General features: G+C 40.6%; 1 protein-coding gene and 1 pseudogene across 1 annotated transcript; both read right to left on the reverse strand.

Moving 5' to 3' along the window:
• Nucleotides 1-222: 222 nt before the first annotated feature.
• On the reverse strand, nucleotides 223-26,293 carry LOC137581156 (piezo-type mechanosensitive ion channel component-like; annotated as a pseudogene).
• Nucleotides 26,294-40,491: 14,198 nt separating this feature from the next.
• Nucleotides 40,492-40,986, reverse strand: LOC137581166 (uncharacterized). Its single transcript, XM_068295352.1, has one exon. It carries the CDS (start codon nucleotides 40,984-40,986, stop codon nucleotides 40,492-40,494), a length of 495 nt encoding a protein of 164 aa, XP_068151453.1.
• Nucleotides 40,987-72,089: the final 31,103 nt, after the last annotated feature.

The raw sequence follows: 72,089 nt of genomic DNA on the forward strand, positions 1-72,089 counted from the left end.
TTGTGTCTCCATAATTAATCATTTAGAAATAAAACCAAATTAGTCTGCAGTGCAAAATAAAACCACCAGTGATTTTGAAAAAATTTTGTTATACTAAATAAAACCTGTTTTTTAATCTCTTATGCTGGAGGCTCTTCATCAAGTATAATTTAATTTCAGATTTCAAAGGAGTTTAGAAGTGTATTAAAAATCAATTAACATTTTATTGCATTTCAATGACTATTACTGATTAGACCTTGTTGGTGGTTCAGCTTCATCGTCATCCGAAGGAGGTTGCTGAGATCGTGTACTGAACTGTGAACCAAATGCGTCATCCGGAATATCATCTCTATATCGCGTCCACTTTATCAGAGTTTCTGGTGATCGGTACAAAAATATAAGTTTAGCATATAAATCTTCTTCTAGCCGATATTCTTGAGTCTCGCGAACCAAATATATATCATTACAAAGTTTTAAAATTCGGTCAACATACGGTAGGTCCTCAAACATTATTCGCCTATGATTGTTTGCGATAAGGAAGCGAATTATGCGTGAAACCAGAAATACAAATGTTGTATAGAGGCCAATAATACTACTTAGAAAAGACAAATTAATAATTTCAAGCCTTATACAGTTAAAAATGTACAATACCCAGTTTTCTCTATATAGCTCATTGTTGTCGGAAATGATTTATCGCAGAAAACCTATATTACAACGCCGCTTTCACAATCCCTCTCAGGCAATTTTGAAAGAATATCCTAATAGAATTTATCCTCACAATAGTCATGCATTTCCCACCAAGATTATCCATCGGCTTGCTTCTTCTCTAATATCATTGGCCGCGTATATTTGCCTATCAGTATAACAATTTAAATAATTAAGTAATGCATCTCGCCATCTTTGCAATAATACTCATTGCAATCTATAACATAGGGTAACAAACCCGCATTTTTTTTTGCGGCAATGTGTGAATATTCTTTTATTAGAGTTATTTGAGGTGGCTGATTCCGAATATGATTGCAGAAAACACGATTTAAGTTTCTGAATTATCAAAATACTTTCTATAAAAAAACATCCGAATTCGGAATTAGCGATCTTAAATTTCTAGAAAAAATCAAACAAGCTAATTTCGGCTGTGACGAAATTTACATAGAAAATTCTTTTTCTGTATCCCAATTCATCAATGCACAGACAAAACCTTCCAAATATCATTTCCACTTATTAAAACCATTACAAGCATACCGCTATTGGTAGGCATATACACTCCTATACACATACTAGGACAGCCTGTACGGTCATTGTATTTTTTGCGAAGAACTCAAAAGCGATATGATAAAATAACGGTTTTCTTGCAAGTTGTCTTTTATTATTCACGTCTATCAGAACGCAACAGAAACCTCTGCAAAAGAGCCGTTATATTTTTTTTTTTTTGCTTTGTGTTGGAATTCGTATGAAATTGAGTAAATTTTTTCTGTCACTTGAATAGGACATGCATTTAGTTTGATTGTTTATTTTGGCGAGTGATCATACAAATTTTGTTCAAGGAGGTTTTTTGCTATTTTCGAGTATTGGCTTTAATATAAAAACAAAATGGGTCAGGAAAGTCCTTAATTGATGAGGAAAGAGGACAAGTAAAGGCGTACAGGACTAGGGACTATCAATTGCAAAATTAGCCAAAAAAATCAATAGACGTCGACATGTCATTTCAAAATTTTTAAGTAATGTGACTGGCTATGGAAATAATATGAAAGGCCGCACTCGTAGTGTGATTACCAATGCTGAGAGACGACTAATATTAAGAAAAGCGTCCAATTCTCATGACTCTGTGGCTAAAATTCGTGAAAAATGTGACGTTAATGCTAGTATATCCACTGTCCATCATGTGATTTAGAAGGCTAAACATCTAAATTAAGAAGAAGCCTCCTCTCAACATGGCAAGAAAAGCGCAACGACTCAGTTTTTGAGCATGTGGCCTGGACCGAACAGTGGCGCAACGTGGTGTTCTGTAATCGAAAATGTGTGGAGATGGCTGACACGGGAGATTTATAGTTCAGGAAAACAATATTCAAGTGTTTCAGAATTAATAAAAGCAATTGAAATGGCTTGGGATTCCATTTCTTTGAATTATTAGGCCAGTTTGTATGAATCTCTTCCGAACAGGATGATTGAAGTCTTGGAACAGAAAGGTGGCTCGACACATTATTAAATCTTTTGTTTTTACTTTCTTATTTTCTATTTTTGTATGTAAACGAAGTTATGCATATGTTAAAACATTAAAACGGCTTTAAAATGTATTTTTGTTGAGGTGTCCCCCCATGGAAAACATACGTTGGAGGTGTCCTATTCAAATGATGAGGAGTGTACCTATGTAGCGCTGCTTTGTTTCGTGTGTGTGCGTGTGCTCTGCTTTTTTGTAGACTGCTGGCAGCGCTGCCAAAAGCGTTTGAGCACAGCAGATTTATATTGACTGTAACTGATCAAGAATATATTTTTTTAATGTGGTCGAAAATCTTTCCTCTAGCAAACATCAGACCAATTTTATAATACCTTCTGCAAGCGTATAAAAATATGCGGTCCTTGTCTGTTGCTAAAAGACTGTTGCCCTATGTATTTCCTGGGTTAGTAATTATATTCATTACTATAAAGAATACCTAGTGAAAATAACAGTTCTGAACAAGGATAACACATTTATAAAAATTTGTTTATTTCAAATTTTGATATTAATGTGATCGTTATATTTTAAATATTCCTTGGAATTTATACATAAGTATGTCTTTTTAAAAATCAAGTTTTAAAAAAATTGGCAGTGTTAAAGAGTAAGCAATATTTAAAATGCAGTATCAAATCAAATCATTGTGCGACCAAATATATAGTCAATTGTGTCTCCATAATTAATCATTTAGAAATAAAACCAAATTAGTCTGCAGTGCCAAATTAAACCACCAGTAGCACATTAACACTTAAATAATTAAAAGTAAATATTTGGTGCTTTACACCCTATTTTACAGAAGCCACTGCAAATACTTACTTGTTTTTTTAATCAGTTCCCAATTTAATTTTTTATACTTACCATCGTAGTCTCTTATAAATTTTACATTGATTTTCTGTTTTTGAACTGTTACAAATTTTGGTAAAATATCCGGTACCAAAATCTTTTCCCTGCTGTTATTATTTGAAAGAACCTTGATTAGCATTTCTCGCGTCATTTCTTTATTTTTTGTTAAGATATATGTAGTTTCATGCTTTGTAAGCTCCATAGTATTACTGCTTGTTAAAGTGAGACTAATGCGAATATCTACTTCCTTACCTACATAAATAAGTAAATTAGGCTGAAAAAAAAAGTAATGCACACTTACCCGTTTTCAAGTCATTTAAAAGACGATTTTTGTCGGGTGGGGACATATTCCAGACTATTACTGAATTTGCATCAAATTTTATTGCTGTAATATCGACGGCATCATAAATAAGAATGTGGTCAGATGCGTAATTATCTAATAAGAAGCCATTCAGTAATTTTTGATAATTATCCTCTGAAAATTGATGTATTCCTGAATAGCTTTGCGATACATAAATTGGTTCATATTGTCCGATTTTTACTTCAATATCAGCTTTATGTGGTACATTGGGCTTGCCAACAGTTCCGACAAGTGCAAACAGAAATAGAGGACTCCAAATGAGAGCTACTAAAATTAATATAATAGTTCCACCGATTAAAAGTTTCATGTACAATGGTTTTGGCTCTCCTCTAAGAACTGGAAAATCGGTTTCCAATTGTCTATAACAACGGACAATAAATACTGATTGGAATATATCCTCCATTTTTATCCACTCCATTACAGTAAGGGTTGTTCCCAAACATACCCAGTCTAATAATGTTCTTAGTATATAAAGAAAAGGGATTTCCATATAGCTATAAAAAACGAATTTCAAGAGCTGAACTTTAAAATATTACTTAAAAAATCATACATTTTAAAGGCAATGTAGTTCACCAAGGAATATCCTCTTATAAATACGTTGCCCAAGATACGTTTCGGGTAGCCGCAGCGAATTTGATATGCAGATAATACCATGTGACAACATTTAATTAGGTAAAAGATCACTGGTGCAGTTGCTCCGAAACTATGAGCTGTTACGTAGGGCACTAAAAAAACATCCATATGTGTATCCCAACAACCGTAACGAAATGAAAGACTATTTTGTAAACCAAAGCTTTACGTAAATAAATGGCCCGTTCCGTTACAATAGTTAAAAAATTGAACAATCAGCATAAGTAGAAAACTAAATGGAACTTTGTTTCCCTGAATATATGTTTCCAAAACACTAGTACTATATTTGTATCGGTACTGTAAAAGAAATATATTATTTGTAAATATTAATGTTTACTGACTTTTTCTGTAAAAGGGTTTCATAATCTTTATACAATAAAAATTTATAAGAGACCACAAGGTTATAAACCAGACCGCGTTAAAATTTGTATAGCATTGTATACTTTTGTTTTCTCTTTTGGTCGCGGTCGCAGCCGTTAACTTCGCGCTTGTGACAAGTTTTTGTTGTTGTGTATTTTAATACAAACCAGAGAGCCGGGGCTAACTTCGAGCGCGCCAAAGTTTGTATACCCTTGAAACTTTTTTGGTAACTCTTTCCTTACCTATTAGCCCTTAATGTGAAAGAACGTTTTATCTAAAAAGGCTTATGTTTGCGAAAGAATGGCCTACAATCATATGAAATAACGAAGATTTTGACCAAAGTCACTGTTTGTCACTTATTTATCCGATCAGATTCAAATTGTGGGATCTGGGGTTTTATACCCAATATTATCACATATGTAAATGCAATATTCCAAAAATGAAAAGTTTTCTTATAGAGCTACATGATGTAGTAGTCCGATCCTGATCATTTTCATACTTGATCTGCTCCAGATAATAAAAAACAGGTAAATTTCAGCCAGGAGATTGAATTTGTTTTTGTTAAAATACACTTCACTTTTTGTAATGTGTCTTATAATTGTGATACGCTTGCAACCAAGCAAATATCATACATATTTCTGGAAAAGTAACGGTACATTGCAGGCAGATGCTGGGAATAAAAACCAACGGTACTTTTCCAAAGCTGTTGCTTTGATCTTTTATTTGGTATATTGTTTTTCGCTAAATTCTTAAAAATAACTGTTTAGCAAGAATAACAAAACAATTTTTTAGTGTGTCTTATCATTTAGAATTATAGGAATTCATACTGACCATTCCACAACCATTCTTTAATCAACTGCTTGACTTCACTAGCGATTTTCTTATTGATATGTGATAATTCTCTTTGTATTTCCACTTTGTTCCGTTCTGCACTGGGCATACACATATGTACTTCTACCTATGTCTGTAAGGCACTTCGAATATCCTCTTATTGACATAATTCCAAGTTTAACAAACACGCATTTACGTATGAGTCTAAAATTTGCTCCATTAAAACATTTGCGCTCTCCTTTTGTTATCGAACTTTTCTGTGTATTATCTCTACCTTGCTTGTGAAAGGATGACCCAAAAGTTGCTTTCTTTGACGAGTTACTAGAATCATAGGATGTTAAATAGGTCTCTATTTGAACTTTGGCCTGTTACAATAATGCCTTATTTGCTCTCATGTCTGGTGTACCTTCTACGAAATAGAAAAAAATTAAACTTTCGTCATCCAAATCAAATTGGCTTTGCAGTATTCACTAGCGAATACAAAAATTCATAGAAATTCTCGCCTCTTTTTATCTGACGATTGGCTAGTCTTTTATGAACTTTTGATGATTTAATCTTTACTCTGAATTAGTTGTTCAAAGCTACCTTCAAAGCTACCTCAGAGTTAGTTGTTCAAAGCTACCTTCAGGGACTCCCAACTACAAATATCTCTCTTACTAGGTGTAAACGACAATGCAGTTCCTGTTAACAGTTTTTAATTTTAATATAGTTTAAACCATGACCTTTGCCCATCTGTGTTCGGGACTTCTCGAATTGTTTTAGCCAAGGCGAAATCTCCCTCTTGCCCACCTTTGTCAGTTTCTATTAGGTCGGAATTAGCGTTTGCAGCTCAGCTTTAAGGCCTATAGCCTCCAGTCCTAACTCCCTGAATTTAGTGCACAGCTCTTCATTACGCAAGTTTAGAATCTCACCTTGATCCATTTCGCACAATATATGTTGCTTAACGATATCGGTTGATTTGGTCTAGCAGTGGACTGTACCTTTAAATTAATTGAATAATTTTGCCTTGTGATTCTTTGCTACTGAATCAGTTGAGTGCCAATTTATTACTGAACGAAAAGAGAAAAAGCGCCGACGCAGCAGCGCACAGATATGTGTGTGTGTACAATGCTTCTATATGTGTCGATTCTTATAAATACATGTGACCTATCGATAAACGCAATCCGTTCATGAACATCCCGGCCCGCCCTGAAACACAGTTTCTGAACGGGGCAAACCGCAACCTGGGTGATTGGCCGAGTTAATTCTCATGAAGAGGTCTTGAGTCTGACCGCTCGAACCAATTGATCCAGCTTGGGTAGGCTTCGAGAACCAGCGCCAGATGCCAGTGAGCTGGTGGGCTGTTAGATTCCTTTACAAGTACCACATCTCCGACTGATATATTTGGTGCTGTGGTGGTCCAATTTGGACGCTGTTGCAATGTGGTAACATTGCTTCCAGAAGCCTTGCATCATAGATTGGAAACTTTGCCAGTACCCAAGTCGGCCCACGGGAATGTGGCCTAAGTCTGCCTCTGGTATGGTTGTGAGAGGCCTGCCGATCAAGAAATGAGCTGGTGACAAATAATTGACATCTGTGTCCGAGTTGTAGCACAAGAGTCGTGAGTTGACCACTGCACTGACTTGTGCAAGTAGAGTTCGCATCTGCTCGTAGGTGAGAATAGATTTCCCAATGACTCGGCGAATATGCAGCTTTACGCATCTGACTGCAGATTCCCATTGTCCTGCCCAATGAGAAGCATGTGGCGGAATTAATACCAATTGAATGCCATCATTCGCCAGAGTGTTCGTACCATGAAGATACTCGTTGAACAAGATGATCGAGTGGATGATCAGGAGCTGCATTTACTAATGCAGTCAGACAATTGATTTTGACTTCCTTTTCTATGTTCCTTTCTGCAATATCCAAACAGACTTGTGAGTTGTTTAACCTTACCATAAACTGATCCGCGTCACGTATCCATGACGGGCCATTCCACCATAACTGAAAGTCCTTTAGGTCTGCAGCCATGAGACCTCTGGATGCACAATCAGCTGGATTTGATTTGGAGTCCACATGACGACAATTATGCCTTGGAATGGTGTCCAGAATTTCCGAAGTTCTGTTCCCAACAAATGTTTTTAGTCGAGAGGGTGCGTATGATAGCCAATAGAGTACGATTGTGGAATCGCACCATGCAAAAACCGTGACCTTTTGATGACGAAGTGCCGCCTTTATCGAACGTATGAGTTGACTTAGGAGCAGTGCCGCGCAAAGCTCTAGGCGAGGCAGAGATTGCTGCTTTAGCGGAGACACCCTAGATGTCGCAGCCATAATCGATGTAGAGATCGATCCATCCTTGTTGATTACTCTGCTGTACACTACAGCAGCGTATGCCTTCGTAGATGCATCGGAGATTCCATGCAATTCAATGTTGTCGGTGTCGTTGACAACTAACCGGGGTATTTGAATGTGTTGTAGAATATCCAAATCTGCTCGCCATTTGAGCCAATTGTCCGCTAGTTGCTTAGGGAGTTTGTCATCCCATCCCAAATCGAGAAGCCATAATTGTTGAAAGAGTATTTTGAATTGGACCACAATTGGTGCCAAAAGCCCAATTGGATCAAAGATCCGTGAGACATCCGATAAAATTTGTCGTTTTGTACAATCGACATTTCCTTTTAGACCAACATTATAAGACAATGTATCAAGACCAGGTTGCCAGTAAAGTCCAAGAACCTTCAGTGGAGATGATTTTGTAGAATCAGTTCCTTCTGTTGGTATGCGAGGTGTGTTCGATACCCATTTCCCAAGCTCCAAATTAGCACATGACATAAGTTGAATAAGTTCCTTTTGATTTTGTATCAGTTCCTCCTCACTGTTTGACCCAGTGAGCACATCGTCGACATAAAAATCCTCTTGTAAGATTTATGCAGCATTCGGGAATTCCTGCTGATGATCAGTAGCCAGTTGCTCTAATACCCTAACAGCCAGGAATGGTGCACATGAGGTGCCATAAGTGACGGTGCATAGTTGATAGTGTTTGATTGGATCCGATGGTCTTTCTCTCCAGACAATTCTCTGGAAGTCTCGGTGTTTGTTCTTCACCCAAATCTGCCGGAACATCTTGACTATGTCAGCTGAGAATACAAATTTATACATCCGAAAGCGCAAGCAGACAGCAAATACATCGCGTTGAATGCTAGGCCCTGTAAAGAGATAATTGTTTAGTGATTTGCCTTTGGTGTCGCAAAATGATCCGTCGAAAACTACTCTCAGTTTCCGACCCAAAACCGGGTGATGTGGTAGATAAAACCGTTGTCCATTATTGACTTCATCAGGTGGGAGTTCGCGCATATGCCCCAAATCGAAGTATTCCCTCATAAAGTTGACATATTTTGCTCTTAGATTTGCATCTTGATGTAAACGTCGTTCCACTGATTGGAAACGATTAAGAGCTCCTTGTAGAGTATCCCCAAATTCAGGATTAGTGACCTTGAATGCAAGTTCCACGATGTACTTCCCCTTTTCATCTCGAGTGTGCGTAGCGAGAAAGTGTTTCTCCACTTGTTCATCATCAGGTTCCAATTTGCTTGTGGAACTGATGTCCTCTAGCTCCCAAAACCTCTGGAGCGAAGCGTTAACATCAATGGATGATGTCAAAGCGAAAGCGTTGTTAGCTTGGGGCATCGTTATAGAGCTGATGACCCATCCGAAAATCGATGATATTGCAATGAGTTTGCCCGTATTGTCATACAACTTTTTCCCTGTAACTGCAGACGAAACGTGTTCACCACCCAAAAGAACGTCAATTGGAGCGTTTGTGGTGAATTCCGAGTCGGCGAGTTGAAGATCGCTAAAGACATCAAGTGCCGATGCGTCAATTTTCTGCCTTTCTAGTGTTGATGTGATTTAGCCAAGAACATAAGCCTGTACAGTTAAGTGATTGTTTGAATACTTTGTCTTGATCTGAAGCGTGCTGCTTCCCCTTGTGGTGTCAGCCTGAACCGAAGAGATTCCTGTGACCAAAATGGATGATGCCGACCGTGGCAATCCAAGTGCTTGTATGCATCGTTCTGATACATATGAAAGTTCCGAACCAGTATCTAGTAAGATACGACATGTGATGTAGTCTCCATTTACCTTTTGAACATAAACCGTTGCAGTAGGCAATATGCTTCGATTTAAACCTTGTCCTGTTTTCGATTTTGCAGTGCTTTGTGAACAAACCGTTGCTGGTGCACTCCCATTATGAGCCACTAGACTTGTTGTAGACAAATCGTGATGAGAAGCGTTTGGACTCCGCTGATTCTCCCTTTTACCTTGTTGCAAGTTCCTTAAAGCCATTGAGTTACCTGGATCATGGACCAGCGATGCGCCGTGTATCAGCGTCAAGCTTTTCCAATACCAGATATTGTGTCCAGCAGTCCCGTCCTGTTTGATTGATCGCATCCAGACCGCGAACAATCTCATTTCTACCATCTGATATCTTGCGTAAGATGGATACATCAATTTTGTTGTACAATATGGCGTGGCTTATTGTACCTTTCCTTTAAGCGTTCCCAAGCTGTGTTGTAAGCCGTGTCAGTTATCGCCAGGTGCCGCACCAAGTTGGCAGCATCATCGACAAGCAGTGTTTTCAAGTGATGAAACTTTTGAGTGTTGGTTAACTCCTTTTTGATGTGTGTCGTTCTCTCATAGATATCTTGAAAAGCTGGCCACTCGGTGTAGAGTCCAGCGAACCGTTTTATTTGAATCTTCGTCAATTCGCTGCCATGTAAGAATGCCGTCGTGTTGTTTCCCGAAGTTGAACCCGAAGCAGCCACCTCATTGCGAGCGGGCATCGACAAGTTTGAACTGCTCTGGCTTGTAGCTAACTGTTCAAAGAGTTGTTGTTGTTGCAGCAAATGAACGATGTCGTCATTATATGCGTGCAGACTCATGGCGCCATTGCTGTCGCCAGACAATGGTGCTTGTTGCTGTACTAGTCCTAGAAGTAAAGAATATGCCTTCAAGTACTTCTCTTCGTAGGTCACGTGATCGACCTCTGGATCCACATAGCCGTTCACATCTTCCAGTAGGGCTATCGAATCCCCTATTCCATTAAATTCCTTCCACACGGACTGGAGTTGATCCATCCGAGCGGCTACCTCAGTAGTTGATGTAGTTTGGGTTTTTTCCGACCAATCCAGAATTCTTGTGATGCTGGCCTTGAGTCGGCTCCGTCGACCCACCAATGCCTTTAGTTCTTCCATTGCAAAGAACTATTCCAGAGTAATAACCCACCAAACTTTCCAATAGATCCAAAGAAATTCGAGCGAAATGCACCTTATTCGAACGAAAGCCTTATCCGGCTCGAATGACCAAATTATGATTTGGTCTAGCAGTGGACTGTACCTTTAAATTAATTGGATAATTTTGCCTTGTGATTCTTTGCTACTGAATCAGTTGAGTGCCAATTTATTACTGAACAAACAGAGAAAAAGCGCCGACGCAGCAGTGCACAGATGTGTGTGTGTACAATGCTTCTATATGTGTCGATTCTTATAAATACATGTGACCTATCGATAAACGCAATCCGTTCATGAGCATCGGTATATTAACGTATAGTTAGTATAAAACAAATTTATTACGACTTAGCAATATTTACAAACTATGTTAATGTAGGTCAAATTGTGGTAGGTTAATTCAAACGATTCTTAGAAATAAGCTCTTTGTAGCTCCCATTAATTTCGTCAATATTTCTGCCAACTTTGTGGTTTCTAGTGCCAGCATAGTAACTCACACTCAAGACAATAACTAAAGAGCTCACCCAACTAAAGTCGTCCTGTTCTATATAGCGACTCACTCTATTGTCGCAACTCACTCGGCTGTTTTCCGGTTGTTTTTTCTGACCCTCTTTGTCTGGTCTCGTGATGGGGTCGCCTTCTGTGCAGTCACACCTACTTCCACTGTTTTTTGAACTTGTAGTCGTTGTTTCGCCATCAACCTGGATTTTGTATAAGTATTACACGTTAATGCATTCTGATTATGCCCAAAGGGCAACACAACGGTTAAGGGCTCTCCCGAACATAGTTAAAGCTGAATAAACCAACAAGTGAAATTAACTTTGTTCGTGCCGACTTTGTCTTTGGGAAATAAAAGGAGGTAAAAAATTTATTTAGCTTCACAAACCAATAAGCAAACTTTTCTGCCCCCCTAGGAGACATTTCGTCCACCGAGCCGAACACCAAGTGCCTCTTGCCCATTAGCGTCGGTGGAGGTTCATAATTTTCAAGCTAAGTAAATATACGCTTGCAAAAAGGGTATATTCATTTTGGTCAGAAGTGTGCAACGCATAGAACGAAGCATCTCCGACCATACAAAGTATATATATTCTTGATCAGCACGACGAGACGAGTTCAAATAGCCATGTCCGTCCGTCCGTCCGTATATCTCGGATTCAGCCGGATCGGACCACTATATCATATAGCTCCCATACAAACCCCAAAGTCACGAACAGTGACTTTTCTTAATAACTTTGTTATTTTTTGTGCTATTATCGTTAATATTAGATAGTTTATTACGCCTATAAACAACTGTGCCAAATTTGATCAATATCGGATGACTATATCATATAGCTCCCATAGGAACGATCGGTCGAAAACAGTGACTTTTGTAAAAACCTTCGTTATTTTTTAACGCGATTGCTTTCAAATTAAACATTTGTTAGTTTAATGTATCTGTTAATGACTGTGTGAATTTGATAAAGATCGGGTGACTGTATCATATAGCTCCCATAGGAACGATCGGTGGAAAACAGTGACTATGATCAATATCTTCGTTATTTCCTATGATTGTAGGCCATTCTTTCGCAAACATAAGCCTTTTTAGATAAAACGTTCCTCCACATTGATGGCTAACAGGTAAGGAAAGAGTTACCAAAAAAAGTTGCAAGGGTATACAAACTTTGACGCGGTCGAAGTCGGCGTAGCACTTTTTGGCATAGTCCAAAGAACCGATTCGGTTCTGGTAGCGGTCTAGGTGGTTTTTACTGGTGTCGAAGTAGCCTGAGGTTTATCTGCTTGTGTGGTATTTCGCATGCAACAAAGCTGTTCTCAGATTTCTCATCTATTGCTCCAACGCAGTCGAAATGATACCACAGCATCGATTGCATTCACTATTTTTACTATATTCTACTTGATAAGTCTTTTATTGCCATGGTCTACCAATGAGTTTAGACTCTTTTAGCTTGGCCGTTGAGGTTATGTATCACAATTTATTGGTGGTTATGCAATCATCGACGTTTACAACTATAAATTTGGTGTGTAGAACCGTGGGTTGACCCGTCAAGTTTATGTAAAGATGTAACTTTTCGGTTCATTTAGTGGTTTACCACTATTACAGTAATTTATAGAATTACTCGATTAATTCCTAAGATCCTAATTAGCAGGCTGACAAGAAAACACTTCTACTTTAACGTAAGCTTAAGGCTGAGAGATTCGAGGTAGCTCTGAAAATTTAAACATCCAAGGTAAATATGACAATGAGCTTATCCATGAAGCGTCTGCGCCTACTTCTATAAACCGTCATTGGTCGACCTCTGCACCAGCAGAACGAGGCTGACTGGAGATTACCTCAAATGGGCTACATTTCGTGAATTGTACAAAAGCGATTACCGAATACAGAATGAACAGCCAATTCAGATCACTTCTTGGCAGGTGCCTCAAATATCCCATAAGTCTGGAAGGCCTTAGTCCCAAGTCATTTTGCGAGGTCAATTTTCAGAAGACCACAAGGAGAGATGTTATGGGGAGGTATATGATCTCACTTCCGTTTGGAAAAATATTCCCGGAAAAACAGATTGCGACGCCGTCAGCCAGTCAAAATTTCTGACTTAGGCTAGATGCGTTATTTAGTTAGGTCCAGTTCATACGCCATTTCAGAGAATCCTGTTTCGAAACAAAGAGGGTCAACTTGGTGAGTAATACCGAGCTTAATACCGTCACGTTTGGCATTAACGTAGTATCAAGTCCCATATGTACATATGTATGATGTCCTGGCAGGGGCTCACACTGAAGAAACTGCAATCGCAATGGACAATGAACTTCAAGACGATCTTGGTTCAGCTGACTTTACTTAGTAATGACCAAAGCATAGCATGCTGCCTTGAAAACGGTTTTATTGCCCCGCCTTGAGTTATGCTGAGCCTAGCTGAACTGGCAGCTGTATTTCTTCCACAACTTCCAGTTGATAATGCTGATATCAGTGTCTACAGCAGAAGGAATCATTGCCCATGTCTAGTGCTATACTAAATTTGAATCCGTTCACTGACGCATCGATGTCTGAGTTCAATATGTAGTCCGATTTTAATGGTTTCTAAAAAATCGCTACCTGGCAGCAATAAAAAAAGGTGGAGATTGGTAGTTGATTACAGAAAAATTAATAAACAACTAGTAGCGGTTACATTCCCACTACCTAGGATATCCCCTTAGCAAAGCAACGCACGCATACACATACTCTTTATGTAGCATGTGCTTGATGACGTAAGACGTAGTAGATCGGGATATACTTAATAAAGATGGTTTTTGCTCCTCTTGAACAGAGATCAAACCATGGAAATCTCACATTAAGTTAACGGCTCTTTCCGGCGTGTCATTGACTTCTTTCAGTTCTAGCAGTTTCTTTTTAGCCTGTAGAAACGAATCGTCATTTGACCACGACGAAGGACACTTGTTCAAAAAACTGTCGTCAATTTGGAGTCGATTAAACAAGAACTATCTTTTGACAGAGACGAAGTAATCAATGCTTTTCTCAAAAATTAAAAAAGATTAATCAGTTATTATTATACCTATAAGCAAACTTTGTAAAAGAACAAATTCAAAGATTAATTAACGTACCAAAAAGTGGGAGACGAAGTAATCAATGCTTTTCTCAAAAATTAAAAAAAGATTGATCAGTTATTATTATACCTATTAGCAAACTTTGTAAAAGAACAAATTTAAAGATTAATTAACGTACCAAAAAGTGGGGTACAGAGTTCTTCGTTGGATATAAATGTAACGTTTATTGTGGGCAGTGGGGTTTTCTCTAGTTAAAATAGAAATCTATCTTACTTTAGTTTCTAGATTGACATCATCATCAAATAAAACCAGCATACATACTTCATCTGTCAAATACCACAAATGCTGGCAAAATTTTAAATGCTTTTGTCTATTGTTTCGTAATTTTTCATGGCCTTCAAAAAACACAAATCCTGATATTTTTACTGCTTAAATACATTGAAGCCAGGGTTTAAGGAGGATGTCACGACAGACATACGTACAACAGAGCTGCCTTATCCTTGTTTGGAAGGAAATATAATTGAAAGCTCAATTAATGTAGGAAATAAAGTATCAGGCGGGAATCACTGCAATCGTTTAGTACCTGGTGGACGAGACAGAACGACACGCAGCGACTGTACCTATCTGGTCGACTCACTCATTGAAAAATAAAGCAGAAGCGTTGATCCAAAGCACGCGCAATCGTACTCTCACCTCGATCACATCGCTCACCTAAATTTATCAGTAAGGCCATTATAATAATAAATAAATATATGTATTCTTAATACAAAGAAACATTGTTTATAAAATAGGACTATATAAGGAAAACACATCCTTAAATAATATCGAAAAAAATAACCAAGAATAATCCAATTCTAAAAACTGGGGGCTCAACCGAGATTTCTGGCCCAAGACAATTAGTGAAAATCGTGTGTGTGTGTGTGTGTGTGTGAAGTTCGCAAATGAACAGAAAATTGTTAAAATTGCATGCTTTAACGTGTAATATACATATATACAAAGTCAAGTCATATATATACGAAGTTCAAAAGACGCACAATTGTCTTGACAAAATTGATGCGAGCTGCAGAGAGCACATTTCTAATAATCGTCTGAATTAAACCATAACCTAACACGATTTGACCTACATTAACATAGTGTGTAAATCTTGTTAAGTCGTAGCAAATTTGATTGATTGATACTAACTATATATTAAAATCCCAATCTTGTTAAGCAATATAACTGTAATTGAGTGAAATGGATCGAGGTGAGATTCTAACGTTGCGTATTGAGGAGTTGCGCACTAAATTGAGAGAGTTAGGGCTGGAGACTACAGGCCTTAAAGCAGAGCTGCAAACGCGTCTACTCGCTCACTACGATCTAATAGAAATTGAGAATGACGGGCAGGAGGCAGATTTCGCCTCTGCTAGAACAATTCGAGAAGTCCCGAACACAGATGGGCAAAGGTCATGGCTCACACTAAAAGATGTGGAGGGAAGCGTTTCAAAATTTTGCGGTTTAGGTTCGATTGATGTTGTACAATGGATTAGGGAGCTAGAAGAATGCGCTTTAACCGTACAGTGGAGTCAGATACAGCTTTTTGTGTATGCAAAACAATTGTTAAAGGGAGCTGCATTATCGTTTATACGTAGTAAGAGAGATATTTGTAGTTGGGAGTCCCTGAAAGTAGCTTTAAAAAACGAATTTATAGTAAAGGTTTCATCAGCAGAAGTTCATAGAAGACTGGGCAATCGAAAGTTAAAGAGAGAGAACTTGTATGAGTTTTTGTATTCGTTAATGGAAATCGCAAAGCCAATCGATTTGGATAACGAAAGTTTAATCGAGTATTTCGTAGAAGGTATACCAGACATGAGAGCAAATAAGGCATTATTGTATAAGGCCAGAACAGTGGATGCGTTGAAAGTTAAAATAGAGACCTACTTAAAATCCTATGATCCTAGAAAGTCGTCAAAGAAAACAACATTCGAGTCAACTGTGCACAAGCAAGGTAGAGATAATAGAGAGAAAAATTCGATAGCAAAAGGTGATCGCAAATGTTTTAAGTGTGGTGATCCTTCACACATGATGAGAGACTGTAACAAGAAAACGTTTACTTGTTTTAAATGTGGCAAAACAGGCCATAGTTCGTTTGAATATAAAGATAAAGATACCACCAAAGTTGAAATCACGAATGTTGTAGATGATAAATTAATAAAAACATCAGGTAAATTTACCGATTCGGGTTTGGAGTTGAAAGAAGTAACTTATAAATCGATTAAGTTCAACGGTCTAATTGATACAGGAGCAAATTTGAGTCTCATACGTAAAAGCGTGTTTGTTAAACTCGGAATTAAGTCACTAACTGGATATTCGAAGACTCTTACAGGCATTGGTGGAAGTCATGTGATGACCTTCGGTAGTTTTAGCATAACTGTCAAGATAGATGGCATTAAATGGAAGTCGAGTTTCATATCGTTCCTGATGAAGACATGGCATATGAGGCAATTTTGGGTAGAACCATATTAGATCACGTCGATTTGGTTGTTACCAAGAAAGGTACAAAGTTTGTGAGCATCAACAGAAAAGAATCACTGTGTAACGCGAATAAATCTTGTGCTGAGTTGTTTGAGGAATTTGAAAGTATGTGTATGCACAGTGCAGAACAGAATAAATTGGAAATCAAGAGTGAATTGTCACATATCAGTGCAGAAATCGGTAGTGAAGTCAAGAAGTTGATTAATAGTTACAAACCTATTAGAAATACAAACACTCCTATAGAAATGAAGATTGTACTAACGGATGAGTTGCCAGTTTATCAGCATCCAAGGCGTCTAGCAGAGTCTGATCAGAAAATCGTTGATAGTATAGTACAAGAATGGTTAGAGGAGAAGATAATAAGGCCAAGTTTTTCCGAATATACTTCGCCTGTTGTACTTGTAACAAAGAAGAATGGGAAAAAGCGTCTGTGCTGCGATTACAGAAAGCTAAATGAGAAAGTGGTCCGAGATAATTTTCCTATGCCACAGATTGACACTGTATTAGAAAAACTTCAAAGTGCACTACTTTAGATCTAACAAACGGGTTTTTCCATGTTCCTGTTGAGGAAAAATCTCAGAGGTACACAGCACCATTCGGAATTTTCAACTCTCCAGCAGGTTTTACAAGATTTATAATGGCAGTAATGAGAGAATCAGTGAAGAATGGAGATGCAGTGGTGTATATGGACGATATAATTATACCAAGTGTTAGCGTGAATGATGGTCTAATTAAACTTAAAAGGGTGTTGAAGATAGCTGCGGAAAATGGGTTGAGAATAAACTGGGAGAAATGTCAGATACTACAGAGTAAGGTAAGGAGAAGACAGATGCCGTTTCAAGATTCCCGATCCCACATGATAAGAAGTCAGCTCAATGATTTTTAGGGTTAACATCGTATTTCCGTAAATTTATCCAAGGATACGCAGTAACAGCTAAGCCCTTGAATGACATTTTGCGAAAGGACAACAAGTTTGAGTTTAAATAATTGCAAATGGTAGCGTTTGAGCAATAGAAGTTAGCATTGATCAAAGGTCCTGTTTTAAAGTTATACAATCCTAAGCTAGAGACTGAGATTCACACTATTGCCTCGAAACATGGTTTCGGAGCTGCGCTTTTACAGAAAGATTCAGAAGATGGTTTATTTCATCCGGTACAATATATGAGTCGGAAAACTAAACCTTGCGAAGAGAAGTATGATTCATATGAACTTGAGGTTTTAGCAGTTATTGGAGCATTAATAAAGTGGCATATATATGTGTTAGGATTGAGATTAAAGATTGAAATGGATGAAAATGAAAAAGAAAGAGGTTCCGTTGCATGTAGCTATGGGCTATGTACCTACAATTCCAAAAGAGAAAGTACTTAGCTGTCTTGAAAAGCAGGCCATAATTTTTGGTAAACCGGTGAGAATAATTTCTGACAGGGGAGCAGCATTCACGTCCAATGCGTTTAATGAATATTGTAACAGACAGGATATACAGCATTTACTGATAGCAACATACCCCGTGGCAACGGCCAAGTAGAAAGAATACATAAGATAATAGTTCCAATGATTTCAAAGTTAAGCCAATTGAATGAGGGAAACTGGTACAAGTGCAGGTCGTGTGCAAAAACTTGTTAATAATACTGCTCCAAGAAGTACAAGAGTTACACCATTTATGATTTTGACAGGAATACAGATGCGTAGTCCTGATGATCACGAAATAAGAAAGAAAGAATTAGACTGTGGTCGTGATGAGATTAGAGCGGAGGCTCGAAAGAATATCGATGAAAAACAGAAGGAAATAAAAAGAACGTTCGACAAAAACAGGAAATGGGAAAGAAAATACAATTTAAACGAGTTAGTGGCGATTAAACATACGCAGTATGGGACAGGTCTAATGTTGAGAGGTAAATACTTAGGACCATATAAAGTCAGGAAGGTGAATAGGCACGGTCGATACGACGTTGAGAAAGTTGGTGATGGTGAAGGACCTTGTAAGACCTCAACAGTGGCTGAGTTAATGAAGCCTTCGCTAGGATCATTCGGGTCGAATGACTTGTCAGGAGAGCCGATTGTAGGAAATTAAGTGTAAGGCAGGCATAATCATTGCAATCGTTTGGTATCGAGTGAGCGAGACAGAACGACACGCAGCGGCCGTACCTATCTGGTCGACTCACTCATTAAAAAATAAAGCAGAAGCGTCGATCCAAAGCATTCGAAATCGTACTCACGCCTCGATCACATGGCACACCTAAATTTATCACTAAGGCCATTATAATAATAAATAAATATATGTATTCTTAATACAAAGAAACATTGTTAATAAAATAAGACTAAATAAGGAAAACACATCCTTAAATAATATCGAAATAAATAACCAAGAATAATCCAATTCTACATTAACTCGCGATGGTCATCTCTAAAGATATCTTTGGTTAATTCAGTTCTGTATAATGCTAGTAGTTTGTCAATTTCCGAAACATTTAAACAAGATAGTTTTTCTGTACAGCTTTGGATTTTCTCGGGATCGATGTTTTTCCAGTTTTCTCGGAATTTCTTGAATAATGGGATGTCTGGGCTTGTAGCTACTTTTTAATTCATAAAAGTGATAGCGGCAAGCAAAAACAAGCACTTCTCTACCCAGTTTATGTTCGAGAAGCACACATGCTCCATTTATGCGGCCTGTGTTAGAAGCAGTAACTTAGGAACAGCAATAATTTTTGTTTATCATATGTATTAACTACCGGTAAGCGTTCTTCTTTACTCTTACGTGAATCTAAAGCTGGCAACAGTTTTCCGTCCCAGTGGACAGTTACCGTGTCTAGGACCTTGTTTTGAAAATCAATTTTTATAGTTTCAGCCCGTTGTTTTCGCAATTCCGTACGAACTCTATGAATGGAGGACTTGCTTATAGGGAACTCATCCGTATTGTGCCCCAGAGCCTCTATAGTTGCTTCCATCTTAAAGACAGAATCCCTCACACTTAACTGACACCTGTCTAATGCGGCAACTAACTTGGCAGTTAAGATATTTTTCCGCATATAAGTTTTATCGGGCTGAGAGGGTGCTTCTGTTCTTCTAATTCTATTATTTCTATTATTTCAGAATCAGAAGATGACTTTTCTAGAGGTGGTTCCCAAGATGATGTCGATTGATCTAAGGATGAAAAATATTTAGCACGTGGCTTTTCCTCCTCGATGATTCTAAGCCGCGTCCTTTCCTCTTTGTCTGTTACTGTTTTGTCCACTCCGGCTAAATGACCGGGCCGACCTGGTTCTCTTTGACGCTGCAAGAAGATCTTATATTCATTTATTTTTATCGATTGAAAAGCATCGGAATGTGCGATTTCAAACAAATTGCTTAAGTTTGAAACAAATTCATTTCGACGCTGTTTAAACACTTCTTGAGTTTTTTTTTCGAATTTTTTTGTAATTCTCGCCAAACTTGGTATAAGTTATCTAGTTTGTTAACACAGTTTGGTGTTGATCTTGTCGGTATACGTGCCTTTTTCCAATAAATAATACACTCACGACTTGTGAGATTTGTACTTTCACTGACATTTAAGTTCACTTTACGAATATTATAGAACAAAACATCCAGTACTTGCCCGTTAGAGAAAAGTTTAGAACCGTCGATTTGATGTTTTACGTCCCCTACTAAAAATATTTCCGTTTTGGAACTTCGCAACTCCATTGACATGTTCACTACACGAAAACAATGCTTGTATCATACTATACAAGTACCGACATGTTTGCGATCAACTTGGCAAGGGTTGCCGTTATTCTAAACAGTCGAAACTTTATTTTCAGATGTTTTTAGACCATTCAAACCAAATAGAAGGGTATGCGTTAAAAAAAAAACGAATGAAACGACTAGTCGCGAAGCTGATCTTTCTTCCTCCATAAGAACGAATTCAAACTCTCTACATGAAACTGCACCATCGTCCAGCAGCAGGGCCTTCCCCACAAATAAGCAGGGCCGAGCTACCAGTAGTACTCTGTGTTGTAAAGTAATACATTAATCGGATTTCTTCGTTATTTGTTTCGGCAGCTTTTTGACATCCGTCGTCCGCATCTCGACTTGACTCGACTTCGCGTGGAACCGAGTCCTTCCATTACCGAGTATGTAGCGGAATCCAACCAATTGGCTGGCCCACCTTCATTCCGAATGAGCATGCCTGAGCTGCGATAGGTGCAGCATATGACACTGGCCACACTGCTGCAGCATCGCAGCCCACATCTGAAGCCAACGGCAATGGTACGGCGAGAGAGCCTCAAGTTGACAGCCGTCAATATTGGAAGCGAGAAAGTGGGGGCAGCAGTGATCCTGAAGGTGGTTGATGGCCTGTACTGCCGAACTCCCAGCTCTTATCTACCTTGGAAAGCAGGACCAACCTTTGGAGCTTCCACCTCTTCGGAAATGAATTTGCAAACTACCAGTTTGATTACGAGAGCCGGGACCCCGTCCAGGCCCGGGGCGCTATTTATTTTTATATTCTTCCCAGCTTTCATGTTTTTTTTTTTTTTACCAATTTCACGAAATATAATCCTTTATCTGTAAAACCAATCGCGGCCAAAATAAATCTATTCAGCTTCTCCATAGTCTTTGCCATTCTGCAGTGTGCTGTCGTAGGAGAATGGTGAGCATTAGCTAGCACATCACGAACCCCAAAGGTTCCAGGCTTCCTGTAATGCCTTACCAGTAGCTGCTTTATTTCTTTTGTAAACGAACCCTTCGCTTACCCTTAGATCTAGAAGTCTAGTACAGTTAAGAAATAACAAAATTAGTATTACTCTAAACCAACGATTATCAATTTTAACACCGGTTGATTTATCTACCGCTAATAATATATAGAAATGCTCAGTCCAACCAGCACTAAACATCCTCTGTGTAAAGTCCACAACTTTAACCGCTTCACAAAGACAGATGGTATTCCAGCCAAATCCAACATAAAACTTGTTTGTACTTTCCACTTTGAGAACATTAGCGAAAAGTGAGTACTCGGAACTCCAATCGAATGAGATCTTTGCTGTTACTAAAAACCATTTAGTGCCAAAAAAAGCTCCTGGCCATTACTTAATTACCCATACAATACATCTGCAAACTGATCAACGCTATAATTAGAATTTGCTACTTTCCCAGAGCGTGGAAAATGTCCACTATCATCATGATACCTAAAGTGGAAATATACAAAACTTAGCCATCATTCAATAGGCCAATTAGTTTGGTGCTTCATTTCTAATTTGTGGCATCGTAAAACACAATTCCTTCACACTAGTTCGGCTTTCACGAATAACACAGAACAATTGAACAAGTAAATCGCATAACATCCAATAAACGAACAGCATTTAAACTAAAAGAATACTGTGCGGCTGTTTTTCTCAATATTGCCCAGGCTTTCGATAGAGTTTGGGAATGGTACTCAAAAACCGGCAGAAACTCCCACAGTACACCAAACACCGCAAACTTATAGAATCTTTAACATAAGAAATTCGCAAATAGCTCTTAAGATGGCTGAGTAAAGCGCATACGCATCGACGAAAGGACAGACGGACATGGCTATATCAGCTTCTAGGACAAAAATATATTTGCATAATCATTCGAAAGCCTGTCCAAAAATTTTTATTTACTCACATAACAAACAGGCCTCCATTTTAATAAATGGTAATCCTTTACGCTTTACGCAAGAGTTATAAACTAAATTGCCTAATTGGAGTAATTTACTTACCGCGAATTTGGGAAAGCCAAAAAGCAACACAAAAAAATTTATAAAATCGCATAAAAATAGTAAGGAATAAACATCGGTCGATAGACGAGCTTTGTGACGTAAACCTAGAAAGAATTTGTAGAAGCAAGATAAAAAGCTACCTTTGTTTCTTTAGGTTAGAAAACGGTAAATGTCAGCTTAAGATAACCTCTGTTTTATCCTTTCTTAATACTTACGCTAAACGCTGCATGGCCCTACGGTAATATTCAGATTCAATGTTGTGATAAGCATACTTGTTCTCCATTCCAGGCCGCAGTATATCATCCATATCACGTTCAAACGCACTTCTGCGAAGTTCGGTGTCAGCACCAGCTTCTTGCCTTAAAAGAAGGGCTCATATTTTATTATTAATGTTTTTTAATAATTTTAAACAATTTTTTTGTGAATTTACCTTAACTTATTCAATATATCACGAGGACCCTCTTTGCTGTATGTACGCTTGGGTTTCGTTGCTATTAGAAATGTGAAAATTATGACAAGCAATAACATTTATGCATTTTACGTACGATTTTTTTCCAGTACAAATATATCTGCACTGGTTTTTTGCACAGTCCATATACCTTGTTTTTTCAACATGTATCTATGCCAGAATAGCACTACCAGTAGCATTAAATCATAGACAGCGTTGCCATGTTTCATTATAAGTTCAAAAGTAAGCTGGTTTGATCTCTTAATGAGTCTTTGTTCAAGTATTATCCTCTGATGCATAATACACTTAAAGAATATCATTGCCAAGGTGTAAGTAATCAATGTAACCCAGAAGGTTTTAGTTGGACGTGGTAATGTGAGTGCACCCCAACAAAGGACCAACAATGGAATGGGCAAGGATATTATTGATGAATTAGCTGCTTGGTTTATAAAAACAGCTAAGTAACAAATCAACTCGGTATTCGCAATGAGTGCATACCACATAGCAATTAACATTTGTACAAATTCGTTGTGCTCCAGTGTCGTGAAGTCATCGCCTTTGGCTATTAAATTCACTCTGGAATCTCTTGCAGAATCATTAAGTTTACTATTTATTGAAAAAATATAGTCGGAAGATTTTAGTCATATCGGTGTTTACAAACTTACTCATTTAAAGATTGATTCAGAAAGTCAAACATAGCTGCTGTATTGGATAGTCCCAGTCGATTCATTATACTAATTTCTTGTAATTTTTTTTTTCAGCTGAGAGAACTTTATGGACAAATCGGTAGTTTCGCGAAAGTCGATTTAATCTGAATGTTAACAGTAAAATTAGTTCGGATGTAAGTTTTATAACCGGATGCGTATTAAAGTCTTCATTATTAGAACTTGAGATTTCTTCGTCTACGTTAAATGAAACACTACTTTGAGATCGACGTGAATGGCTAAATTTCGTTTTTGACTGAAATCAAATTAGACTTGAATTTGTTTTAGTTATATAACACAATAGCTTACCGCCATGAGCAGTTGTCGACTGCGTAAATCTTCTTTCTCCAAAAAATCGAATTCCTCATTAAGATCCATATCGTCACCATCATCTAATTCATCGAACATGTAATAGTCGCCAGTTCGAATGGCATGAGGATGAAGGCGCAAATCCCGACGCTTTGGATGAAACGGACGTCCAAAATACATATCGGTTAACTGTGGCTGCTGGCTTTTTATTTGCCTCGTTACGCTAGATGATGCGTTTTCAGATCCTACAACGCGAACACCTGAGTGATACTGTATATGAGCCGATTCACGAGATGTGGATTCCAGTGGACGGACTTCTGCAAATAAAGATAATTCATATAAAGTAATTGTCATTTAATTTGTTTTTTTATAATAATTTGCAAAGATATTTGTACCAAATAAACAGAGGGCTTCGGCTGACTACGATCGCGGCAAATACCATAAGAGTTTTTTTGATTATTAAATGTATATGAATTTTCGAGAAAAATAAGACAAAGAGTGCGCTCGCTTTCATAGGTAATTTTCGACTCATTATTCTTTATATTTCTTTTTAACTAACGAGGTGGAGCGGGCGAATTCGCTCCAGGCGACTCCCACACTCTCGGCTCGCCCCAAACTCCAACATCAAACATTAAACGACGACACGAACAATACACTAGCGCTCATTTGCGCTAACAGTTGTATACTCTTCCAACTTGTTATTCATTCAATCAAACGAAGTATACCAATGCACAGGACCAGAAAAAGGTCCATAGCTTTGTCATGTGGTGCCTTAAGCACTCTTCCCTGGCCTGACCAGGTTTCTTCAGTGTCACACGTCTAATTTGCTCTAAAATCTTCGCCGCAGTACAGGAAGTGATGATGTCATTATTAAGTATTTGAGAGAGTAAACTGATTCCGTCTTCTCTATATCTGACCGGTCTGCGGAATCCTCTTGTTCCAGTAAAGTATCAACTCGCATTTAATTTAAGCGTCTACCTTGAGCATAAGGCATTTGCTTGTTACAGGAATTCTTAGTCTTATCCAGCATTTTTATAGTCAGCGCTAATAAATCAAAAAGCATCTGGCCTTCATATTATTTCTAACTGAGGTATTAGTTGGTTTGTCATTAAGTATGTCCTCAAGATCCTGTGGGGAATTGTTTGTGTTTGGGGGAAGATAGAAGGCGGCAATTTTCCGTGCGTCAGTCTGTATGTTCGTCCGTCTATGCAAATCAACTTTACGCCGCTATCTTAAGAGCGTTTGCGATGAAACTCGATTTTTAAGCCTGGGTAAGATAAAGTATGAAGACCGTATGGCCACTATTTCATAAGTTAAAGAATAAAAATAGGTAATGAAATTGTAGTGTAGGAACACCCACACACCAGACCAAGTATGAAAATCTCTAGGATCGGACCTCTATATCTTAAGCTATATACAAAAAGTAGGTGAAGCATTTGGATCGTTATATCGATAATATTCGATATATAACTTCAGATACGAATTTTCAATGTAAATCGGCCCTGCTCCAGCGCTGTCTGCTGCCTAATACGTCATTGGTCATCAACAGATCACAAAAAGTGTTGGTAAACGGGTTAGCTATTGTAAAATGCTTATTGTTACTTATTGTTTTATCGCAGTTAGTCCGTCTGTTTTGGTTTAGCGTCACAGGAAGAAGAAACCAACAACTTCCAGTGTGGCCTTGGGCGGCATACCGATATTTTCCATAGACGGGGCTTAATACTAACAATCAATACTCAAAATACTAACTTACTACTAACAATCGATACTTCAAAATACTGACATCGATATATGTACAAACCATTAACACAATTCGTAAGTAACTGACATCTGTGTAAATATTTAAAGGAATTCATAAATAACTAACCCTATTTTTTTGACTTTGTAAGATGTCAGTTACTTACGAATTGTGTTAATTTGTTGTACATATATCGAAGTCAGTATTTTAAGTATCGATTGTTAGAAGTCAGTATTTTAAGTATCGATTGTTAGTGTTAAGTTGCCCAGGGAAAATATCGGTATGCGGCCTAAGGCCACATTGGAGAGTGGCTCCTTCTTCTTCCGGCAACGAGACAACGAGACAGATGCACTAGCTGCGCAGCTAAAAATAAATCTCTTGCCATCGTTACTTATAATTATATTTTTCAGGAAATAAATGAGCCTTTACAACTCAGAAGTGGGATGACGACCCGAAAGGACATACATTTCGGTACAAGGCAGGCCACCAGCTCCACATCCAAGGTGGCCGCCTCCACGCCCGCCGCTGCTACTGACTCCATTACGTGTCTGCTGCGGCCGCGCCCACCGCCGTGCCCACTGCTGTGCCTGCCGCCGCGGTGCCCGTTGCCACTGTGACGGTCGCTGCTGAAACGAACACTACGGCGCCTGCCGCTACGGTGCCGGTTGCCATTGTGCCCGCCGCTGATATCGTACCCACTGCTGTGCCTGCCGCTGCGGTACATGTGGCTGCCGTGCCAACCACCGCAGCACCCGCTGCCGCCGCATCCACTGCTGTACCCAAGGCATCCACTGCTGTTCCCGCCGCTGCTGCACCCACCTCTGCTGTGCCCGCTGATCAGTGTCCGCCGCATACATGTCTGCACCCGTCACTGACCCTGACGTTCCCTGGGCCGCGGACCCATGGGAAGATATGCCCGCCCTAGTACCCTCCGTGCCGTCTGTCGCTGCCCCTATCACACCGACTACTTCTGCCTCCCCCAGTCTGAACGAGCAGCTGACGACGCTACGAAAACCGCATGAGTTGCTAAAGTTGCAACAGCAGATTCTCAAGCTGCAGCAGAACATAGATGAAGTCCGAGCACCAAGGCAGCAAGTCAGTGACTTGAGTGTGATCGAGAGCATGGTGGTCCTATTCTAAGCGGATACCGCATAGGATGTAAAGAAATGGTTGAAAGATCTGGAGGACGCGTTTGAAATCCTGCAGTTGAATGATCGCCTACGTTTGATTGCATGCCGTCACATGCTGGAAGGGACGGCGGCGGTGTTGCTGCGCACGGTATCGGTGCACAGCTATGGAGAACTTAAAGCAATCCTCCTCCGAGAGTTTGGACGCTTGCGAAGTGTGGAAGAAGTGTACCACGCTCTGCGTAGCCGGCGCATTAAGGCAGGCGAAGGATGCTTGAGATTCGCAATCGAGATGCAGGAGATTGCCATGAATGCTCCGATTCCGGAGAACGAGTTGGTCGAATTGATTATCGATGGACTGCAAGACAATTCTACTCGAGTCGGCATGCTGTACTCAGCTCGCAGCCAACAACTGCCTCGTCATCTGGGAACAAATTCGCAGGCACTGCCATAAGTGAGACCAGATGTTTCAACTGCTCGGGATGGGGGCATTATAAAAGCCAATGCCCGAAGCCGATCAGACCGTTGAACTCCTGCTTTAAGTGTGGCATAGTGGGCCACATCTATAAAAACTGCCCATCTCGGATGGAAACTGCCGCCGGCACCACTGTCGCTGCCGCTCCTGATGCCGTCCCCGCCGTCTGTCACACCACGAACTCATCGAGGTGCGTGAGATCTGTGACGATCTCTTAAAAGCTGGCATTATTCGCTGCAGTAGTTCCCCTTACGCTGCCGCGATTGTCCCTGTACGTAAAAAGGACAACACCATGAGAAAGTGTGTAGATTATCGGCCGTTGAACAAAATTACGGTTCGAGATCATTTTCCGATTCCTCTGTTAGATGATTGAATCGAACATCTGGGTAGTAAATCATTCTGCACCGTCTTGGACTTGAAGAACGGATTCCACCATGTGAAAATGCATCTAGATTTAATCAAATATACTGGCTTTGTAACCCCTGATGGCCAGTTTGATTATCGAATCGAAATGAAATGAATCGAAACTACACAGTTATGAACTAGAGACGTTAGCTATCGTGTATGCCTTGAAACGTTTTGAGATGTACCTTAAGTTCATTCCGTTCAAAATCGTGACGGATTGTAATTCCCCGGCGCTGACACTGTGAAATGGTGGGTTAGAAAACCCACCTGTTAGAAAAATACAACTACACAATTATAGACCGCTCGGCGGTTAGCATGCCCCATGCCGATGCCTTAAGTAGAATAGAAACCGCCGCATACGTTGACGATTTAAACCTCGACTTCCAACTGCAACCTCGACTTCCAACCGTGACCCCGATATTGTTAAACTCCGAGATGATTTAGAGAAACATGAAATAGCAAATTTCGATATCTAAGAGAAGTAGAACACTGGGTGCAAACCAGCAATTTCGTCACAGCGGGAAGATGCGTGGGAGGCAGAAAGCACAAAAATCAACGGCTGGAGAGCATACGCACAAGAGAGCGGGCCTCGATGCTCCAATCACAAGAGGGCATGGACCGATTAAGAGAGGGTATGCATGGAGAGCTGAGAATGCAGCAATACAGTCGCAGCACACCGACACTATGCGTGTGCTAATTGAGAGCGGATACCGGTGGATGGAGCGCGCTCTATGAGACTGAACAAGTAGAGAGACAAAGAAGAGCCAAAATGAGGGCGAAGCATGTTCAACGGGGGGATAGTGGGGGGGCTGTGTGCATATCAGAAAGCCAATATCGTCGATCAAGTTCGACGTGCGAAGGGGGGTATGTGCAAGCCGAAGTTTGGCTAGTCGAGCAACTGCAACAATTTCGGCGGCGGTAAAAAAAAAGAGAACAATATAAAGTTCGTGTATGGCGTATTCGAAGCCCTAATATCGAAAAAAAAAAAAAAAAAGTGGCTGGCAGTGTATGTAGTTGCAAGTCGGCAACTACCAACAGCAGCAGAGCAACAAGATAGATAGTTGCAAAGAAGAGGCTGGAAAAGTGCCAGTATAAGAAAATCTGGTGCGAAATCCGGCACCGGTACCGCCTGGGCCCAAAGGCCCTGGACAACAGCAGCTGAGCGACGAAACAGTAAAAAATAAAACGGCGATCTCTACCCATTGGCGGACAAGCAGCAGCGAACAGGATCATCAGATAAGATATAAATTAAAATAGTCATAAGTACTTACATCAACCTACATATTTTATTATTATCATTATAAATTAAATCGATATCCTCTAAGAGAAAAATGTTCCCTACCAAAATCGAAAAATTGTTAGCGAAGCAGCACGAGTTGCATAAAAGGGTAAAGAAGATAGAAGAAATAGACGCTAGTAAGTTCACTAGCAAAGTTCTTAATGAATTAAGAGACATACAGAAGCAATGGATTAGTTACAATAACCAAATGCTAGAGAGTGGAGGTACAGATGTGCCAGGAAGGTACAGATGTGCCAAGCTTATTCAGTTGAGTTTATAGGTAACGATACGTTTAAAGAGGTCATAGAAGAATTAGTGTTCGACCTTCAGAATACATTGGTAGCATTAGAAGAAAAAATAAACGATCAGAAAAATTTGAAAGTTGAGAATGTTACCGTGAGAGGCGAACTACCGGTGTTGCTAAAGATTCAGGTACCCACATTTTCTGGAGAACCTAGAGAGTGGGACCTGTTTGTAGAATTATTTACGGAGTTAATTGAAAAAAGAGAAGATTTAAGTCTTGCTCTTAAGTTCAATTATTTGAAATCCGCGTTAAAGGGCGAAGCAAGGAGCATGGTAGCTCATCTATTGTCAGGTTCAGCTGACAATTATAGTGCCGCTTGGGAACTGTTAACCAAGCGGTATGAAAATAATCGGAGGGTGTTTTCCGAACAGTTAAATCGGATCGTTGATTTACCGATGATCAACAATGAGTCCGCAAAGAGTGTAAAAGGAGTGATTGACATAATTAATGAGTCAATACACTTACTTAAAATTAAAACAAATTTATCCGATGAAGTTGACATAATATTTGCTCAACTTATACTTCGGAAATTTGATAGAGACGCTCTGCAATTATTCGAGAGTCAGATTAGAAAAACAAGGCAGATACAATTGCTATCTGATGTCATGGAATACTTGGAGCAAAGATATTGCTCGCTAAGTGCCATGAGCAAAGAAGAGAAAAAACCAATAGAAAAAACGTCGGCTGTGGGGTTCAATGATAGTTGTCCGATCTGCAAAGGCCCCTGGCATAACGCACTTCAGTGCTATAAGTTTAAAGCGCTAACACCTATAGAAAGGCTGGAAATAGCAAAAAAAGTACAATTGTGCACACGATGCTTGAAGCATTCAAGCAACAAGAGATGCAATAATGAAATGGTCTGCTCATTTTGCAGCAGAGGACACCATACGTTACTCCATTATGAAGAAAATCAGGAGAGCGTTAATACCTGTGTAACGGCACAACGAAAATTGTTGGCCACAGCTCTAATACAAATTAAGAAAATAAATGGAGGGTTTCAAACATTAAGAGCTTTGATTGATAGTGGTTGTCAGAGTACTATATTATCTGAAGAAGCCGCTCAAATATTAAAGTTACGTAAAATTAAACAATATACAAAAATAAGTGGCGTGTCCTTAGTAAAAGCCAAAAAATCAAAATATAAAGTAAAAATAGATGTGAAGACGCGAAATCCACGGGATAAACTTCTTAAGGTTGAGGCAATTGTTTTGCCAAAGTTAATAAAAGCTCTTCCGTTAAAAATAGCAAATGTGGATATGTCAAAATGGCATGCCTACGTACTTGCTGACCCCACCTTTAATAAACCTGGTAGGGTTGACATGATAATAGGCGTAGACTTATATACCCAAATCTTAAAAGGGGGAGTTAGAAAGATAAATGGCTTACTAGGTCAAAATACTAAATTTGGTTGGATCGTCTCGGGATGCACCAAATCAAAAATGAGTAAATCTATAGTGGCACCAACAATAGATGTCACAGTTTTTAAAAAGCGTTGGGAGAAGAAAAAAGGTAAATACGAAAATATTTACAACACAAGTCCTAACAAACTCAACAACAAAACAAAACAAGAAATAACCTTTCGGGCCCCGGCAGGACTCTCACCTTAGGGGTAAGATAAAAGCTGAGGTAAAAGAAATAGTTTGTGAAAGTAAAAAAGAAATAAGTTTGTGTTCCCCGGCAGGACCTCAGTTTGGAGGTCAAGTAAAATCTGGGGAAGAAAAAGTATATATCCCAAAGCCAGTAAAAAATAAGAATATTCAGTTGGCAAACTTTAAATTAAATAATGATCATTTAAAAAATAGTGTCATAATAAATGCAGGTAAGAAATTGTCCGAGTCTATAGTACAAAAAAGGCAGATATTGCAAAATGTTCATAAAGGGGCAACATTTAAACAGAATAAACGCTCAAAGGTCAGCTATCAGCGAAATGTCAAAACGGTGGAGAAAAAGCCGAGAGGTAGAAGTTGCTGGTCTTCAAAATCTCCACCATATAAAAAGGCTAGAAGTCAGCACAGTAATACACATCAGGAGTGGGTAGATATCCCGAAACAAAAATTTGGAAATTCATACAAAATAATAGGAAGTCAGTTTATAAGAAGGATAACATTGATTTGCTAGGGTTAACTTCTCTTATGTAGCTCGTCATGCTTCTTTAACAACAGTTATCTTACTAATAATAATATTAATAATAATTTAAGACAACTTAATAAAAATAAATTCCAAAACGTCATATTTGGCGGCCCTTTGCAGAATGTTTAAGAATAAACATCGTGTTCATCTGAAGCGGCTTCACCAAATCAGATGCACTAAAGAAAACATAATACAAATGTTCTTTTGTCACCAACAAGTAATCTAGCATATAAATAACTCTTGTTTTCCCCCACCAGTGGTAGGAGACAGAGTATAAAATTAAAGCAAAATATTGCTTAATAAATAAAAAATGCGTGCGTCTGAATTTAAAGGCAGTTTGGCTAGTGGAGCAACTGTAGTATCTTCGGCGGCGGGAGAGTTTTTAACCGATCTTAAAGGCAGTTTGGCTAGTGGAGCAACTGTAGTAATTTCGGCAAACGGAGTGTTTTGGTGTTTGGCGTTTTCGAAGCCGTAATATCGAAAGTATAACAAATATATTGAGTGTGTATGTACACTAATATCGTTGCAAACTCTGTATGTAGTTGCAAGTAGGCAACAAAGATCAGCAGCAGAGCAATGAAACAAGTTGCAATTAGGCAACAAAGGATAGCAGAAGAGCAATGAAATAGTTGCAAGGAGGCAGCACGTTAGCAGCAGAGCAACAACATAGTTGCAGAGACAAAAAGGATGGTGCCAGGTGGCCGCAGGAGCAGATCGGAGTGGCGAGCGGAGTCCGAACGAGCTTAAGAAGAGGCGAGCGGAGGCAAAGCATGGTTTTTTAACAATTTAAAGGTCGATTAAATCAAAAACTAACTACATACTATAAAAATAAACTCCAAAACGCCACATTTGGCGGCCCTTTGCAGAATAATTAAGAATAAACATCGTGTTCATCTAAAGCGGCTTCACCAAATCAGATGCACTAAAGAAAACATAATACAAATGTTCTTTTGTCACAAACAAGTAATTTAGCATATAACTAGAATTACAATCAGCCACACACGTTGTGGAAAAAACACTTGTAATTCTAAACTAACCCAAAATATCACAACGGCAGGATGTCAAGTGGCCAAAGCCGTGCCCAAAATAATAATAATTTTCAACCCCCGAAATCTTGGGTTTGAGTCTCATTAGAATAAGATATTTTAAGAACAATTGGTACCTCCTAGAGCCTAAGATTCCCTATATAAACTCCATACTTTTGTTAACAAAATCAGTTCATATTTTGAATTCAACGAATGAAGATTGGGTTATTCTTCTCCTCCGGAATCCCTATTCAGCAACAGAGGCGCTATTTGGGCAAAACTGGAGGAACAAGGACAGGAATTTAATGGGCGCGCAGCAGCCAGAAAGTGGATGCGGTTGCGCAAAAGACTTGTACGGGACTTTCACCACGCATAGCAACAGCGTGGATGAAAGCGATGGGCCGATGGAAAATCACCGGCTGTATAGCGGTATCACACCAAGTGATTCTGGAGGCCCAGGAGGCCTATATAAGGCGAGCAGCAAGTCAGGACATTTATCAAGTCATCGAGTCGGGATCAATCAATCAAGTCATCGAGTCCTGATCAGCAAGCGAAGCAACAAATATCTTTTGGCCTTACGAGTAACCTTAAGAATATTTGGCGCCTATCAAAAAACAAGTGCGAGCAAGTCATCGAGTTATAAGGCCTTACGAGTAACATTATAGACTCTTTAAAACAACAACAAAATCTAAATCAAAATCAACCCGAGTCAGTGTAAAATCGCGTCTAAACGTTCAACCAAAAGTCTGAAGCAGTTATATATATATATGAATTATTGTGTCATGATTTGTATAAATATTTAACCAAAAGAAACCCAGAAACAGAAATAAATTCCAACATACATTTATATATACATTAATTATTGTGTCGTGATTTCACTGGGGCACAAATAAAAATTTGTTGTGCCGAACCTCGCCCTAAAGATTGGAATTATCCTGAAGGACGAAAAAGGATCGTTACAACTGGCGCCCAATGTGCTATACTAGTGAAAATTAAAACCAAACATAACTAAAAAGTGTATAAAAAGTGTATAATAAATGTAGAATTGGAATTATTCTGGTTATTTAATTCAATATTATTTAAGGATGTGATTTCCTTATTTAAACTTTTTATTATTTATTAACAATGTTTCTTTGTGTTAAGAATACATATATTTATTAATTATTATAATGGCCTTAGCGACAAATTTGGGTGTGCGATGTGATCGAGGCGAGAGTACGATTGCGAGTGCTTTTCGATCAACGCTTCTGCTTTATTTTCGTGAGTGAGTCGACCAGATAGGTACGGCCGCTGCGTGTCGTTCTGTCTCGCTCACTCGGTACCAAACGGTTGCCATGATTATGCCTGCCTGACACTTCATTTCCTACAATCGGCTGTCCTGACAAGTCATTCGACCCGAATGATCCTAGCCAAGGTTTCATGAACTCAGCCACTGTTGAGGTCTTACAAGGTCCTTCACCGTCGCCAACCTTCTCGACGTCGTATCGACCGTGCCTATTCACCTTCGTAACTTTATATGGTCCTAAGTATTTACATCTCAACTTTAGACCTGTCCCATACTGCGTACGTTTAATCGCCACTAACTCGTTTAAATTGTATTTTCTTTCGCATTTCCTGTTTTTGTCGAACGTTCTTTTCATTTCCTTCTGTATTTCATCGATATTCTTTCGAGCCTCCGCTCTAATCTCATCACGACCACAGTCTAATTCTTCTATTAACGAATCGGTTATCAGCTTTTTTTTTTTGGGATCATCAGGACTACGCATCTCTATTCCTGTCAAAATCTTAAAAGGTGTAACTCTTGTACTTCTTGGAGCAGTATTATTAATAAATTGTTGCACACGACCTACATACTTGTACCAGTTTCCCTCATTCTCTTGACTTAACTTTGAAATCATTGGAACTATTACCTTATGCATCCTTTCTACTTGGCCGTTGCCACGGGGTACACCTGTTGCTATCAGTAAATGCTGTATATCCTGTCTGTTACAATATTCCTTAAACGCATTGGACGTGAACGCTGATCCTCTGTCAGAAATTATTTTCATCGGGTTACCAAAAATTATGGCCTGCCTTTCAAGAGAACTAAGTACTTCCTCGACTCCTGTTCCACGAGTCGGATACAACCATACAAACTTAGAGAACCCATCAACAATAACAAGTATATGATTGTAACGCCTTGTTGTGACCTCCATCGGGCCAACGTGATCAATGTGATATGTCATCAATGGCTGATCTCCTTTACTTATTGGCATCAAATATCCTTCCTTTTTGCCGGTCTTGGCATTAACAATAAGACATTCCACGCAACACTCAACAACACGGACTACCTTCTCTTTTAATTTTGGAATATAATACGATTTTTCTACGATATCCTGAGTCTTTCTAGCTCCAAAATGTCCTTGTTTATGTGCAATCTGTATTATTTCCTTTTCCATCTGCGAGGGAACGACAATAAGTTCTCGATTAGGGTCCTTTAACAATATTTCGTTTTCAATGTAAAAATCTTCATATCCTTTCTGTTGAACTAAGCTCCTAATCAATTTAGTCCAATCATCTGACAACTGTGCTTCCCTTAATTTATGGGTTATAGTGTCAGTTAGCAGAAAACAAGATAAACGGCTCAAGGCATCCACATGCCGCATCTTTGAACCTGAACGATGTTCGATCTGATAATCGAAATCTTGTAGGTACATTGCCCAACGTGCTACACGCAACGGAACCTCTTTCTTTTTCATTGTCATCGTAAACGCATTACAATCTGTGACAATCTTAAATCTCAATCCTAACACATATATACGCCACTTTATTAATGCTCCAATAACTGCTAAAACCTCAAGTTCATATGAATCATACTTCTCTTCGCAAGGTTTAGTTTTCCGACTCATATATTGTACCGGATGGAATAAACCATCTTCTGAATCTTTCTGTAAAAGCGCAGCTCCGAAACCGTGTTTCGAGGCATCAGTGTGAATTTCAGTCTCTAGCTTAGGATTGTATAGCTTTAAAACAGGACCTTTGATCAATGCTAACTTCAATTGCTCAAACGCTACCATTTGCAATTCTTTAAACTCAAACTTGTTGTCCTTTCGCAAAATGTCAGTCAAGGGCTTAGCTGTTACTGCGTATCCTTCGATAAATTTACGGAAATACGATGTTAACCCTAAAAATCGTTGAACTGACTTCTTATCATGTGGGATCGGGAATCTTGAAACGGCATCAGTCTTCTCCTTACTTGGCTTAATACTTCCATTTTCAACTATATAGCCCAAAAAATTTACTTTACTCTGCAGTATCTGACATTTCTCCCAGTTTATTCTCAACCCATTTTCCGCAGCTATCTTCAACACCCTTTTAAGTTTAATTAGACCATTATTCACGCTAACACTTGGTATAATTATATCGTCCATATACACCACTGCATCTCCATTCTTTACTGATTCTCTCATTACTGCCATTATAAATCTGGTAAAAACTGCTGGAGAGTTGGAAATTCCGAATGGTACGTACAGGAATTCATACTGACCATTCTGAGTTACGAATGCAGTGTACTTCTGAGATTTTTCCTCAACAGGAACATGGAAAAACCCGTTTGTTAGATCTAAAGTAGTGTAAACCAACGCACTTTGAAGTTTTTCTAATACGGTGTCCATCTGTGGCATAGGAAAATTATCTCGGACCACTTTCTCATTTAGCTTTCTGTAATCGCAGCACAGACGCTTTTTCCCATTCTTCTTTTTAACAAGTACAACAGGCGAAGCATATTCGGAAAAACTTGGCCTTATTATCTTCTCCTCTAACCATTCTTGTACTATACTATCAACGATTTTCTGATCAGACTCTGCTAGACGCCTTGGATGCTGATAAACTGGCAACTCATCCGTTAGTACAATCTTCATTTCTATAGGAGTGTTTGTATTTCTAATAGGTTTGTAACTATTAATCAACTTCTTGACTTCACTACCGATTTCTGCACTGATATGTGACAATTCACTCTTGATTTACAATTTATTCTGTTCTGCACTGTGCATACACATACTTTCAAATTCCTCAAACAACTCAGCACAAGATTTATTCGCGTTACACAGTGATTCTTTTCTGTTGATGCTCACAAACTTTGTACCTTTCTTGGTAACGACCAAATCTTCATCAGGAACGATATGAAACTCGACTTCCATCTCAATGCCATCTATCTTGACAGTTATGCTAAAACTACCGAAGGTCATCACATGACTTCCACCAATGCCTGTAAGAGTCTTCGAATATCCAGTTAGTGACTTAATTCCGAGTTTAACAAACACGCTTTTACGTATGAGACTCAAATTTGCTCCTGTATCAATTAGACCGTTGAACTTAATCGATTTATAAGTTACTTCTTTCAACTCCAAACCCGAATCAGTAAATTTACCTGATGCTTTTATTAATTTATTTTCTACAACATTGGTGCTTTCAACTTTGGTGGTATCTTTATCTTTACATTCAAACGAACGATGGCCTGTTTTGCCACATTTAAAACAAGTAAACGTTTTCTTGTTACAGTCTCTCATCATGTGAGAAGGATCACCACACTTAAAACATTTGCGATCATCTTTTGTTATCGAATTTTTCTCTCTATTATCTCTACCTTGCTTGTGCACAGATGAATCGAATGTTGTTTTCTTTGACGACTTTCTAGGATCATAGGATTTTAAGTAGGTCTCTATTTGAACTTTTAACGCATCCACTGTTCTCGCCTGATACAATAATGCCTTATTTGCTCTCATGTCTGGTATACCTTCTACGAAATACTCGATTAAACTTTCGTCATCCAAATCGATTGGCTTTGCGATTTCCATTAACGAATACAAAAACTCATACAAGTTCTCACCTCTCTTTAACTGTCGATTGCTCAGTCTTCTATGAACTTCTGCTGATGAAACCTTTACTCTAAATTCGTTTTTCAAAGCTACTTTCAGGGACTCCCAACTACAAATATCTCTCTTAGTACGTATAAACGATAATGCAGCTCCATTTAACAATTGTTTTGCATACACAAAAAGCTGTAACTGACTCCACTGTACGGTTAAAGCGCATTCTTCTAGCTCTCTAATCCATTGTACAACATCAATCGAACCTAAACCGCAAAACTCTGAAACGCTTCCCTCCACATCTTTTAGTGTGAACCATGACCTTTGCCCATCTGTGTTCGGGACTTCTCGAATTGTTCTAGCCGAGGCGAAATCTGCCTCCTGCCCGTCATTCTCAATTTCTATTAGATCGTAGTGAGCGAGTAGACGCGTTTGCAGCTCTGCTTTAAGGCCTGTAGTCTCCAGCCCTAACTCTCTCAATTTAGTGCGCAACAACGTTAGAATCTCACCTCGATCCATTTCACTCAATTACAGTTATATTGCTTAACAAGATTGGTATAGTAATATATAGGTAGTATTAATCAATCAAATTTGTTACGACTTAAACCTTGTACACACTATGTTAATGTAGGTCAAATTGTGTTAGGTTATGGTTTAATTCAGACGATTCTTAGAAATGTGCTCTCTGCAGCTCGCATCAATTTCATCAATATTTTTGCCACCAGTCTGGTTTCGTTGTGCAGGCAAAGTAACTCACACTCAAGACAATAATTAAAGAGCTCACCCAACTATAGTCGTCCTGCTCTATGGAGCCACTCAATATCTCTGTAGCAACTGCTCGGTTCGCTCTCTGTTGCCACTCACTCTGTTGTCGCTACTCACTCGGCTGTTTTCCACTCGTTCTTGTGATCTCTCTTTGTCTGCTTCCACACCAATTGTCTCAACTTCGTGTCTGCTGCCTTCTCGTTTGGTCTTGTCGGCGTCGTCTGCTTTTGTAACGGTTTCTGTTCTCCGCTTTCTGTTCTCCTTTGGTTTTCTGTTTCCACAGTGTCTGTCTGCTATCTCCGTCTGTCTGCTTCCACAGTGAACACTGGTTATCATCAACTTCGTGTCCGCTGTCTGCTCTCTCCTTCTGTCTGCTTCCACAGTGAACACTAATTTTCATCAATTTCGTGTCCGCTGTCTGCTTTCTCTTTTCCTCTCGAGTCACCACCCTTCTCGAGCTGCTCTCAACTTCAGCCGCCGACTTTTGCTTAAACGGCGCCAAAATTCTGGGTAACGCTCTTCTTGCGTCGTCCGACCGCTCACCGTCTCACCATCCACTCGTCGCCTCTCGTACAGTCACGCCAACTTCCACTAGTTTTTGAACTTGTAGTGGTTGCGTCTTTTGAAATTCGTTCGCCAATAACCTTGACTTTGTACACGTTAATGCATGCAATTTTAACAATTTCCTGTTCATTTGCGAACTTCACACACACACACACGATTTTCACTAATTGTCTTGGGCCAGAAATCTCGGTTGAGCCCCCCAGTTTGTAGAATTGGAATTATTCTGGTTATTTAATTCAATATTATTTAAGGATGTGATTTCCTTATTTAAACTTTTTATTATTTATTAACAATGTTTCTTTGTGTTAAGAATACATATATTTATTAATTATTATAATGGCCTTAGCGACAAATTTGGGTGTGCGATGTGATCGAGGCGAGAGTACGATTGCGAGTGCTTTTCGATCAACGCTTCTGCTTTATTTTCGTGAGTGAGTCGACCAGATAGGTACGGCCGCTGCGTGTCGTTCTGTCTCGCTCACTCGGTACCAAACGGTTGCCATGATTATGCCTGCCTGACACTTCATTTCCTACATAAATTCAAAATGGGTAGAAATTAGATCTATCACATGAAGAAGGAGGATCTGCTACAGACAGGCCAAAGAATCGGAGTCAGCATAAACGGCACAGTAGAAGAGATGAGAAAACTAGTCGAATGGGTAAACAACAACGAGTCTGATCCAGAATGGAAAGAAGAGGTAAGCCGATTAGAAGACAAGTTCACAAAAATGTCCAAGCAAAAACCAGGAACAAGCGCACCACAGTCAGGCGAGAATGGTGAGAGCAAGGATGCCGAGGAATTCCATAAAATAAACATGGCTACTCTGACGATTCCCCCATTCGTACCACCAAGATGGGGAAGTGAAGGAGCACTGGACAAAACTGGAGAGAAAAATAACCAAAGAAGACAAACAATTGAACCCACAAAAATGGCACAAAACACAGCAAGCAGGACTACCGAGTATGCCAAGGTGGCTAAACAAGTAAGAGAGTGGACGTTTAGATGGTTTAATCTATCTCCCACATCATCAGGAACGGCGGCGGCAGTAGTGGCGGCAGTGGTGCCGGCGGCAGTTTCCATGGTGGGTAGATGGTTTAATCTATCTCCCACATCATCAGGAACGGCGGCGGCAGTAATGGCGGCAGTAGTGGTGGCAGTGGTGGCGGCGGCAGTTTCCATCCGAGACGGGCAGTTTTTATAGATGTGGCCCACCATGCCACACTTGAAGCAGGAGTTCGGCGGTCTGATCGGCTTCGGGCATTGGCTTCTATAATGCCCCCGTCCCGAGCAGTTGAAACATATGGTCTCACTTATGGCAGTGCGCGAGGATTTGTTCCCAGACGACGAGGCAGTTGGTGTTGGCTGCACCTTCACACTAAAACTTTGCTTGGAGGCAGCCGCCTGCATATGGAAGCGCTCGTAGCGTTCTAGTAGGGCCTTCAGTTCGGACATCGTGCGAGCTAAGTACAGCATGCCGACTCGAGTAGAATTTTCCCGCAGTCCATCGATAATCAAGTCGACCAACTCGTTCTCCAGAATCAGAAGCATTCATGGCAATCTCCTGCACCTCGATTGCGAATCTCAAGCATCCTTCGCCTGCCTCAGTGCGCCGGCTACGCAGAGCGTGGTACACTTCTTCCACACTGCGCAAGCGTCCAAACTCTCGGAGGAGGATTGCTTTAAGTTCTCCATAGCTGTGCACCGATACCGTGCGCAGCAACACCGCCGCCGTCCCTTCCAGCATGTGACGGCATGCAATCAAACGTAGGCGATCATTCAACTGCAGGATTTCAAACGCGTCCTCCAGATCTTTCAACCATTTCTTTACATCCTATGCGGTATCCGCTTAGAATCGGGCCACCATGCTCTCGATCACACTCAAGTCACTGACTTGCTGCCTTGGTGCTCGGACTTCATCTATGTTCTGCTGCAGCTTGAGAATCTGCTGTTGCAACTGTATCAACTCATGCTCGTCCAGACTGGGGGTGCGGAAGCAGCCTGTGTGATAGCGGCAGCGGCAGACGGCACGGAGGGTACTCGGGCGGCCATATCTTCCCATGGGTCCGCGGCCCAGGGAAAGTCAGGGTCGGTGACGGCTGCGGCCAGCGAGACAGCAGCTTGCATAGCAGCTAGGTAGGCGGCGGACACCACATCAGCGGACACAGCAGGTGTGGGCACAGCAGAGGCGGGTGCGGCAGCGGCGGGCACAGCAGCAAGTAAGGCGGCAGCGCGTACAGTGGCGGCTTGTACAGCAGTGGATGCGTCGGGTACAGCAGCAAGTAAGGCGGCAGGGCGTACAGTGGTGGCGGGTACAGCAGTGGATGCGGCGGCAGCGGGTGCAGCGGCGGCGGGTACAGCAGTGGATGCAGCGGGTAAAGCAGTGGATGCGGCGGCGGTGGGTACAGCAGTGGATACGGCAACGGGTACAGCAGTGTATGCGGCGGCGGCGGGTGCAGCAGTGGATGCGGCGGGTACAGCAGTGGATACGGCGACGCGTACAGCAGTGGAAGTGGCGGCGGCGTGTGCAGCAGTGGATGCGGCGGGTACAGCAGTGGATACGACGTCGGGTACAGCAGTGGATGCGGCGGCAGCGGTTGCAGCGGTGATTGGCACGGCGGCCACATGTACCGCAGCAACCGGCACCGCAGCGGCAGGCACCGTAATGGACATGCCAGTGGAGTCAGTAGCAGCAGCGGGCACAATGGCAACCGGCACCGCAGCGGCAGGCACCGTAGTGGACATGGCAGTGGAGTCAGTAACAGCAGCGGGAGTGGAGGCGCCCATCTTGGATGTGTAGCGTGTGGCCTGCCTTCTACCGAAATATGTGTCCTTTCGGGTAGTCATCCCACATCTGAGTTGTAAACACCTATTTATTTTCTGAAAAATATAATTCTAAGTCACGATGGCAAAAGATTTATTTTTAGCTACGCAGCTAGTGCGTCTGTCTCTTTGTATGGTTGCCGGAAGAAGAAGGAGGAACTCTCCAGTGTGGCCTTAGGCCGCATACCGATATTTTCCTTACTCACAATCGATACTTAAAATACTAACTTACTACTAACAACCGATACTTAAAATACTAACTTCGATATATGTACAAACCATTAACACAATTCGTAAGTAACTGACATCTTAAAATTCAATCAAATATTCCGCCTTTCTAACCCCTGATGGCCAGTTTGAATATGTACGCATTCGCTTTGGACTCTGTAATGGCCCTTCCGTGTTCGCTAGATCCGTTTATTTTGTCCTTAAGAAATTTATAAACCGAGGTCAGCTGGTGATATATATGAATGATATCCTGGTCGCATCGCATGACTTTGAAACCCACCTGGAGGTACTGAAGGAAATACTGTATACGTTAAGAGTGAAGGGGCTATGCCTCAAGCTAGCAAAATGCCGTTTTGCGTATAGGGAACTAGAGTACTTGGGTTACTTATCTAATTCTGCCGGTATCACGCCTAAAACAGCTTATCTCCAGGCGATAAGTGATTTGCCCATCCCAAAGAATAGCAAGGAATCAGAGCGCTGCTTAGGCTTATTTTCGTACTTCCACCGATTTGTACATGGTTTCGTTAAGATTGCGTATCCGTTGTCCCGACTGTTAAGAAAAAATACCCCTTACGTTGTAATGATACTTTCTCGTCCCTTGGGATATTTATGCTATCTCTTGGGCCAGGTTCGGCACAACAAAATTTTTTTGTGCCCCGGTGAAAATAAGAACTCGTTTGTGTAATTATTAGTTTTGGTGATGTATTTATTTACGATTATTTATGGGTTTGGTTGGATATGACAAGTTTCTCTGAAGGAGTCCCGAACTTGGACAGCGCAGCTTGTGGCTGGGGTCCCTCGACGCTCGATTTCAGTTCGTCTCTCGTTCCTTGTGTCTTCTCTGGTTCCTGTTTCAGACTCGTGATATAAATATCTTGTCTGATATCTCCCTCTTCAGAATAATGCCGGCGCGTTAATTGGCCTTAGGATATATCCTACGGCTTTTCTCTCACGTTCCTGGCGTATTCTGATCTTCTAGGGACGTTGCTTCCATCTCAATGCCTCTGACTGCGTTTCAAAGATGGTCTTTGCGTGCTCGTAGCCCCAAGGATAAATCCTGAGGCCGTTTGTCGTAGGACAGGATTCTCTCAGCAATTGGTATTCGTCACGATATATAGATCCTGGAATTTCGGTAGTAGGATATATCCTCGTACCTTCCAATATGCTGGGAATCGCTTGGAGCAGCTTGATTTTTCTTATTCTTTGCCTGGGCACGGTGTTCTAGTCCTATTCCAAGGACTTGCTGGTTGTAGGATAATTTGAGGGGTTACTCGTAAGGCCTTCTCAAATTTCTTGATTCTTTCACTCGTTTTGTTTCACTAGTATGAGCTTTTTAGGTTACTTGTAAGGCCTTAAAACTCCCTTGGTTGATCACGACTTGTAGACTTGATGATTTGCTTGATGGGCGTTGCCTTTATATAGGCAGCTCCCACGGCCTCAGGAATAGATTGGTGTAGTACCGCTATACAGCTGGTACATTTCCATCGGCCCTCTGCTTTCACCCACGCATCCACTTGTTGCTATGCGTGGTGAAAGTCCCGTAAATACTTTGCTCATATGTCCACTTTCTCTGTGGCTGTGCGCCCATCCATTCCCTTGTCCTTGTCTTCCTCGCTTGTATACACTGACATCCATCACTTTCTTATGTTGGCGTCACCTTCCCATTGGCCGCCACTCGTATCCCGTTGACTTTCCCTTTTTCTGGCGGCGTTGCCGTCGCCCGTCGCTCCCCTCAATCCGCTTGTCATACCCAACTCACATTATTCCCACATTATAATTGTGCATAGATATATATTCGTTATATTTAAACTTAATCTATTGTTTAATAATAATTTGCCTGATTAATCTAATATATAATGGTAATTGATTTTATATATATCGCAATCCAACGCGCATATTGTATCTATTGGATAGAGGGCTTCCCCATTGCTCATCCCTCCCCCTTCGGCTTGCATATTCTCCCCCACAAATCCACAAGCCATTATTGATTCTCGCATCTATGCTTTCCCCGATTACAAGCATAGCCCTCACTTGGTTTCGTTTCGGTACCAAGCGTCCCCCGCACCCGTCTTTCGGGCTTGCTTGGCCCTCACTTTTACTCTCTTTTGTTCGCATGATTTCGGCTGCTCGCGATCTAACTGCTTTCCGTTTCGCATGCGTGTAAGGCAGAGAGTGCCTGCATTGGCCACCGGTACCCTCTCTCGCGGTCGCACACGCATAGTATACGTGTAATGTGGGTGTATGCTCATCCACCGCATTGGTCCCCACATCACACGCATGCAATTCTCATGCATATATTTCTCTTACGGGCTCTCTGTACTCTTGGATTTCTTAATAGGCCAATGCCCTTTTTTGCTTGTAATTATGCCCTCAAGCCTTGTTTCATTTGCTCTTATACAGCCGAAACTCTTGCATTATGTTACCCACGCATCTTCCCGCTTGTACGAAATCGCCAGCGGTTGTGTGGGGTTCGATCGGCCATGTTTGATTCACTCTTATACGGCCGAACTTATCGTGTTATGTTTCCCACGCATCTTCCCGCTTGTACGAAATCGCCAGCGGTTGCGTGGGGATCGATCGGCCAAGTTTGAACGGCCTCGTTATTGGCTCTTAACGGCCGAACTTATCGTGTTATGTTTCCCACGCATCTTCCCGTTTGTACGAAACCGCCAGCGGGTGCGTGGGGTTCGATCGGCCATGTTTGATTCACTCTTATACAGCCGAACTTATTATGCTATGTCTCCTACGCATATTCCCGATTGTACGAAATCGCCAGCGGTTGCGTGTGGCTCGAATGGCCCCGTTCGACCGGCCTCGTTTATTTGCTCTCATACGGCCGAACTTATCGTGTTATGTTTCCCACGCATCTTCCCGCTTGTACGAAATCGCCAGCGGTTGCGTGTGGTTCGATCGGCCAAGTTTGACCGGCCTCGTTTATTTGCTCTTGGCAGTATACACTCACCATTTGGAAGCTATTCAACTTATTTCCTCATATCTCTCTGACAAAGACTTGCTCGTTGTTCTGGGAGATTTTAATTTACCTGAGATTGCCTGGACCCTCTCATTTGATTCTTCATTACTGTTATTATTATTCTTTATTCTTATAACTGCGATGTTTCCAGGCCTGATCCCTTAGTTATCCCCAAAGACAACTTTCATCCAACTCTGGATGCAACCATTGACCTTCCTTTTGGTGTTATGTCTCGACATAATAACTCGATGCCTCCAACCCGATGTTTTCGCAAGACAAAATTTACTAAACTTAAAAAACTCTTGTTAACATTAGTTATCATTAGATTGGACATATCTGTATACTTGCACGGATATGGACTCTGCCATTTCTGTCTTCTATAAAACTCTTGAGTCGTTCTTTGATGTTTGTGTCCCGCGTGTGACTCTAGGATGTTCTGATAGACCTCCTTGGTTCTCAAGTGAGTTATGTAACCTGAAGAACGTAGAATCGAGATTTAAAAAATCCGGTAAAGCAAATGATTTTTCCCTTTATGTAGTTGCTCTATCAAATTTAATGGTGCGGAATTCACATTGCTATAAGGATTATCTTCAGCGATGTAAACTTAGGTTTTCTCGCGATCCTAAGCAATTTTATAAATTTGTAAATGTTAAACGTAACAAATCGGTGCACCCGTCTTACTTCTCTTTCGAAAACAATAAAGCTGACACTGATCCGGCAATTGCCGATGTTTTTGCTGATTCTTTCAAAAGAACTTATTCCTCTTCGATTTATCAAGCAAATCCTCCGTATCCTCATCATCTGGAAGGAATCATATATTATTTCTCTTTATAAAAAGGGGAAGAAGTCCGAAGCCTCCAATTATAGGAGTATTTCTAAATTGTCTGCCATACCCAAAGCATTAAAAGAGCGTGGTTTGTTGTACTTGAATTTTACTCTTGAAGTTAATATCGTTCGATGCGGTTGCACCTTCTGTGCCCGCCGACAATTGTACTATATTTTAGGTGGAAATGCTTTTTGGTTTCCGTGGATCTGTGGGCCGATAAGTAGGCCTACCCGGTGAGACGAAATCTTATTGAGTGGATTGACTATTGTGTTGTACAACTGTTTGCTTTTAGGATTCACCAGGCGAGACCCCCAGTACGTATGTTTGGCGATATAGTCCTCTGCTGCAATGAAGCAATCTCCGAGTGTGTTAAAGAAATCGGTAAATTCCTTTTCAGAGATTGAGAAGCTTGGTGGGCAGTACAGGGCAGCCAATGTAGTGTTGTCGCAGCTGGTTTGGACGGTTATAACAGTTGCTTGTAGGTGCTGTGTTTCAAATCTGTTGAGGAACGAGTGTTTTATACGGTTTTTTATTAGGTTTTTTGAATGTGTTTCCGATATCAGCAAAACATCGATTTCACTTGAGTCTAGGAATAGTTGCAATTCGTTTCTGTGCTTGGAGATGCCGTTAGCATTCCAAAGACATAGACGTAGGGTAGCCATTATTTATTCTCGATAAGCTTCTGGATAAGCAGGTTTTGATTCCGCATCAATTCCTGCATACAGTTTTGCATGAACGTCATAAAAACGGTCATGTTTTAATTCCGTGAGATCAAAAGGGCCAATCTCCAATTGGAGTTTGCTGGCCAATTTCTGGCGCGCTAGGTTGCGGATTCTGTATATGGTGGAGTGACGGGGACTTAACCGCAAAGTTTTTTTCGGCCAATGCGTCTGCTATTTCTTGAGTTGGGACCGATGGCTCAATCCCCTTTAACACAACCTGGAGCCCTTTACTGCTTTTTAGTTGGGAGGTATAGAAGTTGATGTTAGCATTACGGAGGTACTTTTCGATGATGCGGAAATTGTCCTCAGTTTGGGTTTGACATTTAATTTCTTTTATGTTACCCCTATTGATGGGGGTTACAACAAAGTTATTTGCCCCTACTGTTTCTACTAACTTCGAAATCAGGGTGCTGCAGTTGGCTCCACGGGGTGGTCTAGCCGATTTAACTTTATCTACATCGCCAGAATGATCGTCTTGCTGATCGGCAAGAATTTTAAAACGATTCCCGCTAAGGGGTGCTACTCGTTCATTTGGTTTGGTTATTTTCGGCGTATTGACACTTTTTTTCTTTTGCGGGATTGGCTTCCGCTTAGTTATTTTAATGTATCTATCCATTCCAGTTTTGACAGAAGGCGTTGGGTTTATTCTGGTGGCTGACTCAGCGCGACTTGTCGGAGACGGCTTGAGGCAGGTCAATACTTCGGCAGACGTTGCAGTAGTTGTTACGGTGCAGTTATCAATATTGATGGAGAAGCACACTGCTCTCTCCACGGTAAATTGCTTTTGTTTGCTGAGTGGTTTGCACTTTCGGTGTTATTGCTTACGGTAGCATTCAGTGAGGTCGGCGACACCACCGGACCATCAATAGCAGCGCACTCCAAAGGCCTGTAAGCAGAATTTGTAGCCGGAAGAACATTTAAACTTTTTTAGAAACAGAGTTCTGTACTACAGATCATTGCCAAATTAGTAGTGGCTAAATATCTGGCACAAGCTGAGGAAATAACTGCGCGTTCCATCGGAATTGCTAAGGACTGACTAGCTTCTTCAGGTCTACGGCATGCAGTATAAAATACCGAAGCGGTGCTAATAAGCAGTCAAAAAACGGTTGAAGCTGCTACTTCATCGTGGACGCCACCACGATTACCTCCACACGGGCCATCAGGTATCTCGGTATACATCTGGACACGCGCCTTCGTTCAAGGAGCATTTGGAGCTTGTTGGAGCCATGTTAGCTGAGCTGGGACGTTCACTTATTCGCATCATGCTCAACAGTAGAAGCGCAAACCAGGGTCGGTGTCTGCTACTGATGAACGTCATGAAGTCCACTATGCTCTATGGGGCACGGTCATGACGTACAAAACATATAGGAGACGCCTGAGAGCAGACATCTGGACCCTAACCAGTACTGCTGGAGTACTGCTATGAAATTTATATATGTGATAAAATTGAATATAAAACCTCATATCAGACTATCATACTATTTGATACACAAATGCCATGAATAACACAATCAAAAGATTACCAGACAAGCTTTATATGGCATTAGCGAAGTTTGATATCTGACACAAGTAGCCAAGAGGCACGGTCAATATGAAAACAACTTTCACACAGAAGCCCAAAACTAACAATCAAAGAATTCGGGAAATTACAAATAAAATCAAAATAATTCAGGGCAAACCTATTATTGTAACTAACTCTCGTTTCCTATTTTTGTTTGATTTGCGCTCTCGTCTTTTGCCTACCCGCGATTCTGTGATACGTGTTTTTGTTATTGTTTATTCTTGCTTATTAATTCTTTAGTTGTGAAGGCTTACCATGCATATTAGCCCTTGTGTCAGAACTGGTCAGAATATTCTTATACACAGAATTATTACATTGACAATGCGGTTCACGTTAAGTGTGCAGGTTACACAGGCAGAATCAAGGAGTCTATGGCTTAAAATATGGATGTGATGCTTGCCGGGAGGTCGAGAATGAGATGCGCTCATTCATGAGGCGGACTAGAGATAGTTTTAACACTTTACTGCGGTGGAGACTCAGTTTAGACGCTTATCGCTTATGTATGTAGATTCGGCAGCGTCTCTTATCGTCCCAGACCGGTCTCATGCACCGTCCACACTCCCTATTAAAGCGAGTAAAACACGTCTGACTTTGGTGAGCTCGTCTTTCAGACTGTCTCGCTCTCATTATTTTATTTTATTCTCTTTGTTCTTTTTCTAATAAGTGAGACAGCACACTTCTCGCATTGTCCCACTGCATCACGAATGTAATAGTAATATACAACTTAAAGCTTATTTGTAACAGAGAAAAAGAGTAAGATATACTTAAGGCTAAACATATTGCACTGGGGGAAAGAGTAAGATGTACAATATGTACAGCAATTGATATCGTTTAAGAGCCCGGTTGTGAATGCGATAAGTAAGGAATTACCAGTATCACCTGGGAATGATCTCTTAAAAACGATGCCTATTGTAGTGTCCGATGTGTCCGGGCAATTACCCATTCCAATGGAAATTGTAGATAGTTCTAAAAGTATGAGGGCCCCGTAATCAAGTTGACTGCTGCAGTGGGGGACTTGTCCAACGTTGCTGCTGCGGCTGACTAGGCTAGACCCTGTTGTCACATCAGATGATGTAATAGGCTATATTCGGAAGAAAGTTAACGTCTAAATTTTTTTATCCTCGGGACATTTCGTCCTTTAAAATTAGTGTTTCTGCCAAAATCTTCCACAACATATGTCGAGGTGATTTTTGCCCGAAACATATAATACTTAAGGAATATACTGTAAAGAAAACCGCGTCAAAGTTTGTATACCCTTTCAACTTTTTTGGTAACTCTTTCCTTACCTATTAGCCATCAATGTGGAAGAACGTTTTATATAAAAAGGCTTATGTTTGCGAAAGAATGGCCTACAATCATAGGAAATAACGAAGATATTGATCAATCACTGTTTTCCACCGATCGTTCCTATGGGAGCGATATGATATAGTCACCCGATCTTTATTAAATTCGACACAGTCATTAACAGATATATTTAATTAAGAAATGTTTACTTTGAAAGCAATCGCGTTAAAAAAAACGGACCACAAAATAAAAAAACCCCCAAAAAATCTCGAAGAGTTCTAACTTCGTTATTTTCTGTGCTATTCTCGTGAAACTTAATATTGCGCCTATAAACTACTGTGCCAAATTTGATCAAGATCGGATGACTATATCATACAGCTCCCATAGGAATGATCGGTCAAAAACAGTGACTTTTGTAAATAACTTCGTTACTTTTAACGCGATTGCTTTCAAATTAAACATTTGTTAGTTTAAGATATACATATGTTAATGACTGTGCCAAATTTGATCAAGATCGGGCGACTATATTATATAGCTCCCATAGCAACGATCTTTTAGATAAAACGTAAGGAAAGAGTTACCAAAAAGGTTGCAAGGGTATGCAAACTTTGACGCTTTCGAAGTTAGGCACGGCCCTCTGGTTCTATTGTGTATTTGTCCACGCGATTCGTGCCGTGCGTTATACGTCTGCACCCCTCGGTCGGTCGGGTGGGAGGTGGGCAGTTATCTGCTTGGGCTCGCGCGTAAGAGGCTTTGTCCTAATGTCGGAGGGGCCACTTGAACGTACTGCGCATAGTATCGTCAACGTCCGCTTTAGAAATGTGATAAAATTGGTTACAATCGGAAAACGTTAATATAAGTATAACATAGAGCAAAAATGGTGTTTCAGATGTGGAAAGATTCCACAGGACTGTAAACGAAAAGCTAAGAAATAATAATCTAGTATAGGGAACAAACAAACTAATTTTGAAACTATCCTTTAGCGGATATCATTAAATAAATACAAAGTTTAAACAACCCCCTTTAGTTAGATCGAAAACGACAACACCCTTTAAACAGTTTGTCACTCATCGAAGTCGGTCGTGTTTTTTTTTGTGCTCTCGCCTAATTTTTGTCTTTCCTTCTTTCGTGAAGCTAATTTATAACTATTCAATTTAAATTCATTACCTTACTAATTTTTAATAAATCGCTAGTTTGCGTCAAATTTACAAACCTTTATATAAATTTATAATCAAAACTTTAACAAACGCAAATATGATTTTGTTGTTGCGCTGCTAAGTTTTTCATTTCGTTCTATTTTTTGCTCCCACCCGCGCTCTCAATTTACAGTTCATAGTTTGTTTTTGTTTGTGTGGTGTTGTTGCTGTCTATTCTTTTATTTTCTCTTTTGATCGCGCTCGCGGCCGTTAACTTCGCGCTGGTGACAAGTTTTTGTTGTTGTGTGTTTTAATATAGAAAAAAATACAAATATTTTTCTTTTTTTGTTTTCTCTTTCAAGTTTCTTATTTTGCCTTGGTTTGTATACTTTTACATAAATAAAAAGGGAAAAATGTATATATATGTTAAGAGAGACGTATACAAACCAAGGCAAAATCTAACCGCTATATGAAACTTGAAAGAGAAAAAAAAAAAAAAAAAATTTCCTTTTTATTTACATATTTATTTATGATTTTGTTTCTGTATAAATCAATTATTTAATAATGTCTGTCTGTTGCAAATATAATTGTAATAATCCAAGCAAGACTAGTGAAGACTTTCTTTACTGTTGGCTGTGTGACAATGTAATGCACTTTAAATGTGGTTACACAGTCAAGGTGCGGGATAGTATTGCACAGGGTGGCGGCCTTAAAAGGGGCTGTGATTCATGTCGTGGCTTGGAGCTCGAGATGCGAAGTTTTATGAAACGGACTGGGGATGCATTTAAAACCCTGTCAGCTGGCGTTCAAAAGCTCCAAGAGGAGCTTATGGCGATGCAGGCTTAATTCAGAAGTTCTAAACTTTTGATTGAATCTCCGACGCGAAAGAAGGCCAGGTTTCAGGGCGCGTCGTCCGTCGGCACATTTCTCTCTACCAGTACCGGCTTTCGACATTGAGCCTATGTCACAAAATGTACAGCAGCTGATATCGTTTAGGAGTCCGGCTTTGGCATGTGTGGAGTCTCTTCCCATTTCCCCTGGAGACAGTATCCCAACTACTCACACGATTTCGGTTGTAGTTTCCGAACCGTCCGGGCATACATCCGTTTCCAGGAATATTGCCAATAAAGTAGTTACAAGAGGAGCTAGTAAAGTGCTGGCTGCTTCAGCTGCTGCTGCGTCTGCTGTAGCCGCTACTGCTGTGTCTAGTATTCCTAGTTCCCTTGTTGTAGTTCCACCCAAAAAGCAAATTTTTATTTCGAGGCTTGATCCCAATACTACTTCTGAAGAAGTCATAGTCTACATCCAGGGCAAAATTCAAGCACCAAACATTGCTGTGGAAAAGTTCCGTTTTTTATATACCCTGAACATTTCGTGTTTTAAAATAGGTGTCTCCCCAGATCTTTTTGGCCAAATATGTCATAAAGATTTTTGCCCGGAACACCTTGTTGTAAAAGAGTATACAATATACCAGAGCGCCGGGGGTAACTTCGATCGCGTCAAAGTTTGTATACCCTTGCAATTTTTTTGGTAACTCTTTACCTATTAGCCATTAATGTGGAAGAACGTTTTATCTAAAAAGGCCTTTTTTTTGCGAATGGCCTACAATCATAGGAAATAACGAAGATATTGATCAAAGTCACTTTTTTCCACCGATCGTTCCTATGGGAGCTATATGATAAACTCACCCGATCTTTATCAAATTCGGCACAGTCATTAACATATATTTTAAACTAACAAATGTTTAATTTGAAAGTAATCGCGTTAAAAGTAATTAAGTTATTTACAAAGGTCAATGTTTGCGACCGATCGTTTCTATGGGAGCTATATGATATAGTCATCCGATCTTGATCAAATTTGGCACAGTAGTTTATAGGCGTAATAAACTCTCTAATATCACGATAATAGCACAGAAAATAACGAAGTTATTGAGAAAAGTCACTGTTCGTGACTTTGGGGTTTGTATGGGAGCTATATGATATAGTGGTCCGATCCGGCTGAATCCGAGATATATAACCCCTGCAGTACATACAAGCCTACGTGCAAAATTTCAGCTCTGTAGCTGTTACGGCCTAGGAGGAGTTTGCGTTGGTCCAGACGGACGGACGGAGGGACGGACGGACGGACGGACATGGCTATTTGAACTCGTCTCGTCGTGCTGATCAAGAATATATATACTTTGTATGATCGGAGATGCTTCGTTCTATGCGTTGCACACTTCTGACCAAAATTGATATACCCTTTTTGCAAGGGTATAAAAAGAAGAATCGGCCTCCGATTAGCTTGCTACCTGCCTCTGTGAATAACGTTCCCTCCGGCTCGTCTGCACCTATTGGCGAGTCAAAACACTAATTTCGTTCCTAACTCTGGCCTATCAGAACGTACGGGGACTAAAGTGTAAACTCTCTAGACTCTATGTAGATAGTCTGGCTTTTGACTTTCATATTCTTGCCTTTACTGAGACTTGGCTCAAGCCTTCCGGCAATAGCCGATGCTTCAATTTTCCCCTCAAAATATTTAATATATAGACATGATTGGACTATCCGTAATGGTGGTGGCGTTTTGATCACTGTTGACTCGGCGTTCTCGTCTGAAATTGTCGAGTCCTCCAATCAGGAGATTAAATTTGTTTGTGTTAACATTTCGTTTAATTCTTTTTCTGCCTATATTACTTGTTCGTATATTCCACCACAGTCCGACTTGGCAGTATACACTCACCATTTGGAAGCTATTCAACTTATTTCCTCATATCTCTGTGACAAAGACTTGCTCGTTGTTCTGGGAGATTTTAATTTACCTGAGATTGCCTGGACCCTCTCATTTTATTCTTTATAATGCCTTTGTCACTTGTTATTATAGATGGTCTGCTTGAGTTGTCCCTTAATCAAAAAAAATCCCTTCTATTTTGTTGGATTCTTCCAACTGCGATATTTCCAGGACTGATCCCTTAGTTATCCCCAAAGACAACTTTCATCCAACTCTGAATGTAACCATTGACCTTCCTTTTAGTGTTATGTCTCGACATAATAACTCGATGCCAACCCGATGTTTTCGAAGACAAACTTTACTAAACTTAAAAAACTTTTGTTAACTAATGATTGGACATATCTGTATACTTGCACGGATATGGACTCTGCCATTTCTGTCTTTTATAAAACTCTTGAGTCGTTCTTTGATGTTTGTGTCCCGCGTGTGACTCAAGGATGTTCTGATAGACCTCCTTGGTTCTCAAGTGAGTTATGTAACCTGAAGAACGTAGAATCGAGATTTAAAAAATCCGGTAAAGCAAATGATTTTTCCCTTTATGTAGTTGCTCTATCAAATTTAATGGTGCGGAATTCACATTGCTATAAGGATTATCTTCAGCGATGTAAACTTAGGTTTTCTCGCGATCCTAAGCAATTTTATAAATTTGTCAATGTTAAACGTAAGAAATCGGTGCACCCGACTTACTTCTCTTTCGAAAACAATAAAGCTGACACTGATCAGGCAATTGCCGATGTTTTTGCTGATTCTTTCAAAAGAACTTATTCCTCTTCGATTTATCAAGCAAATCCTCCGTATCCTCATCACTTGCAATCGTTAGACCCTGTGTTTGATGAAAGTTCAGTTATTAGCGTGCTCAGTTCCGTTAAACCAATATATGCACGGAGGCCCTTTGTAAGCCAATACTTAAGTAGTTTACACTGTCCGTCACATCTTCCGCCTTCCCACATATCTGGAAGGAATCATATATTATTTCTCTTTATAAAAAGGGGAAGAAGTCCGAAGCCTTCAATTATAGGGGTATTTCTAAATTGTCTGCCATACCCAAAGCATTAAAAGAGCGTGGTTTGCTGTACTTGAATTTTACTCTTGAAGTTAATATCGTTCGATGCGGTTGCACCTTCTGTGCCCGCCGACAATTGTTCTATATTTTAGGAAAGCATCCACATCTAACTTCTCTCCCATTCTTTATTTAGATTCAAGTTCGTCTTCTTTCTTTAGGTCGTGAAGAATTGGCACCTTAGCAATAGTAATAATAGTAACATCACCTTTAACTTTTAGTAGTTAGTTTAGTTTCATAACGCGCATTAAATTTATTAATGATAGTGAGTGTGAAAAGGGGAGAAAGAACCCCGACCAATCCGACGAGCTAGACCCGAGCATAGCAAGAATGCGCATCCTCGAACCTGATCACACTGGTGGTTTAATCATTTTGTCAATTCAACAACTAATGAGCGCAACGAGGCATAACGCTTTCGGAGGATCCAGCTCATGTTAAAGACTTATCCCCAACCTTATTGCCTCTACTTCTGAAACGAAGTTCTTGTAAAAAGGACTATGTCCATTAACACCTCGGGACTTTTAGATGTTAACTAGGTTGAGGTAGAACTATGAACCATAACCCATTCTCGTCACTACATATATTAATAATTGGCGCCCAACGTGGAGCCCGATCAACGAATCCATAAACAAGCCACCCAAGTGAGTTTCATGATAGCCTAGCCTTAGATACATATTTCAGGAAATGCTATGGTAGTAAAAATTTGGTTAAGATAGGCAAGGAGATAAAGATTAGACATCTATGAACAAGTTGAGCAAGAGGAAAGACAGACCTTAGTGATATTGAGGAAAGTTTTTTTTATATTTAGTAAAAATTATTGGAACATACACATTTAAAATGTTTCGTAGTAATGCAAATATAGCCCAGCCGGCAATAGAAGATCCATTTTGCGGTATATGTAATAAAGTAATGAACGCGACGGATCTGATAGCAAACGCACCATGTAGACACAGATTTCACAAGGAATGTCTTCTGGAGCATCTGAAGACAACTGCAGCCTGTCCGACATGTGCGACTAGTTGTATTCCCGTACAACTAACATTTTCCAACAACACAGTAGCAGCAGAATTAAATTCACTTGCGTTAGGATCAGCAAGTGTTAATACCTTTAACGAAAATGTAAGGAAATCAGCTACAAAACCCTACACAGACCTAAATATGGCAGCAAACCCGGAGTTAATACTAGATCGCAACAAAAGCAAGTAGAGAGTAGACTTGATGCTTTCAATGCAAATTCGCAGGTCGAAATAACGAATTATATCAATTCGGCTATTAACAGTCAGCAAGTAAGGATAGTGCAAGATTTGTCCAATATATTAAGTCAGAATATTGAGGCTTCCATACAAAAGCATCTAGCTTCACTTCAACTTGGCCAACAACAAGCAATCAGACAAAGCCCTAATAGAGAAGAATCAGAAACCTTCCAAAGACCAAGAGTAGACCTAGACAATTCAGGAACGAGCAGAGATCAACTTAGATCACTTAGTAGCATTATCCAGACGTGGCGAATTAAATTCGATGGTACAAAGCAGGGTATGAGAATGAAAGATTTATATCATGATCATTTATATTTATTATTTACGGGTAAAGCCAGCGATTGGTACTGGAAATTTCATAGTAACCATAGCAACCTTACCTGGGAAAAATTGTGTCGAATTTCGTAAACGATTTGAAGACGTAGAGACAGACTTAGATATTTGGGAAAAGATTAGGAAACGACGTCAAGGGAAAAACGAAGTTTTTGACGACTACCAGTATGCCATTGAAGACTTAAGCGATAGACTTCAACAAGGCATGTCAGAAGAACAGTTGGTAGCACTCTAATTAGAAATGCTAAATCCAGTCTTCATCATGAGTTACTCCATCTGAAAATCACAGTAGAGGTACGCAAGCACGAACAGTTTGATAATGAAATTAAATCATTTAAACCACGCACGCTTCGCTCTTACGTTAACGAATTGACTGAAACCTATGAAATTGCGACCAACATGGTCACCGTTTCGATGACTGCTTAGAACAGCGTAGTATCTTTTGCTACGGGTGTGTCGCTAAGGATGTATTTAGGCCGCGATGCCCAAAATGCAATCCAACGGGAAACCGAACATCGGGTGTGTTTCCCAAACATCACAAAACACACCCGTAAAACCCGTCGAATATAGTTTTCAAATGGTAAATAGAGCCCAGGAAACACAAACAAAATCTATTTTAAGTAAAAAAGAACCCTATCATGGTCGTTTGCAAAACTACAATAAGGTACGCGAAAGAATATTTGAAGGAATAGATTATGTAAGTTATATTAAAAAACCCAGACGTTCAACTATACGGATAAGAAAATTTTGGAAAGCGATTCACGCTAGCCACCATAAGATCGTTTCAACCATCTTTACTCAGTTTGACGATCGATTATATACCGAAATCACCATAGAAGACAGAAAATATAAAGCTTTGCTAGACTCAGGAGCAAACATTAGCTGTGTAGGCGGAATGGCTGCCAAAGAATTGTTAGAAACCGGTAATTATAAAAAGTGCTCAGATAGAATCCATATGGAACACCAAGTAGAGTAGTAGGTAGACTTGAAACCAAAATTAAGTACAGACAAGTCATTAAGACGGTAGAGTTATTCATTATTCCCGAACTTAAACAAGTCGTTTACCTGGGAATTGATTTCTTTAGGAAGTTTGGTCTACTAGACCTTATCGCTTCACCTCTAGAAGTTACAGGATTGGATGTAGGATCAGATTACTCAGAAGAACTACCGAAGTATCATAATTTATCACCAGACCAACAGAAACGACTAAATGTAATAATAGGAAACTATCCATCATTCGAATTAGAAGGACTTGGCCGCACTAAGCAAATAGAACATACAATCGATGTCGGTTCAGCAGTCCCCATAAAACAAAGAACTTGGCGCGTGTCACCTGCTAAAGAAAATCTTATGTTTCCTGAAGTAGATATGATGTTAGCCCTAGATGTTATTGAAGAATCGAACAGTCCCTGGAGCAGTAACTGCGTCCTAGTTCAGAAAGGAAGTAAAAATAGATTGTGTTTAGATTCGCGTGAGGTTAATCGAGTGACCAGGAAAGACGCTTACCCTTTACCGCATATCGACGGTATTTTAAGTCGTCTTCCCGCAGCACAGTATATCACTGGTTTAGATATGAAACATGCATACTGGCAAATTCCTCTTGATGAGAAATCACGTCAATATACTTTCTATTCCAAATCGACCGTTGTACCAATATAAGATGATGCCTTTTGGTCTTTGTAATGCCTCTCAAACTCTATGTCGTTTAATGGACAAAGTCATACCACCTCAGTTGCGTAACCAAGTTTTTGTATACCTCGACGATCTTTTGATCATGTCTGATACTTTCGATTCACACTTACTTTTACTTCAAGAAATAGCATTATGTCTGCGTAAAGCTAATCTTACCATCAACATAAGCAAATCTAAATTTTGTATGCGTGAGATAAAATATCTCGGTTTTATTATTCGTGAAGGACAATTAATGACAGACACGGACAAGATAAAAGCCATTAAAGAATTTCCAACTCCGACTACAGTAAAGCAGTTAAGACGATTTTTAGGATCGTTTCCGTCCCTCTTACGGAATTATTGAAATGCAGGGGTCCCTTAAAGTGGAACGATTCCGCTTGCTTAGCTTTCGAAGACTTGAAAACTCGTCTAACCACTGCACCAGTATTAATCACCCCAGACTTTTCAAAACAATTTATTTTACTATGCGACGCAAGCACTGTTGGCATCGGGTGCGTTTTAGCCCAGGAACGAGATAGAGTCGAGTTACCCATCTTTTACATGTCCGAAAAATTATCAAAAAGCCCAGCGAAATTACTCAGTAACTGAACTAGAATGTTTAGCAGTAATAAAGGGTATTAAAAAATTTCGTCCATATATCGAAGGACAAGATTTTGTAGTTATCACAGATCACGCTTCACTCCAATGGTTAATGCGCCAGAAAGACCTATCAGGTAGACTCGCAAGATGGTCAATGAAGTTGCAAGATGGTCAAGTTCAGCCCATTGTGGAATGGCGAAAATGGTAGAAAAACTAAAACGATATTTATTTTGGCCACAAATGGTGAGCCAAATAAGAGCTTACGATTCCAATTGTGATATTTGTCGTTCAACGAAGAGTCCAAATATTGTGCTAAAACCCCTATGGGAAAACCTTTAGTTTCTGAACGTCCGTTTCCAAAACTTTATTTAGATCTCCTTGGCCCATATCGTAGAACTAAGAGTGGAAACATCGGACTCATCGTAATCGTCGACCATAACACGATGTTTCATTTTTTTAATCCCATTAAGAGATTTACTGCGCCAAGGATTTGTGAATTTTTGGAAAGACCCTATTTTACATTTTTGGCGTGCCCGAAGTCATTCTTACCGACAACGGATCACAATTCAAATCAAGTTATTTCGAAGCTTTCTTAACTAGTTTTGGTGCATCTCATCGGTTTACGGCTATATACTCGCCACAAGCTAATGCCAGTGAAAGACTTAATCGGACTATCCTTTCCGCGATTCGTGCATTGTCGGCGAAGATCATACCAACTGGGATGTACATCTGAACGCTATTAGTGGCGCACTCCGGGCTAACGTACATCGAAGCACCGGGTTTTCACCATATTTTACATTCTTTCAGAATATGATCCTTAACGGTAACGACTATACTCTTTTAAGAAAGTTAGATTTGTTAAAGTACGATACTATGTTAAATCACCCTGATTATCTACAACTAGCCAGACAAAAAGCTCAAGAAAATATCGATCACAGACACGAGAAAAACGCACAAAGATATAATTTACGTAGTAGAAATATACAACTCAACGTTGGTGATCAAGTTTATGCCAGGAATTTCACCCAAAGCAATACAGCTAAGAAGTTTTCTGCGAAATTAGCATCTGTTTTTGTACCGGCAACGGTAAAGAAGAAACGTAGTCCGTTTTATTACGAATTAGTAGACAACCACGGCAAAATCCTAGGAGTTTTTCACTTAAAGGACATTCAAGTCAAGAAAAAGCGATTAAATCCTGTCTTTTTTCAGATCATGCTGCTGTGATAGAGATCTCGCTTCATTATCTGTGGTGTAGTGACCGGATTTTTCTCTAAAATATTAAACTTTCAAAAGGAAGAGAATTTTTTTTTTTTTTTTAAATCAACGGCGCTTTCATGAAGAGCAAATAACAGAACGGTTACACTGATATGATCATGGTCAACTTAATTGCAGGGTTGAGTTTTAGCTTTGAGTACAGTTAACTGATGCAGGCGCATCGCCCAATGAAAAGACGACACGTCGCAACATTTGGGAAAAGACCCGTTAGAAAGCTCTTTCCGCAAATTCTTTGGCATAAGACGCGTGCTTAAGCTCAAATTTATTCTATTCTGTTCTGCCGAAACGATAAGTTGCAAAAATTATATAGTGATTTTTACTTAAAGAAATTTAAAGTCGTAATACCACGTGGTGGTGGACAATCCAAAAAATAAAAAGTTAATTACCAGGCTATCTAGCCAATATCGGTGCAAAAGTTGAAGACCAGTAAACCTAACCGTTCGGTTAGTTGGTTAAAAGTCAAAGAGTTAAAAGGTGATATTTTTTGTATAATTATGTGACGGTCTGATTCCCTGACCCGGTAAACTAAATTCATGTTTTCACAGTCCCAGCCGTAACAAGGTACCCAATATCCGTACTAGCGCTAAGAGTAAGCCTAGGCCTCGGAATTTCGTGGCTGAAGCTTCCAAATTTGAAGCGACGAATGCCCCATGGTTCACATACGGTGACGTAAGGCGCTGAGGGAAGGCCGTAAATTAGGCAAAAACATAAAATCCTCATACACCGTGAGTTTTTATAACGCGCATTAAATTTATTAATGATAGTGAGTGTGAAAAGGGGAGAAAGAACCCCGACCAATCCGACGAGCTAGACCCGAGCATAGCAAGAATGCGCATTCTCGACCCTGATCACTGGTGGTGGTTTAATCATTTTGTCAATTCAACAACTAATGAGCGCAACGAGGCATAACGCTTTCGGAGGATCCGGCTCATGTTAAAGACTTATCCCCAACCTTATTGCCTCTACTTCTGAAACGAAGTTCTTGTAAAAAGGACTATGTCCATTAACACCTCGGGACTTTTAGATGTTAACTAGGTTGAAGTAGAACTATGAACCATAACCCATTCTGGTCACTACGAGCTAAGACCGCGTAGCTGCGCTGCCAGAAATGCAGGCAGAGGAGCGCACTTAAATATTGTAACTAATTGCTACACTATGTTTGTAATGTTATTACTATGTTATTCTAGAACAACATGCTACAATATTATTTTCCAGATTTTCAAAACTTAATTCAAAACAAAGGCAGAAAATAGAAATACAAAGCTAACTTTTGAAACAACACCAGAAACTTTTAATATCAGAGAAAAATACTTCATGGACTTTTACATGGTCGACAATTTACAATTCCTTTCATGCATTGACATTTACTCCAAATTTGCAACACTTGTAGAAGTAAAGTCTAGAGATTGGTTAACGCGTGTTTGGTTAGAAGTATTCACTGAAATGTGTAACGATCCTTTTTCGTCCCTCGGGATATCTACAATATCTCTTGGGCTAGGTTCGGCACAACAAATTTATTTTGTGCCCCGGTGAAATTAAAACACGCTCGACTTCAATTGCTAATGTTAATTGTATGTTTATTCAAATCGTTAATGGAGTTGGTTGGATATGACGGTTTCTCGATAGTAGTGCTGGGCTTGGATAGCGTTAGTGAGTTACTTTAAATCCCTCGCTGTCCTGTTTGTGTCTTCCTTTTGTTTCTGTAGCCTTTGCTGGCTACTGCCTCGATCCGTACAATGTGCTTGATTTGCGATACACCTCTGCACCCTTTCCGCTAAATTTGTTGAGAATACTTTTGCTTTAAGGCTGTTATCACGACGCAGGATGTTTCCTCAGAAATTGGTATACATCAGGATATATAGATCCTGGAATTTCGGCAGTAGGATATATCCTCGTGCCTACCACTGACTTTGGATGCCCCTGGAGATTGCTTTGCTTCTCTCAAATTTACTTTGGCTTGGGTACGGTGCTTGTTATCCTTGTTGAAGGACTTGTTGAAGCTGTACAAGTTACTCGTAAGGCCTGTATAGTTCTTAAATTTGCTGTTGTTTCTTGTGTTTCCTTGATAAGTTTCTTAAGGTTACTCGTAAGGCCTTAATTACTTGTTATTTGATCACGACTTGTCGACTTCCTGATTTGCTTGATGGGCATGGCCTTTATATAGGCAGATCCCCCGGCCTCAGGAATATCTTGGTGTAGTACCGCTATACAGCTGGTACATTTCCACCGACCCTCTGCTTTCACCCACGCATCCACTTGTTGCTACGCGTGGTGAAAGTCCCGTAAATCCTTGGCGCATATGACCACTTTCTTTGTGGCTGAGCGCCCATTTACGCCTTGTCCTTGTCTCTCTTGTTTGTACATCTTGACTTGCATCACTTTCTCGCATTGGCGTCGCCTTTCTATTGGCCGCCCTCCGTATCCCGTTGACTCTCTCTGCTTTCTCTGCCAACGCTGCCGTCACCCGTCGCTCCCTTTGATCCACTCGTCATACCCAAATTCACCCACATTTACTCAATATTATTATCTACATACATATATGCTAATTGTATTAACTAAATTAACGTTTAAACATAATCAGCTTGATTACTTTAATATATAACATTATTTAATTCCCCACGCAAAACACTTTCATATGCATCTCGTATCTATTAGATAGAGGGCTTCCCCATGGCTCATCCCTCCCCCTTCGGCTTGCATATTCCCCTCACAAATCCACAAACCATTTTCGTTTTACAATTTCTTTGCTCTCCCCCTATTCCCCGTTTCATAAGCATAGCCCTTACTTGGTTTCATTTCGGTACCAAGCATTCCCCGCACCCGTCTTTCGGGCTTGCTTGGCCCTCACTTTCGTTTTCTCTCGCTCACGAAATTCTTTTGGTGCTTGCAATTTACCGCTTTCGCTCTCATAGCGCGGCCCATTGGCCACCGGTATTCTCTCTTGCCGTCTCACGCATAGTGTACGTGTTACCTATATGTATGCTAATGCATGCATTTATTTGCCTCTCCATGCTCTTAATTTGTCAAATGAGGCCAATGCCCCCTTTTTAAATGCAATTGTGTCTTCAAGCCCGGCTTCATTTACTCTTATACAGCCACTCATATTTGTTATGCTCTCCACGCATCTTCCCGCTTGTACGAAATCGCCAAACGGTTGCATGGGGTTCGATTCGGTTCGATCGAGCCATGTTGGACTTGGTTGTCCGTCGCCTGTGCATGTATATTTGTTTTTCGTTATGCCTCCCACGCATCTTCCCGCTTGTACGAAATCGCCAGCGGTTGCGTGGGGTTCGATTGGCCATGTTCGGCTGGCCTCGCTTCATTTGCTCATTCACAGCCGATTTCACTCTTATACGACCAATTCTGTGCTTGGTCTTATATTGTGTATTTAGTTTGTGTCTTGGCTGTGTTTGTATCTGGCTGTTTGTTGTATCTTTGTAGTTTGTTTGTTGCATTTTGTTTGTTGTAGCTTGTTTGTTGTGTGGGACATTATTCTTGTCTATATAATGTTCTTCACACTCCCCCTTCTTCGGGAGGGATTTGCCCTCCCCTGTCCCTTGTACCTTGTGTTTGATATGTGTATTTTCCATTCTCGTATTTGTGACTTTAATATGTTTGCATTTGTAGCTTTGGCCTGTGTTTTGCTCGCTTTTGTGTGGTTTTTTTTTCTATGTGTTTTTGCTTGTTTTGCTTATTTTGTGTTTTCCTTTGGGTTTGGCTTGTCTTGTGCTTATTTTGTGCCCTTTTTTTTTTTTTTTTTTTTTTTTTGGGACTCAGCTCGCATCTTTTATTGGCCCATTGGCATCTTCTATTGTTGGCGATTACTGAGTATCTTTTCTTAAATGTTGTCGGATTAGGGCATCTTTTCATTGTTTGTTCTTTTTTTTTTCTTGGCCCGTTCCGCATCTTTTTTTTTTCCTACTTACATCTAATTATCCTACTTATTATACCCTCCTTTCCCTAAATACCCGAACTACCCCCTGCGCTATCCTAATCCTATACCTTGTTTGACCCGCCCACACCAATCTTACTACTCGTGGTCCCTCGTGCTGGGCCATTTGGCCCACAACATCCACCACCCTTTCTGGCCATTCTTCTGCTGGCACTGCCTCATACCTTTCATGCCCGTATGGCACTGGGCATGACAGCTGCCGGGCCAATATTGGCCGAGTACTGATGTTGTGCCCCATGGGTGCGGACACTTGCCTATTTAATGCCGGTCTTGGCCACACCCATGGGCACTCTTGATGTTTTATCTCGTGTTGTTGTTGCTGTTGCTGCTGTTGTTGTTGCAGTTGCTGCTGCTGCTGCTGTTGTTGCTGTTGCTGTTGCTGCTGCTGTTGTTGTTGCCGTTGCTGTTGTTGCTGCTGCTGTTGTTGTTGCTGCTGTTGTTGTTGCTGCTGCAGTTGTTGTTGCTGCTGTTGTTGCTGTTGCTGTTATTGCTGTTGCTGCTGCTGTTGTTGTTGCTGCTGCAGTTGTTGTTGCTGCTGTTGTTGCTGTTGCTGTTGCTGCTGTTGCTGCTGCTGTTGTTGTTGCTGCTGCAGTTGTTGTTGCTGCTGTTGTTGCTGTTGCTGTTGCTGTTGCTGTTGTTGCTGTTGCTGCTGCTGCTGTTGTTGTTGCTGCTGTTGTTGTTGCTTCTGTTGTTGCTGTTGCTGTTGCTTCACTGCCTCTGCCAGCCTTTCCCTGGCCCTTTCTAGCTCGTCTTGTTGGTGTCTTTCCCACGCCAGCAGATCCCTCTCCGCCTCCTGCTGCTGCAGGATCTGCTGGCGCCACCAACTCATCCATTGATGGTTTTCCATCATGGCGCGTTCGGACTCATCATCTATCCTCTCTGGCTCGAGTGGAGGTGGGCTGGCTACTCCATCAGCCGCACCTTCATCAGCCACGGCCACCTCCGCCGTTTCACTGGCCTCTGACCTTGAGTCCACCATGCGAAACGGCGTTGGTGGCCGCGCTGGCTCCCATAATCTTGCCGGCGGCTCGTATACTTCGTTCTGCTCCCACGACGCATACTCATCTGGGCTCCCACTATTACTTGATGCTCCTCGCTCCAATGCCATTTGGTTTTTTTCTTGAGCAATGCGTTTAACGGATGAGTTATCATCGCAAAATTCGGTACAAATCGTCTGTACCACGAGGCCACCCCTAGGTATTGCCGTAAATCTTTTGTGCACGCGGGCGGCTTCAATTGGGCTATTGCTGCCACCTTGTCTGGGTCCGTTGCAATACCGTTTTCTGTTACCAAGTGTCCTAGAAACTTTAGCTCTTTTCTGAAGAATTGGCACTTTTCGGCATTTATTCTCAGGTTTGCTTCTTTCAATCTCCTAAACACTTCTTGTAGGTGGATCATGTGTTCTGAGATTGTTTTGCTTACCACCATTATCATTATCACCACCGGTATCATTTCTGGGCCGATGACTTGGTCCAGTGCCCGTTGGAACGTTGCTGATGCAGAGTGTAACCCGAATGGCATTACTTTCCATTGGAATAAACCTTTCCCTGGGACTGTGAATGCTGTCATTGGCCTGCTATTTTCTTCCAATGGAATTTGCCAATAGCCGTCCTTCAGGTCTAGGCTGCTTATAAATTTCGCTTCACGTAGTTGGTTTAAGATGTATTCGATGCGTGGCATTGGGTATGCATCTTTTATAAAATTCGCGTTAATCTGTCTAAAATCTACGCATAATCTCCATTTTCCCGTCTGTTTCTTTCTCATGGTTCGATGCATCCCATTGTCAACAGTTCATCGACCTGTATTTTTGGATTCTTCGGGTAGTATCTTTGTTTTATTGGGATATCATCCTTCATCGTTATGCGATGTATCCCCACGTTTGACAGTCCCTTCACTTTCCCTAATTCCTTCAACTCCTGATTTAGGAAACTTTGTATTTCTTGTTGATCACTATTCTGAGTGACCATGATGGATATTCTTTCTACCAGCCTGCCCTGTATTCGTTTGACTGTCGGTATTAGCACTTTGTGGCCTCCACACGATATCTCTGTGTTCCAACCTAGTATCAACGCATCCATTCCTTCTGGCATGACCAGGAATGGCATGTGGATTTCCTTGTCCCCAAATCTCACGTATCCTGTCCATTGCTCTTCAATGTCTCGCACCTTTCCGTCTGCCATGTATACCTGTTTGTGTGTGTTCTCCCATTTTCCCTTATTCCTCACTGTTTCCAACATCTGCTTGCTGATGAAACTACTCGTGGCTCCGGAGTCAATTGTCGCTTTCATCTGGACTCCTGCTACTTCGATGATTGCCGACAATTGATCCTCTTCCTCTATTAGTTGGCCTATTAGTGGTGAGGAGCTTGTTGGCTGGGTCCCTGCTCGCCCCTGATAGGCTGGAACCGCCTTTCGTTTCCCGAACTCCAACAACATTCTTTTGTTCTTTTCCCAATCCTTCCACACTGCCAACAGAAAATGAGTCTCTGATTGTTGCACTCCCTTGCCCAGTGTCCGGCTCCTCCGCATCTGCGGCATGCCTGGATTGGGTTCAAAACTTTCCCATCTTGGATGTTTTTATTTTCTTGGCTTGGTCTTGAATTGTTCTCCATGCCGTTGTCTTGGCATCTCCGGCACTGTGTGACTGCTGGCCCGTAATTATTTTCTCCTCTGTGGCTTGATTGGTTGTTGTGTGTTCTTTGAGCATTATTTGGGCGATGGAAATCTGCTCGTTCTTGTTCAAGCATCTCATGTTCATCCGCCAACTGCATCAGCTCCTCTAGGTTTCTGACTCTGTGCGGCCGAACGAATATCTTCAAATCTGGAGTGCAATTTTCTAATATAACCTCCAATTGTTCGTACTCTGGTATTTTGAGGGGTCTCATCATTGTTTGCATGTCGATCATATAATCCTTAAAACATTCGTTTCTGTTTTGTTTGCGATTTTTCACTTGATCCGCCAATTTGTTGAAGAATCCTCTTGGCAGGAAGTATTTCTTGAAGCCCTCAACGAACTCCTTCCACGATCGCGACTGCTTGTTGTTTGCGACGTACCACTTGAGTGCTTTGTCTTTCAGTAGTTCTGGCATTGCTCTTGGGATCATGTCCAGCTCGATGCCATACATGTCTGCTGACCACTCGATCTGTTCTATGAACTCTAGCGGTCTGGAATTGCCGTCGAACCTGAATGTCCATTCCCTCACTTGTTTTGCCACCTTGGCGTATTCGGTGGTCCTGTTTGTTGCCTGTGGTACCGTTTTCTTGGGGTCTATCGTTTGTCTCCTTATGTCCCTCTTTGTTTCTGTGCTATCTAGTGCTCCTTCGCTTCCCCATCTTGGTGGTGAGTATGGAGGAATTGCTAGTGTGGCGATGTTTATTTTCTGGAATTCATCGGCCTCCTTGTCTACGCCATTTTCGCATGTTTTTGATGTGCTTGCTTTCATTTTTAGATTTTTCGAGTACTTTGTCTCTAATCTATTTATTTCCTCCTTCCAGTCTGGGTCCGTTTCGTTCTTTTCTACCCACTCGCCTAGCTGTTTCCTCATTTCCTCCACTGTGCCGGTCATCTCGATTCCAATCCTTTGGCCTGTCTGTAACAGATCCTCCTTCTTCATGTGGTAAATCCATCCTTTACCCATTTTGAATGTTTTCTTTACAATTTTACACTTTTGTTTTGTTAAAATTTCACCAGTATAGCACGTTGGGCGCCAGTTGTAACGATCCTTTTTCGTCCCTCGGGATATCTACAATATCTCTTGGGCTAGGTTCGGCACAACAAATTTATTTTGTGCCCCGGTGAAATTAAAACACGCTCGACTTCAATTGCTAATGTTAATTGTATGTTTATTCAAATCGTTAATGGAGTTGGTTGGATATGACGGTTTCTCGATGGTAGTGCTGGGCTTGGATAGCGTTAGTGAGTTACTTTGAATCCCTCGCTGTCCTGTTTGTGTCTTCCTCTTGTTTCTGTAGCCGTTGCTGGCTACTGCCTCGATCCGTACAATGTGCTTGATTTGCGATACACCTCTGCACCCTTTCCGCTAAATTTGTTGAGAATGCTTTTGCTTTAAGGCTGTTATAACGACGCAGGATGTTTCCTCAGAAATTGGTATACATCAGGATATATAGATCCTGGAATTTCGGCAGTAGGATATATCCTCGTGCCTACCACTGACTTTGGATGCCCCTGGAGATTGCTTTGCTTCTCTCAAATTTACTTTGGCTTGGGTACGGTGCTTGTTATCCTTGTTGAAGGACTTGTTGAAGCTGTACAAGTTACTCGTAAGGCCTGTATAGTTCTTAAATTTGCTGTTGTTTCTTGTGTTTCCTTGATAAGTTTCTTAAGGTTACTCGTAAGGCCTTAATTACATGTTATTTGATCACGACTTGTCGACTTCCTGATTTGCTTGATGGGCATGGCCTTTATATAGGCAGATCCCCGGGCCTCAGGAACATCTTGGTGTAGTACCGCTATACAGCTGGTACATTTCCACCGACCCTCTGCTTTCACCCACGCATCCACTTGTTGCTATGCGTGGTGAAAGTCCCGTAAATCCTTGGCGCATATGACCACTTTCTTTGTGGCTGAGCGCCCATTTACGCCTTGTCCTTGTCTCTCTTGTTTGTACATCTTGACTTGCATCACTTTCTCGCATTGGCGTCGCCTTTCTATTGGCCGCCCTCCGTATCCCGATGACTCTCTCTGCTTTCTCTGCCAACGCTGCCGTCACCCGTCGCTCCCTTTGATCCACTCGTCATACCCAAATTCACCCACATTTACTCAATATTATTATCTACATACATATATGCTAATTGTATTAACTAAATTAACGTTTAAACATAATCAGCTTGATTACTTTAATATATAACATTATTTAATTCCCCACGCAAAACACTTTCATATGCATCTCGTATCTATTAGATAGAGGGCTTCCCCATGGCTCATCCCTCCCCCTTCGGCTTGCATATTCCCCTCACAAATCCACAAACCATTTTCGTTTTACAATTTCTTTGCTCTACCCCCCTATTCCCCGTTTCATAAGCATAGCCCTTACTTGGTTTCATTTCGGTACCAAGCATTCCCCGCACCCGTCTTTCGGGCTTGCTTGGCCCTCACTTTCGTTTTCTCTCGCTCACGAAATTCTTTTGGTGCTTGCAATTTACCGCTTTCGCTCTCATGAGGGTGACGTATGCATAGCGCGGCCCATTGGCCACCGGTATTCTCTCTTGCCGTCTCACGCATAGTGTACGTGTCACCTATATGTATGCTAATGCATGCATTTATTTGCCTCTCCATGCTCTTAATTTGTCAAATGAGGCCAATGCCCCCTTTTTACATGCAATTGTGTCTTCAAGCCCGGCTTCATTTACTCTTATACAGCATGCATATTTGTTATGCTCCCCACGCATCTTCCCGCTTGTACGAAATCGCCAAACGGTTGCGTGGGGTTCGATTCGGTTCGATCGAGCCATGTTGGACTTGGTTGTCCGTCGCCTGTGCATGTATATTTGTTTTTCGTTATGCCTCCCACGCATCTTCCCGCTTGTACGAAATCGCCAGCGGTTGCGTGGGGTTCGATTGGCCATGTTCGGCTGGCCTCGCTTCATTTGCTCATTCACAGCCGATTTCACTCTTATACGACCAATTCTGTGCTTGGTCTTATATTGTGTATTTAGTTTGTGTCTTGGCTGTGTTTGTATCTGGCTGTTTGTTGTATCTTTGTAGTTTGTTTGTTGCATTTTGTTTGTTGTAGCTTGTTTGTTGTGTGGGACATTATTGTTGTCTATATAATGTTCCTCACAAATGGGCAAACCAAAAGAAATAAAATCAGACAAAGATTCAGCAATTCTGTGTATAGCATAAAACAGTAAATGAAAATCTCAGAATTTTAAATAGTGAAAATGACATCGAAGATAAATTAATCAAATTTGAAAAAATTCTCTACGTATACAATTATAAGACGAGACATAAAACAACTAACCGAACAGCAGCGGATATTTTTATCTATGCAGGATCCCACGACTATAATAGCAAAACGGATAAAATACATCAAATAAACAATTTAAATAAAGATAGACACGACTTCGAAATCGATACTAGATTTAAACAAGCACCATTAATAATGTTCGTGGAGGGGCGGAAGGATCCGAATAAAAATACAAATAGTTGGCGGGTGCCAATTTCTTCTGGTCGGTGAGCTGGTAAATAATTTAAAACGCGCGGGAACTTCGTTTAAAACTATGATTTTTATTTACAGTACAATCTCACACACGAAAAGGTTCGGTTAAAGGTAAACTGGATATTTTAGCAAGTGGAAAAAAGTGCCGGTATTCGGGGAAAAATCTCGTACTCGATTGAATATGGCGATTTAGAGAACCCTTCGTCACCCTCCTCAGTATGATCGAATTCGGTTTTGGGAAAAAACTCTACCCCTCACTCTGTGCTGTTCACCCGGTGGCGCGAACATACCACCCCCCTTCCACTTGTTGGATGTATGCGACTGAGCTGTCGATGTGCAAGAGCGTGTGGTGTTGCTTGCCACATCGATGGCATCCTGCTGTGCTCCTGCAGGAACCATTTGAATGCTCATGAGCCAAACAGTTCGGGCAGTATCCGTTGCTCAAGACTACCCGTAGCCAGTCATCAGCTCGTAGTCCTCGAAACTGTCGGCACTGACGGAGCGGTGTGTGCCCCTTGACAAACGCGGCACCTGAAGCAATTGGAACTGCGTTCTAAATCGGATGGTGCTGCTGTTCGTAGAGACATCTTCGGACTGCTGGAGGAGGTGGACCGAGACCTTCTGGATTTTCCAGTAACGGATCCACAGAGAACCAAATCCACAGGAGCTCTTTGGTGAAATTGCGGACTGAAATTGCGACTTCTTGGAACTGTCGCAGCGGTTTGTCAGGAGGAGAAATCTGTAAGCGGCACTTTTTGTCGCCGCTACCAGCATCGGATTGGCCAATGCCGCGAATGCTAGTTGATACCTTGCAGCTTGGAGGATTAATCAATTCAAACATTCTTTGGGAAATAAAGGACGCTTCGGATCTCATATCAATCAAAGCGCGGATTTGAAGCTGCTTGCCACAATGATGAATAGTTACCCTCGCAGTACCCAGGAGGCCAGAGTTGTTTACATGAGGGCTGCTGGAAGAATCGGAGGACCCAGGATTCGGAATTATACAAGCATCAGGTGCTGAGCTCTCTTGCACTTAAGCGGAATAGGCCTGAGCTCGTGCCGGGCTAGGGCTTGGTTGAAGGACATCTGTGGCCTCTAGTACACGGTGGCGATCAGTTAGGAATCGATTCAGGTCGTCCCAGGATGACGGCGGTCTTATTTGGAACGGACTGTTTCAACAACAGAAGGGTGGATTTGGGCATTTTGCTCCTACAAAAAAAAAATATAAAGATAGAAATCACACCAAGTAAAATCGTCCTTTCAGAGGTAGAAAGATTCTATAAAAAAAAAAAAATAAATAAATAATCTTGAAAGAAATAGCGTACAATAAGGGGGACCAAATTACGTGTTAGACGTGATAGATAGAAAGGTTTAGAAGAAAAATCAGTGAAATTAGAAGTTCTAATCTTTAATTTTGAGCATTTCGCAGAATACATTAAAGACATAGAAATGGGCATGCAGCTCACTAGACTATGAATTTTCAACCCAAATTGTTGAATACAAAAACATCCACCTGGCTTAAACCAAATTCAAACCACATATTTATCATTTCAAACATTCCTCGAGAAATAATAAAAACCCCTATCTCTGAGATACTTCCTTATCCAGATGAAAATAAAAAAATTTTGACAGAATTCATACGAAAAATACTATTTTGACAACAACACTTTGTTCAATAAAAATACAAAACAAATAGAAACTAATGAATGTATAATAGGCATTTTAAATCAAATCACAACCACTTGTAAATACACTAAAACATAAGAATTTTTAAACTAATTACATTGAACCAAACATAATTGTAACATGGAACTTACCAAAAACTAAACTTAATCAAAATTGAGTAAACAACGACTTAATAATAGAAGTCATTGACAAAAACTACAATTAAACGAAATATCAATAAAAAATTCATTGATTGACTATAGCCAAAGCATTTATGTAACAAACAATATAACCAGGCTAGAATCTATTTCCTTTATTCAAACAAAAGAGATAATTAACGAACACACCAAAACCACTTTTATACTTACTATAATAAGTTTGATTACATACTTAATCCATAAGTTTAAGACAATGCCACAAAAATTAATAATTAAGCATTAAGCATAACAAACCAGAGGGCCGGGGCTAACTTCGACCGCGTCAAAGTTTGTATACCCTTGCAACTATTTTGGTAACTCTTTCCTTACCTATTAGCCATCAATGTGGAAGAACGTTTTATCTAAAAAAGGCTTATGTTTGCGAAAGAATTGCCTACAATCATAGGAAATAACGAAGATATTGATCAAAGTCACTGTTTTCCACCGATCGTTCCTATGGGAGCTATATGATATAGTCACCCGATCTTTATCAAATTCGACACAGTCATTAACAGATATATTAAATTAAGAAATGTTTAATTTGAAAGCAATCACGTTAAAAGTAACGAAGTTATTTACAAAAGTTTTAAGGTAATAACATAGAAAATAACGAAGTTATTGAGAAAAGTCACTGTTCGTGACTTCGGGGTTTGTATGGGAGCTATATGATATAGTGGTCCGATCCGGCTGAATCCGAGATATACAACGCCTGCAGTATATACAAGCCTGCGTGCAAAATTTCAGCTCTGTAGCTCTTACGGTCTAGGAGGAGTTTGCGTTGATCCAGACGGACGGACGGACGGACGGACGGACGGACGGACGGACATGGCTAGTTGAACTCGTCTCGTCGTGCTATTTAAGAATATATATACTTTGTATGGTCGGAGATGCTTCGTTCTATGCGTTGCACACTTCTGACCAAAATTAATATACCCTTTTTGCAAGGGTATAAAAATTGAAACATCAATTGTTGAAAAATTTGAGTCCCAAATTATAAACAAAATTAATACTCCAATGTATACAGCTGAGAATAGCCGCTCGCTATATCTCAATGTATCCGCTATTTTCTTTAGGATGGGGGAGTCATATATCCAACGTCAACCCAATAACATATAAATTTTTCGTACCCTAAAATTCATAACGTTACATTAAACATCCATTTTTATAAATACTTAGACACCTTGCAACAACAATTGTGCCCTTCAAAAGCAAAGCGTGTGAACGCT

This window comes from Drosophila tropicalis, unplaced genomic scaffold (assembly GCF_018151085.1).
Source record: "Drosophila tropicalis isolate 14030-0801.00 unplaced genomic scaffold, ASM1815108v1 contig_130, whole genome shotgun sequence".
NCBI classification, from domain to species: Eukaryota; Metazoa; Arthropoda; class Insecta; order Diptera; family Drosophilidae; genus Drosophila; species Drosophila tropicalis.

Coding starts and splice junctions, on each gene's coding strand:
- LOC137581166 (XM_068295352.1), bottom strand. CDS start 40,986: ATGTGGCCGCCGTGCCAATCACCGCTGCAACCGCTGCCGCCGCATCCA.